The following is a 72,089-nucleotide window of genomic DNA, read 5'->3' as shown; positions in this document are numbered from 1 at the left end:
TCTCTACACAAAAGAGGAATGCAAAAGCAACCGCACTCCACCTTTTTTATTTTTGGACAGAGAGAAGTACTGAATGCTGCATGTACTGTGGCAGCATAAACTAGCACTCTCTACCCAAAGGAGGAGTATAATCGTTGCCCACTCCTCTGCGTCCAACCATGTCGACTTCATCTCATTTTTCATGTACCTGTCTCTGGCCTCTGATCGATGTTGTGACATGGTGGCAATTGCCACGCTCAAGATCCAATCATTTGAGACTGGATCGTATCCCTCTGCTAGCCTATACTCTCTATGAATGGCCTTAAGGATGTAGTTTTTCCTCTCCTGATCTTGAGCATCCCAATGATCCATCACAGAGTGGCCAAACTGCATTGTACAGAGCTGTCATATCCTCTGTTGCATGGCCTTTCCGATTGTATCCATGACAATATCCCCATCTTTTGTTGTATACACATTGCTAGGATCATGCTCATGTGATCCCCAAGGTGTACGTGGTGTGCCCACTGGTGAACTATCTACTGAAGAGAGAGGTGGATGCTCTCTTGGTGGTGTGGAAGCATCGGTAGCACCGCTACCACAACAACCACCGCTAGAAGAAGAGACACTTGAATGATGCCTAGCTCGTCTCAAAGAAGAATAGCACGTCGGTGTAATTGGTACACTTGACGGAGGTGTAGTTCCGATCAGAGTAGGGGGCACACTCATCAAAGTTGTAGGAGGAACACTCATCTTAGGTGTAGGACAAATTGTACTAAGTCTGGAGGGACGTGCACCCCAAAGAGCCTATGCCTAAGCAATCTGCTCAGGTGTAAACTGTGACAAGAAGCTACCCATTTGCTTGGGTGACATGTCGGCCAGAGTGACTGAAAAACTAAAGTCTAGAGAGTATGTATAATCATCATCGTCCATGGTTTCAAAACTTAAATTGATAAAACAACAGAAATATGTCAATTCACTATACAATAACTTAAGCAATACAAATAACATAAAAATGAAACTGTAACACAAATCACTATGTCTAATTGATGTTGTAAGTGTTCAATACAAATTACATCTTAACAAAAATCAGAGGCCATTATCTCATCATCGTTGAGAGCTGATGCTCCAAAAATATCTATGTCAATCTGTACTTCCGCATCTTCATCATCAAAATCCACTTTGTTATCGCTCTCCGCATTAAGCTCCGCATTTAAGAGGTCATCTTGATGTTCTGGTTATGGCATTTGCTGATCGTTGACCTCTATTTCAAAATCATCATCAGTCTGCCCTGCACCTTGTTTTCTCCGTGGAGCAACTTGAATGGCAACTTCTGAAGATGATCAGGATAAGGCAGGTTTCTAGTGGCACGCTTGCGCTTGAACTGCAAACGTTTTGTCATACATCATTGCTCTTTCTCTTTGTACTTCTCTAACAACTTTTGCATTGCCTCTGGGTTGAGTAGATAGAATCTCATAACCTTTTCTCGCATTCTGAGATCCATCTTTCTCATGATGCCTTGTCCTTGCGGCTCGTCCCTTGTAACCTTGGCGTTGGTCTCAGTAGTCCATAGTTGGGGTATCTCTGGATCAATTGAACCCAAAAACTCACTGATGAAAACTTTAGACTCTTGCACAAGCCATCCTTCAGCCATTCTACCCTCAGGACTACCCTCAGGACGAGCTCCTTGACGAACGAACCCTTTTAAAGTCTTCATGAATCTATCCAAAAAGAACATCCATCTGCTACTGACTGTTCTAGCAATTGCAACTTCATCGACCACATGCACAAGTAAATGAATTTGGATGGTAATAATGTTAGTTGGAAAATACTTCTCCACCATACAGAGTGCTTCAATTTCATTTAAGCGAGCTGCATCTATGTTGTCTTTTCTTATCTCTTTTGATAAGATCCAACACACTAGCTCACTAATTTTATAAATTGTACATCTAATGTCATCTATCAGACAATCTTTTATGGCAATTGGTAAGATAAACTGTAAAAATTTGTGCCAATCATGCAACTTAAGACCACTAAGTTTGTCATCTCTAGTAAAAGCCGTTTTCAAACATCGCATGCACCCAGTAGGAGTCTGGAAAGAAGATATGGTCTTCTTCACTTGTTGCTCCTCTACACGACTCAAAACCCATGGACCTTTTGGAATAGCAAACGCTCCATTGGGTTTAATTCAAGGCCACATCTCAGGCATTCGACCCACAACCTATAGGTCATCTCTTTGAGCCTTGCTCTCCTTTTTTCTAGTAATGGTCTTCCATATGATCTCTCCCATATTCTTAAAAATGTGCATTGGGTCGAGCAGATGATTGATAAGAAAATCACTCCAATACGAGAGTTCATGAAAAGTAGACAGTCTCTTCATGTCGGGTGGGTTAAAATCTCCACTTTGTAGCCACATGTTCTTCCAATCACTCGCCTTCAATGGATGCATGTCGTGTTTACATATGTTTGGCCCATGTAGCTCATGTCCTTCAGGCAAAAATTGACCCTGGTCTTCGTAGACTGTCTTGTTTAGGTAATCAAAGCGGCGAAAGCCAAGTCGAGGACCACATTTTAGACATTCAGATTGCTAGAGTAGCTCAAGCCTAAGAACAGTAAAGAAAGAAATTAGCAGGGCACAGTTAGCGATGACTTAGATTTGTATATAGGTGAAGGTTTCATGATACTAACGTGAACACTCACCAAAACCTGGCCAATAATGCATGGTCCACATGAGAATGCCTTGCACATGGGCATGTTGTTGTCCAATCGGTTGGGACATCTCAACCACATCAATCCCTATCCACAATATTTGAAGCTCTTTTATAAGTGATTCCAGATATATGTCCATGTTCTTTTCCTTGTACTTTCCTGGGATAATGAGTGACAATAACAGATGGCCCTTCTTGATAGCCAGCCATGGAGGAAGATTATAATTCACCAATCAAATAGGCCATGTGCTCCATGATGAACTGCATAATCCAAATGGGTTTACTACATCCGTTGCTGACTCAAAACGGAGTGAACGAGGCTCTTCTGCAAATGTAGGCCATTGTTCTTCTATGTGCTTCCATGCATGAGAGTTAGTAGGCACCCACATCACATCATCCGTGGATCTATTGTTGGTATGCCATGTCATCAAAGATGCTATAGACTTGCTCCTGAACATGCTCTTTATTCTTGGAATGATAGAAAAGTGTCTTATAACCTTTACAGGGACATATTTTCCTTGTGTGTCCTCTCTATACCTGTTTGATCCACACTTGGGGCACTGTTCTAAATCTGTGTACTCATTTCAAAAGAGTATACAATCCTTAGGACATGCATGGATTTTATGATAGTCCATGCCCAAGATGATAAGAAGCTTTTTGGAAGCAAGTTGGGTAGGGGGCATGTGATTGCCTTCCGGTAAAAATTTTTCATTGAGCAACCTGTCAATACATCAGCACATCAAAAGACACAATTATTGGTTTGAATTTTTGTGTCCATGCTAAGTATACAATATATTTACCTAAAAAGCTCTGTGACACTCGTGTCAAACTATCCATAAATAGACTGCAGATTAAGCAGTGCCAAAGATATACGAAGAACTGAAATGTTTGCACCATTGTAAAGCGACGTCCGTGCAAGAGTTCGCATCATCTCACCTTCTGGCTCAACGTCACTCTCATGTCGTCAGTGTGGACGTGATGAATGAGGTTGATCAACATTGTTTCTTTGAATGTTTTCTCCACCTTGGTTTTCAATAACCGGATCCATATCAAAAAACACATCCAACATTTGATCTATCTCAGCTTCTTGGAATGTGGCATCGAGTGTTAGTGGGGTAGACTCCACTGGTGGTGGTTCGTTTGATATTCGCTTCTCTGTGAATGAAGTTGGAACAATATCTATTTGTGGGGGTTGATCTACTGCCTCCTGACCATGATATCAAAAATGCAGATCTTGTAGTTGCTCTATAGGAAAGAGACCGTTGTTGTGTATGTTCTCTTCACATATCTTTAGTTTTTGAAAGATCTGGTGCTTGCATCGCACACAAGGACAGGCCATCCTATCGTCCATAATTGATCTGTTGATGATACAATAAATTAACAATAAGGAGCACAGTAATCTAAAGCTGTAAGGAGCATAGAATCTCTTTAGACCTTGTATCTGTAGACAATGTAAACTACCTCACATTCTCTAGTCATGCCCGATCCCCGCACACCTCGGTCTAGAGGTGCACAGATATTAGGACCACCGTGTTGTAATCTCGTCTTTATTGGTCAAAGCCTATATTTGTGGGTGCGACATACGTACACACACACATGTCTACATGAAAATGCATGTAAACGGTTTCAAGAGCCCACGTCTTCATTTCGGACACGCTTTTTCGTCTCCACAGTGTAAACTACCTTACATTCTCTAGTCATGCCTGATCCCCGCACACCTCGATTTAGAGGTGCATGGGAATCAGGAACACCGGGTTATAATCATGTCTTTATTGGTAAAATCCTATATTTGTGGGTACGATATACGTACATACACATACGTCTACATGACAATGCATATAAATGGTTTCAAGAGCCCACATCTTCATTTCGGACACGCTTCTTTGTCCCCACAGTGTAAACTACCTCACATTCTCTAATCATGTCCGATCTCCGCACACCTCGGTCTAGAGGTGCACGGAGATCAGGACCACCGGGTTGTAATCTCGTTTTTATTGATCAAAGCTTATATTTGTGGGTGCGACATACATACACATACATACACGTCTACATGACAATGCATAAAAACAATTTCAAGAGCCCACGTCTTCATTTCGGACATGCTTCTTTGTTTCCACGTGAGCAGACTTCAGAAAAGGCTTTTGTAAAACTTACCTAATCAACTATGGATGGTTTGGGCAAGTGCACAAGCCGAACTATGAAAAAATTGGACAGAGTTTCCTTTGTACATGGAGCAATATTTCAAAAAATACCATAACTCTTTAAGGCACTTCACATGAGGATTTCAAATCTTAATCAAATACTTATAACTCAAAGCTTGCACATTCACTTCGAAAAGTTTATATCAAAACATGACAGCATTTATGTATAAATAGCAAGATATAAATAGAAAACGGACTTCAGAAACGGCTTGTGTATTTGCCGTTTCTTCTTGCAGTTTTGCCTATGGCTTGCTATACGCGCTCTTTACTTTGCCTAAAGCTTACCTAACCAACTATGGATGGTTTGGGCAAGTGCACAAGTCGTTTTTGAAGTCTGTTTGCGTTTTTTCATAGAAAAACGCGAACAGACATCAAAATGGCTTGTTTATTTGCAGTTTCTTCTTGCAATTTTGCCTACGGCTTTCCATACACTCTCTTTACTTTGTCTAAAGCTTACCTAATCAACTATGGATGATTTGGGCAAGTGCATAAGCCGTTTTCAAAGTCCGTTTGTAATTTTTCACAAAAAAACGCAAATGGACTTAAAAAACGGCTTGTGTATTCGTTGTTTCTTCTTGCGGTTTTGCCTACGGCTTGCCATATGCGCTCTTGACTTTGCTTAAAGCGTGCGTAGTCAACTATGGATGGTTTGGGCAAGTGCACAAGCTGTTTTTGAACTCCATTTACATTTTTTCACAGAAAAATGGAAACAGACTTCAGAAACAGCTTGTGTATTCGTCGTTTCTTCTTGCGGTTTTGCCTACGGCTTGCCATATCCGCTCTTTAATTTGCTTAAACCTTAACTAATCAACTATGGATGGTTTGGGCAAGTGCCAAAGCCGTTTCCAAAGTTCGTTTGCGTTTTTCTGTAGAAAAACGTGAACAGACTTCAAAAACGGCTTGTGTATTCGCCGTTTCTTCTTGCGATTTTGCCTACGTCTTGCCATACGTGCTCTTAACTTTGCCTAAAGCATGCGTAGTCAACTATGGATGGTTTGGACAAGTGCACAAGCCATTTTTGAAGTTCATTTGCGTTTTTCAATGAAAAAACGTGAACGGACTTCAAAAACGGCTCGTGTATTCGCCGTTTCTTCTTGTGGTTTTGCCTACAGCTTGCCATACGTGCTCTTAAATTTGCCTTAAGCGTGCTTAATTCACTATGGATGGTTTGGACAAGTGCTGAAGCCGTTTTCCAAGTCCGTTTGCGTTTTTTCGCAGAAAAACGTTGTGAGCGGGATGGAAACACATAGAACGACTCTATAACGACCCGACACACACTCTTGGGAAGATACACACACACACTATGGGGCACCACTCGGCTTACACAACACACCTGGCCGAGACAGGGAACACACCTCTGGAGTGAGAGGAGAGAGACTATCCACTTGCCCACTCCACACAGACACACACACACACACACACACACACACACACACACACACCCAAAAAACTCAGCTCAAAAGAGGAGAATTTCTGATGTTTAGATACAATTGAGCTTGGGCCAACACCAATGGGGCAAATAGCTCACACAATATAGGTAAAATAAGCCAGATACAATCACCAATGGGGCAAATAGCTCACACAATATAGGGAAAATAATCCAGATACAATCACCAATGGGGCAAATAGCTCACACAATATAGGGAAAAACAGCAGAAAAAAAGTGAGGAATTTGGCAAAATGGACAGCGCCATCACGTCCGGAACGGCCCAAAACCCCAGTCTACAATGTCAAAGTGCTCAAATCCGACCTCGAATGAGCAATTTATGGCCAAAACAAGCTCCAAAATGAGCAAAAACACACCTGCGGTTGTTCCTCCTCTCTTCTCCACGTTTTTTTTTATCTTCTCTCTTTTTTTTCAGTTCCCACACTTAGATTTTTTAGTTGGGCACCCTTGGCCTTTTAGATAACCTCAAACGGACCCCGAACAGGCCAAAACCTGACCTCGCAGTGCATAGTTGTCACCCTGCTGCATCCATGCGCACACCTGGCACTCATTTCTTTTCAATAATGCGTCTCGCAACCACGTGAAGTGGCCCCAAAAAGTGGTCCTAATGATGACCTTTCTGCATAACTCTCACAAGAAAACATCACTTTGTGTCCGTATTCATCCACATGCAAATATTGACCCCGTTCGGCCTCCTGACGCCACTCGATGCCATCCGACGCACCTGCTTACCTCATGTCGTCAGCCCGCGGATAGCTTCCTCGAGAAGTTTTACGCGCTACCAACTCCTCCTTATTGTAGGAAAAACACACTAGTACTGATAATAGTGAAAATCGTTGCACTATGTACACCCTGTCCTACTTGTATACACGTGGGCCCCACATAACCACCTGGCTATGGAAATTGGGTAATCCTTTATTCGATGCACCATGCATGTGTATGTACATATGCGTAATCCCTTGCTCAAGAAAACTCCTAACAACGTGAACGAACTTTAGAAACGGCTTGTGTATTCGCCGTTTCTTCTTGCGGTTTTGCCTATGGCTTGCCATACGCGCTCTTTACTTTGCTTAAAGCTCACCTAATCAACCATGGATGGTTTGGGTAAGTACACAAGCCGTTTTCATAGTCCATTTGTGTTTTTTCTCAGAAAAATATTAACGGACTTCAGAAACGGCTTGTGTATTTGCTGTTTCTTCTTGCGGTTTTACCTACGGCTTGCCATACGCGTTCTTGACTTTTTCTAAAGTATGTTTAATCAACTATGGATGGTTTGGGCAAGTGTTGAAGCCGGTTTTGATGTCCGTTTATGTTTTTCCACATAAAAACGTGAATGGACTTCAGAAATGACTTGTGTTTTCATCGTTTCTTCTTGAGGTTTTACCTACGGCTTGACATACGCGCTCTTTAATTTGCTTAAAGGTTCCATAATCAACTATGGATGGTTTGCGCAACTGCACAAGTCGTTTTCAAAGTTTGTTTGCATTGTTCGCAGAAAAATACAAACGGACTTCAGAAACGGCTTGTGTCTTCGCCATTTCTTCTTGCGGTTTTTCTTACGGCTTGCCATACGCACTCTTTACTTAGCTTAAAGCTTACTTAATCAACTATGGATGGTTTGGACAAGTGCACAAGCCATTTTTAAAAATCCGTTTGTGTTTTTCGTAGAAAAACACTCACGGATTTTAAAAATCGCTTGTGTATTCGTCGTTTCTTCTTGCGATTTTGCCTACGGCTTGCCATACGCGCTCTTTACTTTGTTTAAAGCTTACCTAATAACCTATGGATGGTTTAGGCAAGTGCACAATCCATTTCCGAAGTCCGTTTTCCTTTTTACACAGAAAAACGAGAACGAACTTCAGAAACGGCTTGTGTATTCACCGTTTATTCTTGCGGTTTTACCTGCGGCTTTCCATACGCGCTCTTTACTTTGTCTAAAGCTTAACCAATCAACTATGGATGGTTTGGGAAAATGCACAAGCCATTTTTGAAGTCTCTTTGCGTTTTTTCATAGAAAAACGTGAACGGACTTCCAAAACGGCTTATGTATTCATTGTTTCTTCTTGCGGTTTTACCTACGGATTGCCATACGCACTCTTCACTTTGCCTAAAGCGTTCATAGTCAACTATGGATGGTTTGGGTAAGTGCACAAGCCGTTTTCGAAGTCCGTTTGCGTTTTTTCGCAAAAAAACATGAACATACTTCAGAAACGGCTTGTGTATTTGTCGTTTCTTCTTGCAGTTTTATGGCTTGCCGTACACACTCTTGACTTTGCCTAAAGTGCACTTAATCAACTATGGATGGTTTGGGCAAATGTTGAAGCCGTTTTCAAAGTTCTTTTCTGTTTTTTCGTAAAAAAGCGTGAACGAACTTTAGAAACGGCTTGTGTATTCGTCGTTTCTTCTTGCGGTTTTGTCTACAGTTGCCATATGTGCTCTTTACTTTGTCTAAAGATTACTTAATCAACTATGGATGGTTTGAGATAGTACATAAGCCATTTTCAAAGTCCATTTGTCTTGTTACGTAGAAAAAAAGTGCACGGACTTCTAAAACGGCTTGTGTATTCGCTGTTTCTTCTTGTGGTTTTGCTTACGGCTTGCCATACACGCTCTTTACTTTGCTTAAAACTTATCTAATCAACTATGGATGGTTTGGTCAAGTGCACAAGACATTTTCAAAGTCCGTTTGTGTTTTTCCGCAAAAAGACGCAAACGAACTTCAAAAACGGCTTGTGTATTCGTCGTTTCTTCTTGCGGTTTTTTCTACGGCTTGCTATACACACTCTTTACTTTGCCTAAAATTTACCTAATCAACTATAGATGGTTTAGGCAGGTGCACTAGCCGTTTTCGAAGTTTGTTTGCGTTTTTCCACAGAAAAACACGAACGAAGTTTAGAAACGGCTTGTGTATTTGCCGTTTCTTCTTGCGATTTTACCTACGACTTGCCATATGCGCTCTTGACTTTGCCTAAAGCGTGCATAGTCAACTATGGATCGTTTGGGTAACTGCACAAGCCGTTTTTGAAGTCCGTTTGCGTTTTTTCGTAAAAAAACATGAACATACTTCAGAAACGGCTTGTGTATTTGTCGTTTCTTCTTGCGGTTTTATCTATGGCTTGCCATACGCACTCTTGGCTTTGCCTAAAGCGCGCTTAATCAACTATGGATGGTTTGGGAAAATGTTGAAGCCGTTTTCAAAGTTCTTTTCTGTTTTTTCGTAGAAAAACGTGAACGGACTTTAGAAACGGCTTGTGTATTCGTCGTTTCTTCTTGCGGTTTTGTCTACAGTTTCCATATGTGCTCTTTACTTTGTCTAAAGATTACCTAATCAACTATGGATGGTTTGAGCAAGTACATAAGCCATTTTTAAAGTCCATTTGTGTTGTTCCGCAGAAAAAAAGTGAGCGGACTTCTAAAACGGCTTGTGTATTCGCCGTTTCTTCTTGCGGTTTTGCTTACGGCTTGCCATACGCACTCTTTACTTTGCTTAAAGCTTATTTAATCAACTATGGATGGTTTGGTCAAGTGCACAAGCCATTTTCAAAGTCCGTTTGTGTTTTTTCGCAGAAAGACGCAAACGAACTTCAGAAACGGCTTGTGTATTCGTCGTTTCTTCTGGCGTTTTTTTCTACGACTTACTATACACACTCTTTACTTTGCCTAAAATTTACCTAATCAACTATAGATGGTTTAGGCATGTGCACTAGCCGTTTTCGAAGTTTGTTTTCGTTTTTCCACAGAAAAACACGAACGAAGTTTAGAAATGGCTTGTGTATTTGCCGTTTCTTCTTGCTATTTTACCTACGACTTGCCATATTTGCTCTTGACTTTGCCTAAAGCGTGCATAGTCAACTATGGATGGTTTGGACAAGTGTTGAAGCCGTTTTCAAAATTCGTTTGTATTTTTCCGCATAAAAACATGAATGGACTTCAGAAACGTCTTGTGTACTTGCCGTTTCTTATTTTGGTTTTGCCTATGGCTTGCCATACGCTCTTTTTACTTTGCCTAAAGCTTAGCTAATCAACTATGGATGGTTTGGGCTAGTGCACAAGCCGTTTTCGAAGTTCGTTTGCGCTTTTCCGTAGAAAAACGCAAACGAACATAAAAAACGGCTTGTATATTCGTCGTTTCTTTTTGCGGTTTTGCTTACGGCTTGCCATACGCGCTCTTGACTTTGCCTAAAGCATGCATAGTCAACTATGGATGGTTTGGGTAAGTGCACAAGCCGTTTCCAACGTTCGTTTGCGTTTTTCAACGAAAAAACGTGAACGAACTACAGAAACGGCTTGTGTATTCGTGTTTCTTCTTGTGGTTTTGCCTACGGCTTGCATACACACTCTTGACTTTGCCTAAAGCGTGCTTAATTAACTATGGATGGTTTGGGTAAGTATTAAAGCTGTTTTTCAAATCCGTTTGCGTTTCTCCGTAGAAAAACGTGAATGGACTTCAGAAACGGCTTGTGTATTTGCCATTTCTTCTTGCGGTTTTACCTATGGCTTGTCATATACGCTCTTTACTTTGCCTAAAGCTCACCTAATCAACTATGGATGGTTTGGATAAGTATACAAGCCGTTTTCGAAGTCCGTTTGTATTTTTTCGTAGAAAAATGTTAACGAACTTTAGAAACGGTTTGTGTATTCGCCGTTTCTTCTTGAGGTTTTGCCTACGGTTTTCCATATAAGCTCTTTACTTTGCTTAAAGCTTATCTAATCAACTATGGATTGTTTGGACAAGTGCACAAGCCGTTTTCGAAGTTCGTTTGTATTTTTTCACAGAAAAACGCGAACGGACTTCAGAAACGGCTTGTGTATTCACCGTTTTTTCTTGCGGTTTTGTCTATGTCTTGCCATATGCGCTCTTGATTTTTCCTAAAGCGTGTAGTCAACTATCGATGGTTTGGGCAAGTGTACAAGCCGTTTCCGAAGTTTGTTTGCGTTTTTTCGTGGAAAACGTGAACGAACTTCAGAAACGGCTTGTGTATTCGTCGTTTCTTCTTGCGGTTTTGCCCATGGCTTTCCATACATGCTGTTGACTTTGCTTAAAGCTTACGTAATGAACTATGGATGGTTTGGTTAAGTGCACAAGCCATTTTCAAGATCCGTTTGTGTTTTTTCGTGGAAAAATATGAACGAACTTCAAAAACGGCTTGTGTATTTGCTATTTCTTGTTGCGGTTTTGCCTATGGCTTGCCATACACGCTCTTGACTTTTCTTAAAGTGTGCCTAATCAACTATGGATGGTTTGGACAAGTACACAAGCCGTTTTTGAAGCTCGTTTGCATTTTTTTGTGAAAAAACATGAACGAACTTCAAAAACGGCTTGTGTATTTGCCGTTTCTTCTTGCGGTTTTGTCTACGGCTTGCCATATGCACTCTTGACTTTGCCTAAAGCTTATGTTATCAACTATGGATGGTTTGGGAAAGTGCACAAGCCATTTCCAAAGTTGGTTTGCGTTTTTCCGTGAAAAAACGAAAACGACCTTTAGAAACGGGTTGTGTATTCGTCTTTTTTTCTTTCAGTTTTGCAGATGGCTTGCCATACATGCTCTTGACATTGCGTACGGCTTGCCATACACGCTCTTGACTTGTGTATTCACCGTTTCTTCTTGCGGTTTTGTCTTTCTACTCTATCTTTCTCCCTTTCTTTTTCCTATCCCTATCTCTATCTCTCCCTCTTCTCTAATCGCTCACTGTGTCTCTCTCTCTCTCTCTCTCTCTCTCTCTCTCTCTCTCTCTCTCTCTCTCTCTCTCTCTGTGTTTTTCATATCTCTATCTTTCTCTCTTTCTATACACTCTTTTCTTCTCCTCTTTTTCTCTCTCTCTCTAGATATTTTCTTCTCCCTCTCTCTCTCTCTCTCTCTCTTCTATCTCTTTTCCTGTACTCACTATCTCTCTCTATTTCTCTTTCTTCTATCTCTCTCTCTCTTTCTTTACTTTATCTCTTTCCCTCTTTAGCTTTTCTTACACTCTATCTCTCCCTCTTTTTCTACACTCTTTCTCTCTGCTGAATATTTCTCTTTTTACTCTCTTTTTATCTCCTTCTCATCTCTCTTTCCCAATCTCTATCTCTCCCTCTTCTCTAATTGGGCTCTGTCTGTGTGTGTGTGTGTGTGTGTGTGTGTGTGTGTGTGTGTGTGTGTGTGTGTGTGTGTGTGTGTGTGTGTGTGTGTTTGTGTTTCTCATATCTCTGTCTCTACACTTTTTTATTCTCCTTCCCTATGTGTGTGTGTGTGTGTGTGTGTGTGTGTTTCATATCTTTATCTCTCACTCTTTTTCTATACTCTTTTCTTCTCTCTCTCTCTCTCTCTCTCTCTTTCTTTCTGTTTCCTATCTCTTTTCCTCTATTCACTATCTCTCTCTCTTTCATTTTGTCTATGTGAGAGCAATGAAAGTTAGTGCACTCACATACACCGTATGTGAGCATGAAATGGTTACAAAATAGCTTCCAAACCTGCAAACACACACACACACACACACACACAAAAAGCACAAGTACCTCACCTAGTGCAAGCATGGAGGAGTGCGCTTCGTTTTTGCAAGCCTGCAATGGCTTTGGAGTGCAGATATGTCCGCAAAATAGAAGAAGAGAGAGAGAGAGAGTTTGGTTTTGAAAACGTGCAGGAAAAAGAGACCCCACGGTTTCTTTTTTTACAGCGGGTGTCGGTATGCCTATCTAAACCTGTGTTGGTATAGCCTACTGAACAGACGTCCATATACCCATCGATATCTGCGTTGGAAACTCAAAAGTAATTTTTTAAAAAAATTTGGACTCCCTCCTGTATTGCCAATGCACATACCGAGGCCCGCCATTGACGTCGGTAAGTTGGCGTCGATATTCAGGTGATCTCTTGTAGTGGCAATGTCATAGCCGGTGCCCTTTGAGATTTTGCACACCGTCATTCTCTTCCCTCTAGATGTGCCCGTTGTCACATGTACTAATTGCAGCTAGCGGTGTGGATTGCACCACACAAGACTTCACAAGGTCGCATTGAAGTTGGTCCCAATTACCTTTTGCAACTATGCCGATTTTGGCATAGTTACAAAAGGGTGGGCTTAACAAAACTGAGGAGGCTCTGTCATATTGGTGTGACCACTACTAGGCTCAATTATTTGACCAAATAACTGATAACTAAGCTTCGTGTGATCATTAACTAAGGCCTTAGTAAAGCATTCAACTTTTGGCAACAAATGTGGAACGTTAAATAAAGCTTGAGGATTAGTGCCATATGGCAAGTCCACGATGGAAAACATATTTTCTTGCCATGTGGCAAGTTTCCTTTGTGTATAAAAAGTTTTTTTTCCGAGATCTTGTTCTTCTTCATATGCTTGTATTGAGCTTGCTCCACGATTTTGAGAACATCACATAGGTATAGATATGCAATGCGACGTTTTTGTCATAAGATTTGTCCTTTAATCAAGAGCTCAAATAACCATACTTGATAGATCTCTTGTATGGGGCCATGTACAGCAGAACCTTCATAACGCTAGATACAATGGATAGTTGTTCTGTCTGCCATGCCCTAACGTGATTTGTGGGTGAAGATCCTCCACTTTTGGTGGGAGGGTACCCTTGGTATGGCCTTAGGGCTACCCCTTGTGCGCTTGGGAAGGACATCTTGAAGAAACACCGCTTGAAGCATTCACCCCTCCATCCCATGGGGTCAAACTCCCCCCACATGCATCTATTTCTTTGGAAAAAGGGCTTTCTAGTTTTAGCCCTGGTAATCACCATTCCCCCCCTCAAATGTATGCAGGGGTCATAAAAGGGAGCTTCAACCTTATGCTGAGGTCTCCATCTCCAGCGCAACTAGGTATGGGTCTTTTGCCACACCTTGTACAAAACCCTGTTTGGAATGATGAATATTTTGGTAATGCAACTCACCTTAACCTCATGCATGAGGGCTTCCATGGTGGCGACCCTGGTCCCGCTGAGAGGGGGCCTGAAAAGTCATTCAATAAGTACAATGAGGACCTTTCCCCATACTCTCAAGCACCCCAAGGGAGAGAAGAGGCTTTTGCTCCCATTCTTAATGTTGATCCCTCCCTATGTCCCCCAACTCAGATTAACTTCAATAAAGAGCATGTGCCCCTCCCTGAGGGTACTTTTGTCATTGAAGAAAAAGCATTCTATGCTTGGTATTCTTGATTACAAGAGCCAGTAGTCATTGGTTTAGTTCATGGGGTTAGACCTTCAACAGAAGCATTGAAGCTTTGGATTGCTCAGCACTGGGGTAACGGAACCATGAGACCGAGTCATGTGTAATATTTACCTACTAATTACTACTTATTCTTCTTTGACTTTGCCAATGAAGCCTTTCAGGTTATCAGCCAGGGACAATGGCTCATCAAGAACACCCCTCTCTCTATCTTTAAATGGTTTGAAGGCTTCAACCCAAGGGGTGATAAGCCAATAAAAATGCCTATTTGGATCGATTTTATAGACTTACCAGTAGAGTTCTACCCGTGGCTCAAGGAGTTGGGATCTCAGCTGGGCAGAGTGCTTGGCCAGAAAGCAAGGGGGGGGGGGGGGGGGGGGGGGGTTTAATCCAAAATGGGACCCCTAGCTGTTGATTGAAATTGATACTAACAAAGATCTGAGGTTTGAAATCCCTAAAGTTGACTCTACTGGTAAAATGTTACATACTCAAAAAGTTTTCTACAGGAACTTACCTAATGCTTGTTTCAATTGCATGAAACAAGGTCATTTAATCAAGCACTATTCTGAGCTTGCTCCAAAGGAACCTGAGAAAGAGGTGCATGAAGAAGCTGAAAGGACTTTTCAACAGGTTCATAGGAGGAACTCCTATAAGCAGTAAAGGAGCAGAAGTAACATTCCTAAACGCCAACCTCCTCAAGCTTGGTTAGAGGATGTATTTGATCCTCTCAATGTTACAACAACAACCACTGGTCTCATCCCTAATAGCCTTGGGCAGTCTCCATTCCCTGAGAAACAGACCCATACCACCAATCAGTCAAAACCCACCCTTGTAGAAAATAACGGCTACATTTCTCCCACTCCTGGTTCCAAGGAAGAGAGGGGTGATCAGAGTCAAGTCTTAGATAGTGAGGGTGAGAAAATTCCTAGTACTCAATTCGCAGGCATGCAAGTTGATCAACACACCTTATCCTTTGAAGAAGAGATTGAAGGAGCAAGAAAAAAAGAAAAACTCAATTTAGATGCCTCCCCTTGCACATTTGAAGATATTAACATGCTTACAACAGAGGAGGAAGTACTATCTATGATAACCAAAGGCAAGCCCAAGAGTAAAAAAGAGAAGGATTTAAATCCCTGCAGAGTTTCAATGGTTCTTTCCAAACCCTCTAAAAACAGTAAAAAATGACAGTCCCTAAACTAACATTACTGTCTTATAATTGTAGGGGGTTTTTAGATCATGTTAAAGCAGCTGGCATTAAGAACTGATGTGCTGCCATCTCTCTGAATGTTGACATTATTTGTCTTTAGGAACTAAAACTTTCAGGCTCCAAGTTGGAATTCAATCTAAAAAGGATGGGCTCTCATTACTTGTGGTTTACTACCTCTCACCAACAGGGGAAAGGTGGAGCTGCCATAAGCATCCATTCCAAACATTCTTCCATGATCAAACAACCTCCATCTTCCCAGAGGGGCAACTGGATAGGTGTAGAGCTTATTGAGCCTTTCAACTATACAGTTATCAGTTTGTATGCATCTAATTCTATTTCTGGTAGAGCAGCTACTTGGATGAACTGAGTTATTTGCCTAATCACATTATCCTGGCTAGAAACTTCAATAATGTGACAACTTTGCAAGATAGATTTAAACATCTGGGACAGACTATAACAGGCAATGAAAGGGTCCAGTGGGACAATATGGTAGATAATCTTGATCTGATGGGTATTTTTGAAGAATCTAGACACACTTGGAGTAATAAACAAGTAGGTGAGAACTTTAGATTTTCCAGATTAGACAGAGTTTACATGTCTTTGGACTTGATGCAGAAACATTGGCAAATTAGTTGTGTTATAGATAATTCTCTGCTGCTTTCTGATCACTTGCCTATCATTACTGTACTTGATCAATCTGAGTGTTCATTTAAAGCTGGATGGCCACATTTAGACCAGTCATCGCTCAAATTGAATTCTGTTAAAGCTAAAGTCAAAGAGATTATGCATTCTTCCTTTTCTTCTTGTACTTCACCATATAAGGCATGGGACTCAGCTGTCAAGAATATTTAGAGGTTGTTTACTGATTGTAAGAGGAAGGCCAAGGAAATCAGATCTAGTAGAAGGATGATGATCAGGGACAAGATCTCTGACCAAGAGAAATGTCTATCCCCAGATGAGCCCCCTACTTAGGAACTTGTAGACCTAAAGGATAATCTTAGACAGGAAGAGCTCCTAGTTGCTAACAATGCCCTAGCTTGGACTAGAGAATTTTGGGTTGGAAAGGTTGACAAGCCCAACAAAGACATGTTCAATCTTCTCAAAAAAAAGAAAGCTAGGGACTTTGTCCCTTTACTAAAGAAACTGATGGTAGTGTTGTATTGAACCATAAATAATTTTTCCACTCTTTCTACTCTAATGTTTTCACTTGCCTCCTCTAGGAATGAGGAAATTAGAAATGCAAGAGCCCAAATTGCCAAGATTAGAAAAAAGTTTCTATCACATGATCTGGAAATTGTGTTGGTGGACAGTCCCATCTCAGAGGGAGAGATTAGAGAGACTATTAGGGCTATGAAAGATGGAAAATCCCCAGGTATTGATGGTATTCCCAATGAATTCTTCAAAGCTTACCAAGATTTCATCATACCTTACATTATGAAGGTCTCGCTAGAAGCTGTTAGACTCAAAGCTCTTCCCTCTAAGGTTAACAATGGGGTTATCAAGTTAATTCACAAAAAGGGGGGCAAAGATGAGCTCTCCAATTGGAGACCCATCTCTTTTCTAACTTCTATTTACAAGATCTTTTCCCTATCCTTGGCTAGGAGGATCAACCCACATATGGACAAAATCATTCTACCATAAAAGAAGGGGTTTATCAAGAGCAAATATATTCTAGATGCAATTATAACTCTATGGAAAGCAATGGAGTATGCCATGGAGTCAGGGCAGGAATACATATTTTTTAAAATTGACTTTGACAAAGCTTATGACAGAATTAAATGGGATTTTATATTGCAGTCTTTAGTTGATATTGGTTTTGGTAAACAGTTCATTAGATATATGCATATTCTGTTTGGAAACTCATTTGCCAAAAATGCACTTAATGGTGAACCGACTGATGACATTAAGCTGGCTAGATCCATCAGACAGGGATGCCCACTCTCCCCTCTACTATATGCTATGTCTTCAGATGCATTGGGCTAGATGGTCAGAGATTTCCTAAGTCAAGGAGCTATTAAAGGCATCAGAATTCCTAATATGGAGAAGGAACTTTGCCTACAACAGTTTGCAGATGACACTAACAGCTTACTGAGAAATGATGACACCATTGAGACCTTCTAGCAATGCCTCACCACCTTTTTCTTGGCATCAGGTTCACAGATAAATCATGGTAAAACTAATTATAAAGCTGCATGTGGTTCTTCCCCTCCCTTGGTGGTTCAAGTTGGATGCCAACAGATTGAAGATGGCAAAGTGTTCAGGCTTCTAGTTATTCCCATGGGATTCAAAGTCAGCATGAATAAGAAATTTGATTGGGTTTTGAATAGTTCAGGAGGAAAGTGTTCTTATGGCATAATATGTAGTCATGTCTACCAGTAAGGGTGTTTGTTCTGAACCATTATATTTGTTACCATATATGAGGTAGTGATGTCTGTGAACACACTTAGGACCGCCAGGGCACTTTTTCCCTCGTTAGGAGGTTTTTTCCCCCGAGCATTGTATATACGCCCATTACTCTAGGGCTAACTTATCTTTCATTGTGCACTAAGCAATACACTCCTTGTGTTGTGCCTTGAGCTTCTTCATCTTCTCCAAGCTTTGTGTGTGCGTCCTTGCAACCCTAATTCCAACAATTGGTATCAGAGTAGGTCATGTCCTCCCGGGCATAGTCGCCAGCGTCTCCAGCACCCTCCTACTCACTTGCTCTGATTTGAGTGAGATTTGGCAAGCATCAGCAGGGCGATTAATACTTCGGCTGAGCTCAAAGAGCTCGGTCTTTTCAGAATTTTGATATTGGCTCATTTCAGCCTCTGTTTCCACTACAGGCAGTACTGCGCAAGCTATTTTGTCCTTTTGTGCAGATTTTCTGTTAGTGCTGTTTTTTGCAGAACACGTTCCTACATCTTCTTCGGGTTATGCTACATAGCACCTGTTGTTCCTACCTCGTTACTCCTCTTTTCGAGTAGTTTTCAAATCAGGTGTAGTCATTCGCAATGGCTAACAACAAACAACAACACAGATGTTTTCAAGATGTTTGCTGTTGCTGAGGACAGATTGGATGGGGATAACTACCCAATGTGGGCTTACATGATGACACATGTTCTTGTGTCAAAGGGTGTTTGGAATGTTGTGCAGGGCATTGATGTACGCCCGCCTTCTGTGGATATAGGCTCTATTGAGGATGTTGCAGGTTCTAGTAGAGGAATCCCAATCCTCGAGCGAGTACTTCCGAGCGAGCATAAGCAATGAAAAAGATTAGATCAAGATCTCAATAGTCACTCTATAGAGGATAGTGTAGCAAAGTAACCATGTTGCATCTCAAATAATCTCAAACAAAAGAGCCATACTCTTCCTTTAATGTGTTCACACACACACACACATTCATATCCTTGCTTCGGAACCATCTTGCTGAGCATATTCCAAAACTCTATTTGTGCAAACTTATTCACCATGGTAAATTCACATGTTGCAATTTTCATAATTTCGTGCACAAATAATTTCGTGCACAATTTTCATAATTTCGTGCACAAATAGATCAAAAGATGGTAACTCAAATTCCACATGTCCATCATAATGCATAGGTAGCTCTTGAACTTGAATGATATCCATTGCTTGCTTGAGTGCCATGTGTAGGCTTCTTTGTGAAGGCATTGCATGTAGTATACCAACTACTCTGGAGGGACCATCGGACTATTTCTAGTGTGTCCTTCATTCCAATGCCTTGTGTGCTTTCAATAGGAATGCGAACCTTCTAGAATTGACATTGGCCATGATTGAGAAGAAAGATTTGTTCACCACTAGCAAGTTCAATAGCCTTTATCGTCACCTTCTCTCCCATTAGAGCTAATGGATGCAAATTGAATGCATTATTATTTCATAACGTTGCATCACAAAAGATATAGAAATTGCATACATGCTATTGTCAAACATAAGAACAATCTTGTGGCCACATTGTCGTCCATAAATGGTTATATACCTAGCCATGGTTGAGTGCACGATGAGGAATTTCAAACTCCAAGAAAACCTTTCAAGAAATCATGAAAAAGAGCAAAACACCACAAGGTACATAGAACTTAAATCATAATAGAAATATTTAGCATCAAATTATGTATTACAATCTATCTATCATTGTCTCTAAACGTCTAGAGCATTCCTTATGTAGACTTTAATCATCCACCCTTATATTAACTCCTTGATTATCCAAGGTTATGCTCCCTCCTCTGAATCACAGCTTGTGGTCATCAATATTAAAGCCATGGTAGATGCTTGGACAAGTAAAAGTGTGTGTGTGTGTGTGTGTGTGTGTGTGTGTGTGTGTGTGTGTGTGTGTGTGTGTGTGTGTGTGTGTGTGTGTGCGCGTGCAATGTTGTGAAGGGGGGAGGAGGGTTTCTCAATACATAATACTATGGCAAGTGCTTCTAAGCAAATTATAGAAGAAGTAGATTTGGTAGATCGTATTGGTTGGTTGGAGCCAATATGAACAATGTGTATTTGCAATCTTTGGTGCTAGATTGTACCTTATTGAAATTGGAGATAATTGTTTTTGGGTGAGTGACTCCTTTTAGTCTAGCTCGCAAAAAAGATCTTTCAATGTATAATCATGACACTTGAGAAACGAAGAGGAAAAGGAAAATATCTCTTACATCACATACTTGAAAAGAATAGTTTTCATGGACTATGGACTCTTTTAGAGTTTTCATGGTGAGTTGCAAAAGAGGAGGCCCCAATCACGAGGACTTTGTGGACAGGGACGGGAGAGGTGATGTAGATCAGAAGGTACTGTCAAAATGAACTATGGACTATGGACTCTTTTAGAGAGTCCATAGTCCATAGTCTATGAATAGTTTTCATAGACTATGGACTATGGACTCTTTTAGAGTTTTCATGGTGAGTTGCAAAAGAGGAGGCCCCAATCACGAGGACTTTGTGGACAGGGGCGGGAGAGGTGATGTAGATCAGAAGGTACTGTCAAAATGAATGATAATAATCACTTGCATGCAACATCTTGGCAATCACCTCTTATGCAGTGCCTTCACAATCACCTCGGCCCCATCTTTCGACGATAACCAAGATGAAGAGTTTGGGTGTGTGTATGTGTGTGTATGTGTGTGTTTGTGTGTGTGTGTGTGGGAGAGAGAGAGAGAGAGAGAGAGAGAGAGAGAGAGAGAGAGAGAGAATGAGGTTTGTCTTCCAGAATTGTAGGATCACAGCCGAGGAATATTTTCTCAAACACCAGTCTTTCTGGTCGCGCATCAAAAATGAATTTGATGCGCCGATGCCCTTGTTCAACAATCCCTACCTCCACCTTCTTCTGGAGTTCCACAAAAGTGGGCCTGCCTCCGCCATTGAGCAGCAAGCTCTACATGGAAGGGGTGTGGATGCTCTCAACCAATCTAGCCAATTTTACTCTCTCTATCTCTCTCTCTCCTCTCAGACTCAGCGTCACCTCTATAAGTCACTCACAATGCTTGAAAAAACCTAGGTTTAGTGTAACCCCACCTACAAATCTTGAGATTTACCTCTAAATTTTATAGTTGAAGGTGAGAAAACCTCCAAAATTTGAAAAAATTTAGTGTAAATTGGTATAAAAACCTTCAGATTTAGTCAGTTTACCTCTATTGTTTCTAACATGTAGGTTTGACAAGTTTCTGGAAAAAAGGTTTTTTCGAGCAGCACTGGTCACTCACTCTCAGCGGCCGAGTTTAGTGAATTTTCAGTGTCGTGTCTCTTGTTCACTCGTAGGGCTTCTCTCTGCCACACACTTTCAGTCTCACAAGCAAGTTAGTCTCTCTCTCTCTCTCTCTCTCTCTCTCTCTCTCTCTCTCTCTCTCTCTCTCTCTCTCTCTCTCTCTCTCTCTCTTTTGGAAAAAACTTTAGAAATAAATTTCAAAAACATCAGATACAAGCCCGTCCAAAAGACTCAAAAGTCCCTCAACGCCCATCTTACTGATGGCTTCAACCACAGTGGCAATGCTCGTAGCATGTGTCTTCTAAGAGTTCTATCATAGAAGTCAAAATTCATGAGCCTTCTTCCTCTCTTGGCTTACACACTAATTAGACACCTCTTCACTTCCTAACAGCATGAACATTGGTACGCTAATTCTGGTTCTGCATATCCTCCTTGCGTCTAAACCTCTGTGGTGGCTCCCGAACTCTTCTTGTTGTGTGGGATCTTACACGGACAACGTGAGAGTGAATAGCGCATAAAACACAGTACTGTATTTTGGCGTTGTGAGCGGGATGAAAACACACACAGCGCCTCTATAACGACCTGACACACACTCTTGGGAAGATACACACACACACACACACTATGGGGCACCACTCGGCTTAGACAACACACCTGGCCGAGACAGGGAACACACCTCTGGAGTGAGAGGAGAGAGACTATCCACTTGCCCACTCCACACAGACACACACACACACACACACCCAAAAAACTCAGCTCAAAAGAGGAGAATTTCTTATGTTTAGATACAATTGAGCTTGGGTCAACACCAATGGGGCAAATAGCTCACACAATATGGGTAAAATAAGCCAGATACAATCACAAACTAAAGTAGAAACTTCGCTCATAGGAGAAACTTACACAGAAAAACAACAGGAAAAGAGTGAGGAATTTGGCAAAATGGACAGCCCCATCGCGTCCGAAACGGCCCAAAACCCCAGTCTACAATGTCAAAGTGCGCAAATCCGACCTCGGATGAGCAGCACACTAGTACTAGTATCGGTGAAAATCGATGCACTATGTACATGTTGCTCTACCTGTACACATGTGGGCCCCACGTAACTACCTGGCTTTGGAAACTGGGCAATCCTTTATTCGATGCACCATGCATGTATATGTACATATGCGCAATCCCTTTCTCCAAAAAACTCCTGACATAATTTGCCCATCCCCTAACCTGCTAGATCATTCATGATCAGCAGCAGCAAAGAGCGATATGAGACTCGCCGCATCACAGGTCTCCTCATCCTTCACCAACATTGCTTGCTCCATAGACAGTTCATCTTGCTCCACCATCATCAATCTAGCATGATATAATTTAAGACACAATCCATTTATCCTTGACTTATGTAGAACATCATCCAGGTTAGCCAACTGATATGTGCCATTTGGAAAACACTCCACTACCTTGAAAGGGCCTTCCCACTTAATTTGAAACTTCTTTTGGAAGGTGTTGTCCAGCTTACTGTTGTAGCGCAAAACCAAGTCATGCTTCTTGATACCCTTACTTTTGACCTTTTCATTTATCTTTGCTAAAGCCCTATCTTGCATCTGTCCATAATGTTCCAATGCACTCATCCTATCCAGCTGAACCTCTTGTAGCTGTAAGAGCCTCTCTTCGAATGCATTACTAGGCGGCCCAAGCAACTTCTCTAACATCTTGACCACAGGAAACTCTACTTCCACAGGCAATAGTGCTTCTTTTCCATTCACCAAATGAAATGGAGTAAACCCTGTACCTGTCTTCACCGAAGTACGGTAAGCCCATAATGCACTAGGCAATTCCAAATCCCAATTCTTTCCTTGGTGCTCTGTCACTTTCGAAAGAATCTGTACCAACTCACCATTGAATCTTTCATTTAAGCCATTACACTATGGGTAATAAGGAGTGGTATGCTGGTGCCTAATCTTCATCTTTGCACATAAAAAATCTAGCAGTTTAGCTCTAAAGCCAGGCCCCTTATCTGAAAGTAGCTCCAGTGGCACCCCAAACTTGCAACATATTTCATCATACACAAATTTTGCCACATCCTTTGCAGTGATCTGTTTTACTGCTATAGCCTCTGCCCATCTAGAAAGATAGTCCACTGCCGTCAAAATATAGCTTTTGCCCCTGCTTGTGATAGGTAACGGGCCTATTGCATCAATCCCCCACTTTTTAAACACATCAAACGCCATAATGGTTTTTCGTAGCTTTGGCTTCAACACTCTCTTCCAAAATGTTACACCAACACCTATTGCAAGACCTACACCAATGGTGAACATCCTTGTGCAAACTAGGCCATACATACCCCTCTTGCAAAATCTTATGCAAGGTGATCTTTAGAGCAAAATGTCCACCACATGCGCCTTCATGATTCTCTTCCAACACTCTGTAAAGCTCCTCCCGCCAAGGTACACGTCTCAACACGAGATCAGCCCCTTTCATGTATAAGAGATCACCAATCAATTTGTATCTATATGCTCTACGGACAAAGCCATACTTCTTAGACTTCTGAATCGCCTTTGGAATGATTCCTGTTAGCAAAAACTCCTCTTCTTGATCCAAACTTTCCCGGCCATGATAAAGAGGTAAAGTGGTCCTCAACACAAATAGCTCCCCAATCATGCCTTGAGCTGCTTCATGTGCCTCTCCATTTAGAGCACGTTCAATGTGTCTGATGATCCATGCTTTGAACTTTTTTAACAGGCCTTTAATTCTGAAGCACATTTCCTTCAATGAGGTGTTCTTGCTCTTCAACACACCCAGCACTTGCTTCACCACTCACAAGGCATCACCTTTTATGCTCAACCTTCGAACCCCATGCTTCAAACAAATGTGTAATCCGGCTTCCAGAGTAGCATATTCAACCTCATTATTACTATGAGCATCCAATTTGAACCCTCTCTTGCATACTAGCTTCCCCTCTGGATCATAAAGTGCTATACCCCCTGAAGCTGCATCATGGCTCTTTCTGTATGAACCATCAAAGAACAACACATGTGCATTGCTGATCTGTGGCACTTCTTCAACTACCTTTCTCACCACCTCTTCCTTAACAATAAGGGGATTCTCCTTGTAGGTCAACAAATCAGCTATGGTAGCCCTTGTACTATCTTCGACTAGAAAAGAGAACTCAAACTCTTGCAGCTCAATTACCCATTTCTTCACCACATTTGACATGTTAGTACCATTAACTAACTGTGGTGATGCATGGTTTTTAGGACCCCTTCTGAAGATTCAATAAAGGCACAGTCAGTTGTTGGGGAGATGAGGATACTCTAGTCCAAGGGATCTCGAAAGAGAAGAAAAAATCTACTTCACAAGCACCAAAGAGTAAAAAGTGCCATGGACAGAAGATACGTGGGAATGAGCTCTTATGCATGCCTACAACCTATATCTTACAGAATAGCCCATTCTAGGTGTGAATTTCTAGTGAAATTTACACGAGGATGTTCGTGTGGACTCACAGCACAGCATACTCCGTTTTCACTTTTTTACCGACAGTAAATATTTTTTACCACAGTAAATATTTTTCACCTACATGGTAAATACAAATCACTTTTTACCTACAGTAACTTTTTTTACCCATGGTAAATATTTTTTACTGCACCATAAGTATTTGGTAGGTAACAGTTCACTGTTACTAGAAGCAGTGATTGGGCATCAACAATGCAGTTACAGGAGGAGAAAAGGGGAAAATCTTATGGTAAAGGTGAGTCAACAGGGATAAAGACTTTTGAGTTGAAAAGAGACATGCTGATTTTTTCAAAGAACACATGTCAAAAGAAGCCATGGTTGAGGATTTTTTGAGAATTTGATATTCAGGAGGACCCAGCTGCCACCTCCCCTCCGCAGGTCCCCCCCGGACATGTGCAGAACCTCCAGTTTCAACAACCACCTTACCTGCTCTTAAATGCTGGTCAAGGCCTTATCCCCATGTGTCACAATCAAAAAAATCAGCATTTACCCTCCCCTCTCACATCACTCTAGAGAATATCTTGATGGTGACATATCAGGTGACCTCAATCTGTTGACCACCCTAAGCAAAAAGTAACCCCAATCAGCGGATTTAAGCATGTTTATCCTAATCCTAAACCCTCTCAGAAACCTATATAAGGAGGCCTTCTCTCACTCAAAACAAACACTTCACCCACTTCACCAAGCAACGAAGCTATGACGACATTGCTCACAACGAGGAGCTATGGATGGAGCTCTACTCTCTCTCCCTCTCTCTCTCTCTCCCTCTAGTATGCTACATTACTAGCCCTAAAACCTAAATAAGGAGTCTTCTCTCATGCTCCATGGCCACCATCCTCGCCATCATTCTCTAAGGTATTGATGTGTTGCTAGTAGGATCATACCTACTTGCTGGGTTGATTGTTTTTTGACAAGGGATTATGCCATCCTTGGCTTGCTTCTCTATATCCTTGTTATGTATGATCAGATGCCGTTGTATTGTTAAGCTGATGTCTTGTGTATATATATGCTACATAAGGTCCCTAAGCTTCGTTTCTATGTGTTTTGCCATATGTTTTGATGCCATCATAATGCCAGAAGTCTCACTTGCCTATGTGCACTATGTGTGAGGTCCCTAAACCTCTTAATTTAGGGTGGTGCCCCTTTTGTTTTGTTCTTTGCTTGTTTGCATGAGGCGTGGTTTGTGGAGTGTGCACGAGTACAGAGGCCACCCCATTGCACTGCTCTTTTTCCCGCTATCATTTTGGTGCCCCCACTGAGGAGGGCTACACAGACCTTCAGTCCACAAGCAATGAAGATGTGCAATCTACAACATGGACGAATGGCGTGAGGAGTTTGCAAATTGGAGAGCAGAAGAGGAGGAGGCTTTAGAGGCCTTAAAAGCTTTCATCGAGGTCTTGTTACTAGGTTGCAGTGTCATTGAAATTCAAGAAGTAAGTTCTTCTACATGCCTTGTTCGTGATCGTCGCCAACGAAGGAGAGTAAGAAGAAGAGCTTGATATACCTCTCCTCTCAACCTATGAGTGCTCCAGAAACCTCCAACGCACACGAGCTTGAAATATTCTACATCAACATACACGAAGGTACTGTGACACACATTAAGGGAAGAGAAAGCATCACCAGACCTCTCTTTCCTGAGGAGCCGACTAAGAGGAGGAAGATCACCTCTACACCTAAGTGGCCCAAGGCCGCAGCGCGTGCTCAAGCGTAAGGGAACATTTGGCTTAATCTCATTAATAAGGGATTACATGACCACTACAGGCAAGAAAAAGGCTAGTGAGCAACCAACTTCAACCTCCAACTTGCAACCACGACTCTCACCCCTAAATCCTCCTGAAGCAAAGAGGCGAAGGCTTGCCTACAAGATTGCCGCCCGTCTGTGAGTGCTCCCAGTACACTTTGTGAATCCAGACACCACCAATCCCAAGCCAACCTCCTGTCCGCGTGAAGATCACTTTGGATATTGTCCAAAGTGCTTTGGAGACCGGGTGAAAAGCCTCCCTGCCCTACCTTTGCTACTAATTTTCAAGAAGTTATCTCAATCTAAGGAAACTATCTTAGTTGATGATGTGCTGCACATTAATGGTGTCACTTTCATTCGTCATGCTGATTATGGTAATAGCATCCAATTGTTGCTTGCTAAAAGGCTCAACATTGTACAAAGTGTGCCATCACGCCTTACGCCTTCACAGATGCATCAGGAAGAGTCGAAGTGATCCGAGGTGCTGACCTTCTGTGGCTGATCAGGCTCATTGGTCCCAAGGTGGTGCAACTAAGCTAGGCTCTTGTGTGTAAGTATGGATGCCAATAATGAGAATGATGATCCCCGCATGTTTCCTTTCCATTTTGTGCGTCATATCCGTGTGAATATTTGTATTGATAGAAAAATCTTTTATCAGCAAAGAATAGCCCTGTTGTTTGGAGCCGAGAGACTTGGGGAAATCTTGCGCTCTCCTCATCCTGTCATTCTACCCTTACTAGACTATTACCATTCCTTTGATGTGTCGATCTTCATCCTATTTTGAGCTAAGTTGTGCTAAAGCTCCAAATTGTAATTACCATACTCTATTTTAAAATAAATTGGAGCTGTTTGTGTAATTGTTTACTCTCTCACTTATGGCCTTCCCTAATTTTTATGGTAAGCCTGGGGAGGTTGCTCCAGACTTTTTGGATAATTTGGAAATGGCCTTTTTGGTATTGGGAAGGGATGACGAAGCTACTAAGTTAAGGGCCTTTCCTTTGGTCTTGAGGGAAGGTGAAAAATTATGGTATCAAACTTTGGCACCTGAAGAAAGAAGAGACTGGAAGTCCTTAAAGATGGCCTTCATCGAATAATTTCGCCGCCATGAGCCTCTAGAGGAGATATGGAGACAGCTCTTAGAGCTACGCCAAACATCACCCAATGACTATAGAAGCTATGAAGGAAAATTTTCCAACCTGTGGGAGAAATGGTGTGCATCACTAGGTGAAGGAGAAAGGGCGCCAGAATGCCTAAAGAAGGACTGTTTCCTGGCAGGGCTTTACCCCATCCTTCGAGAAAAGGTAAAAGGTAAATTCCCAGATACCTTTGATAAAGCTATGACTTATGCAAGGGAGAAGGATAGGAAGTTAAAATTCCAAGCTCAACTACAAGGGGGAATGGAGCCTCCACCGCTAGCTCAACCTACGGCAAGGGTAGTAGCAGGGACAGGAGCAACAGACCAAGAGTCCTCTCAACAAGAATTACTGCAACAAATCACCAATCAACTAGAGAGCCTATCCATCAATCTGGTTCAAGGTGTAAGGGCTCCCCAGCCAGGAAATGAATGAAATAGACAAGAAGGACAAAGGCAAGCACGTGAGTACATTTGCTACAACTGTGGAGAGGTAGGTCACGGCATGTATTATTGCCCCCATCCACGACGCTATCAAGGAAATGGTAATCAAAGACGGCCTCCTCGCCAGCAAGTCACTCCTCCTCGAGCTAGGCCACTAAATGGACAAAATGCACACGTGGCTCCACCAATCCAAATATTGAGGACCCCTCCTCCACCACCACAAGCACCAGCAGAGATCCCTCCACTACCATCGGGAGGGGAGGAGAGGGTTGTCTCTATCATAAGTCTTGACAATGGTAAGGATAAAGGGAAAGAAAAAATGGAGGAAGCTGTTGCCATGCCAATAAAGAGAGCTAGGAGACAAAGAACTGATGAAATGGAAGCCTCAGAGCCGGATAAAGGGAATGAGGGTTCCTCCCAAGTGATAGGAGACAAGAAAAGGAAGAGTAGGTCAAGGAGGCACATAGGAGTAGAAGACTTTCCACTTGGGGTAGGATCCATACCTTACGACCTGGTAGCAGATGTGAGTAAGCAAGGACCAAAGATTTCATGGCAGCAACTCCTCCACCTTTCCCCAAAGATGCGTAGAACCTGGTCTAAGATGGTCAGCACCAGGAGGGCTAAGCCAAAGTCAGTTGGTTCTATTAGTGCAAGAGGCATGAACGATATCGTGCCAGTCATTGATGCAGAGATTAAGAGTCAGCGAGTCTCCAATGTGTACGTAGATGGTGGAGCCGAGATTTGTGTTATGACAGAGAAATTAATGCACAGGTTGGGTTTGGAAGTAAACGAGCAAACTTCCTTACAAGCTAAGATGGCAAATAATGTAAGGGTGGCTTGTGTCGGAAAGGTTAATGGAGTGAAGGTTTCAACTTTTGGTGTGGCAATCTCAATTGATGCTTATGTGATCCCAACTAAGGGGGAGGGCTATCCGCTAATCCTTGGAAGACCTTGGCTTATGGCTATGAAAGCTAGGCAAGATTGGGAGACATGTTCCCTTGAGTTGCGACCAAATCATAAGGTAGGTGGCAAGCAACAAAAAATTGTGTATGACATGAAGCAGGGTAGACAACAAGACCTAGAGATGGAGACTTCTATGGATGAATGGAGCACAAGCAGCTGCTCTTCATCTGAGGATGAGTCATCTGAGGAGGATGCTAGCTCTTTGGAAGTCATGGGTATAATACTGCGAAACCCAGAAGGAGAAGGTGGTCAAGACTCTCTAAACAAGGAAGAAGCCACATGCTTAGAGGAGATGCTAGCTAAGGACCTACTAGAAGAAGAGAGAGAGAACCCTATTTGCAGGTACTAAAGAAGCATGCTGGCCTCTTTATAACTGATTACGAGCACATTAAAGGAGTGACGGTAACCCAACACCATATCCAATTAAAGGAAGGTGCCAAACCAGTGGTGCAAAGGCTAAGGAGATTAGGGCTAGTGCAACAAGATGCACTCTTAAAAGAAGTAAAAAGATTACTCAAGGCAGGATTTATCTACCCAGTGGAAGATTCTGAGTGGGTGTCTCCAGTTGTGGTAGCACCAAAGAAAATGGGAAGTGGAGGGTATGTGTGGATTACAAGCCTCTAAACGCAGCCACAAAAAGGGACCATTTTCCTTTGCCTTTTCAAGATGAAATACTAAATGAAGTGGCTGGTCATGAAAGGTACACAGTGTGTGATGGGTACTCAGGCTACTTCCAAATCAGAATTGCAGATGAAGACCAAAGAAAGACTACCTTCATAACACCTTGGGGGTGTTTTGCTTATAGAGTTATGCCTTTTGGTTTAACTAATGCCCCAGCTACTTTCCAAAGGTTTATGAACTTGGTGTTTCAACCTTACTTTGGTAAGTCCATACGAATCTTCATTGATGATTTTTGCATTTACAGCTCTAGGGAAGTACATCTGTCCAAGGTTGATGAAGGTTTCACCCGTCTGGCCCAATTGGGTGGGCAATTGAATAAAGACAAGTGCCACATAGGTGAGAGCAAGGTCACTCTACTAGGCCATGTTGTGTCTCAAGATGGTATTGAGGCTGACCCTGAAAAGGTAAAGACATTGTTAGCTTTACCCACTCCTTCAAACGTGAAGCAACTAGTCTCCTTCATTCAAAAGGTTCGCTACATGGGACGATTCATACATCTCCTTTCTCAGGCAATCTATCCATTGCAGCAGCTCACTAAACACACTACATTGACATGGAGTGAGGAGGGTGAAAGGTGCTTTCAAGAAGTTAAAACCATTTTGAGCTCATTGCCTGTCGTCCTACAACCCACATGGGGTGAATTATTCTATGTAAATCCTAGTGTAGGTCCAGAAGCTCTAGGAGCTGTCTTGATGCAAAAAGACCCAAAGACATCTCTCATGAGACCAGTCTACTTCTCTAGTAGAGTGATGACAGCTGCTGAAAAGGGTTTCAGCGCAACTGAGCAATTGGTGCCAGCTCTTAAGTTTGCAGTGGAGAAGTTTCGGGCTTACTTACTTCCGAGACAATTTGTGGTGATCACAACTGAGGAGGTTTTTCCATATGCCCTACAACACATGGAATTGTCTCAAAGAATAGCAAAGTGGATGGTGCAGCTTCAAGAGTTTGACTACACACTCCAAGTAGAGGATTCCACCCGTGCTTGTTTGGCAGATGTCCTCACACAAAGGTGTTATGAGAAGGCCAAGAAAGAGGCACCTAGTAAGGTACCGCCTATCCCGGAGCCTGAAGTTCTACTGGGAGCACACAGTCTGTATTTTGATGGGGCTTACAAGAGGACCAAAGACAAGGCATCAGCAGGCATAGTAATATTAGGTCCAGAGAAGGAGAATATCTTTGCAAAAGGGTTTCATCTAAAAGAGGTTCATTCTAACAATGAGGCTGAGTACCATGCCCTTGTTTTAGGGTTGCAATGTTGTCTTTCTAAGGGCATCACAAAGCTAAATGTTTTTGGTGACTCCATGTTGATTGTTAAGCAAATGGTTTGTGTATGGGCCTCTAAAAATGACAAATTGTCTGTTAAGATGAGGGAAGCAAAGGTCTTGTTGAAGGGTTTTAAAGAAGTTCGAGTGCACTTTGTACCTAGAGATCAAAATCGAGAAACAGATGCCTTAGCAGGTGAAGAACTACAAACTCTCATAGTAGGTGCTATCCTTGTGAAAATTCCTTTATACCAGGGAAAGGAGGAGCTACATTATTTACTTTACTTTCTTGAGCATTGTGAAGCACCCTCTGGTATGAGTAAAAGTGAACATAGGTGGTTGGCAAAAAAGGCTACCAGCTATATCTTAGTGAATGAGGACTTGTATTGTAGAGGGAAAGATGCTGTCTTAAGGAGAGTTCCTTCATCCCAAGAGATAAAGGACATTTTGTTTAGTTGTCATGAAGGTGTGTGTGGTGGCCACTTTGCACAAGAGATTACTAGCAGAAAGATTTTACAAGCAGGGTTCACGTGGCCAAGCCTCCATCGAGATGTACAACATTGGTGCCGCACATGTGAGGTTTGCCAAAAAGCTGGACCAAGGCGTCTTACCCATGAAAATCGGCATCCAATCAAAACCTATGGGCCATTTGAAAAATGGGGGATAGATGCAATAGGGCCACTACCTTGCACTCAATCAGGGAAGGAATACATCATTATGGGGGTGGAGTACATGACCAGATGGGCAGAAGCTCGTCCCACAAAGCGCATCACAGCCAAGGACGTGAGTGATTTCATTTTTGAATGCCTTTGTTGCCGTTTTGGCACACCTTTGGAGATTCTCTCAGATAGGGGACCGGGATTTCGAGCTGATTTAGTCGGGCAATTGATGAGAAGGTTAAAAATCAAGCGCAGGCACTCTACACCATACTACCCTCAGTGCAATGGTCTTGTGGAAAAGGTAAATGGTCTTATATGTAAAATCATCACTAACCAAGTGCATTTACATCCTAAGGCATGGGAAAAACACCTAGATGCAGCACTTTGGGCCTACAGAACATCCTTTAAAACATCCTTGGGGTATACACCTTTTCACTTGGTTTACGGGCAAGAGGCACTATTGCCTATAGAAGTGGAGCTAGCGAGCCTCCGAGTTCTAAAAGCACATCAAGAGGATAGTCAAGAGAAGCAGGTGGAAGGAAGAATCATCGATTTGGAGAGGTTAGGGCTAGATCGAGAGTCAGCAGTGAAGTACTATGCAGCCCAGGCAGAGAAGAAACGAAAGAAGTTCAATCGCAACCTTGTCAAGAAAGGTATCAAGGAAGGTTCTTTAGTGCTCAGATACGACAATCGCTTTGATCGCAGGAAGGATGGTAAGTTCTTGCTTAAGTGGGAAGGCCCTTTTGTAGTGATACAGAGGTTCTCAAATGGTAGTTACCAACTAGGTGACCTAGATGGTAAGGTACATCAGACCCCGGTAAATGGTTGGCGATTGAAGGCCTACCAATGTCGTCTTTCACAGCCATATGCTGGTGAAATCAATGCTAAGGATGGTTCAGAGGAGAGCTCATCATATTCGAGCTCCAACTAAGGTAACAATCATGTACATAGTCGTTTCAAAAAAAAAAAAAAAAAAAAAAAAGAGAAGAAAAAAAGAAAAAAAGAGAATGCTACCTGTGACAGCGGATATTGACAATGGATGGGGTATGGCTTTCAAGGGTCTAGGAGACCAGTTGTTAGTCATGGATGGATACAATTATTCATCAGAAAGGACTAAACAGGGTGCATCAGCCAAGAAAGCAGTAACATGGCAAATTCAATTGGTACCAGGTGGGTAAGTATTCAAGAGAACCCTATTGTACCACAACCTACAGCTAGAGGCATCAAATACCTCTAGCTTAAGGGGGAGGGCTATATGATGCATGGTTTTTAGGACCCCTTTTGAAGATGCAATAAAGGCACAGTCAGTTGTTGGGGAGATGAGGATACTCTAGTCCAAGGGATCTCGAAAGAGAAGAAAAAATCTACTTCACAAGCACCAAAGAGTAAAAAGTGCCATGGACAGAAGATACGTGGGAACGAGCTCTTATGCATGCCTACAACCTATATCTTACAGAATAGCCCATTCTAGGTGTGAATTTCTAATGAACTTTACACGAGGATGTTCGTGTGGACTCACAGCACAGCATACTCCGTTTTCACTTTTTTACCGACAGTAAATATTTTTTACCTACAGTAAATATTTTTCGCCTACATGGTAAATACAAATCACTTTTTACCTACAGTAACTTTTTTACCCATGGTAAATTTTTTTTACTGCACCATAAGTATTTGGTAGGTAACAGTTCACTGTTACTAGAAGCAGTGATTGGGCATCAACAATGCAGTTACAAGAGGAGAAAAGGGGAAAATCTTATGGTAAAGGTGAGTCAACAGGGATAAAGACTTTTGAGTTGAAAAGAGACATGCTGATTTTTTCCAAGGACACATGTCAAAAGAAGCCATGGTTGAGGATTTTTTGAGAATTTGATATTCAGGAGGACCCAGCTGCCACCTCCCCCCCGCAGGTCCCCCCCTTACATGTGCAGAACCTCCAGTTTCAACAACCACCTTACCTGCTCTTAAATGCTGGTCAAGGCCTTATCCCCATGTGTCACAATCAGAAAAATCAGCATTTACCCTCCCCTCTCACATCACTCTAGAGAATATCTTGATGGTGACATATCAGGTGACCTCAATCTGTTGACCACCCTAAGCAAAAAGTAACCCCAATCAGCGGATTTAAGCATGTTTATCCCTAATCCTAAACCCTCTCAGAAACCTATATAAGGAGGCCTTCTCTCACTCAAAACAAACACTTCACCCACTTCACCAAGCAACGAAGCTATGACGACATTGCTCACAACGAGGAGCTATGGATGGAGCTCTACTCTCTCTCCCTCTCTCTCTCTCTCTCTCTCCCTCTAGTATGCTACATTACTAGCCCTAAAACCTAAATAAGGAGTCTTCTCTCATGCTCCATGGCCACCATCCTCGCCATCATTCTCTAAGGTATTGATGTGTTGCTAGTAGGATCATACCTACTTGCTGGGTTGATTGTTTTTTGACAAGGGATTATGCCATCCTTGGCTTGCTTCTCTATATCCTTGTTATGTATGATCAGATGCCGTTGTATTGTTAAGCTGATGTCTTGTGTATATATATGCTACATAAGGTCCCTAAGCTTCGTTTCTATGTGTTTTGCCATATGTTTTGATGCCATCATAATGCCAGAAGTCTCACTTGCCTATGTGCACTATGTGTGAGGTCCCTAAACCTCTTAATTTAGGGTGGTGCCCCCTTTGTTTTGTTCTTTGCTTGTTTGCATGAGGCGTGGTTTGTGGAGTGTGCACGAGTACAGAGGCCACCTGATTGCACTGCTCTTTTTCCCGCTATCATGTGGCAAAAAAGCATAACTCGTCAAGAAAACAAAAGGCCGTGGTAGCAAGTAATGACGAGATCGTCGACAAGCAAATATTACACTGACCATCACTAGCTCTACTTCCGAGAACTTTCTCTCCGCTACTAACTTCACTCGGCTTGCACAATACACTGGCCTCATATAATGGCTGCCCTTCCCCTTTCGTAATAGCATGGCTCCAATGGCATCATCCCCTACTGATGGATTTACATAAAAAACTTTGTCCCAATCAGGAGCCTGCATGGCTGACAAACCCCCTAACACCCTAACACCTCTTTCACCTCTTGAAACACTTCTTCACACTTGTCATCCCATTGCAATGGATCATGCTTTGCCACTTGTTGTAATGGATAAATAATCTGAGAAAATAATGGAATAAACCTTGCCATGTACTTCACTTTGTGTATAAAGGTTTCCAATTGCTTCGTACTCGTAGGTGATGGAAGAAGAATAATAGACTTAACCTTGTCTGGATCAGCCTCAATGCCATTTTCTGACACCATGTGGCCCAATAACTTCACCCTTGGCTATGCTAGATGACATTTCTTTGGATTTAGTTGTCCTCCACATTCATCATATCGAGCCAATACCATCTGCAGCTTCTCATGGTGTTCAGCCCTATTGCTATAAACACAGAAGTCATCCATAAAAGCTTTAACACAACTACCAATGAATGGTTCCAACACCCAATTTGCTCTCTCTTGATAGAAGGAAGGTCCATTTGACAACCCAAATGGCAATACTGTGTAGCAATAGCAGCCCCATGGCGTAATAAAAGTTGTCTTTGTGCGGTCTTTAAGAGCAATCTTCAATTGAAAATAGCCTGAAAAACCATCACACACACTGTACCTCTCATAACCTGCCACTGAATCCAAGATTTGATCAATGAATGCAAAAGGATATGGGTTCTTCTTAGTGGCTGCGTTTAAGGGTTTAAAATCTACACAAATTCTCCACTTCCCATCCTTCTTTGGACTGACTACAACTGGACTCACCCATTCTGTGGTCTCCACAGGGACTATGAACCCTGCCTTCAATAACTTGTCCACCTCTTCTCGCAAGGCTTCCATTTGCTCTTGACCCATCCTTCTTAGACTTTGCCGCACTGGCTTAACACCTTCTTTCAGCTCTATATGCATCTCTTCACCCTTGAACCCTCTGATCTCTTCAAATGAAGTAATGAACAAATCAGGAAAACTAGCCAGCATGTGCAAATATATATCCTTCTCCATAGTTGAGAGGTCTCCACTGATCATTTGTGTCATCAATTCCTGCTTCTTTGACAACTCAACCTTGGTTTGCATCAGCCCTTCAATCACTTCATAAGGGCCTTCACTTTCATCTTCAACCTCATTCGCAAATGCAACTAAACCAAACTCCTGGATTTCTTTGTCCATCAAAAGAAATGCAACATCAGCATCCTCATCACTGCTGGTAGTGCTATCACTGTCCTCATCTGTCACCGTGGAAGAGTCTTCATCACTAGACTCATCCTCATCTTCATAAAGCTCCTCTAATCGTTTCCTTGTGTCCATATTATAAAGCTTCTTGGTACCTGTCTTTCCATAGAGGCTAATCGTACCATGTCGCCAATCTTGAACAGCTCCCACTGCACGTAACCATGGTCTGCCCAGTATAATAGGATATGCTCCCAACCCTGCTGGCATCACATGAAAATCAACCACTGCCTTTGCATCATATGCCTCCACTTCTAAGCTCTTTACAACACCCAAGCATTTTACTTTTTGATGGTTTGCCAATCTGATCCGAAAACCTGACACCCCAGCCACTGTGAGACCCATCTTCTCAACGCATGAGTGTGTTATGACGCATATTTGGGCTCCGCCATCCACATAACCTTGTCCCAAATTTTTTCTTTTATGCCACACATCTACTATTGGACAAATGTCTGGTAGCTCATCCATTGCCAACACCTTTACTGAACCTCTCTCTGGCTCTTTCTCCATTGGGTTAACCATCCTCTTCCACTATCGCTTTAGCTTAGGCACCATCTCTATAAGCTGCCCAAAAGTAACATCTGCCTTCCTGCTCGTCAGATCCTCCTTCAAGTCATAGCTTAATTGCCCATCCCCTAGTGGAAAATCTGAAACATGAAACTTTCGACGAGCTCTCGTTTTCCTCTTGGCCTTGACATCCTCGCCTTCATGGCTCTTTCCATTCTTCTTACTAGGACCTGGGGCACTTCTTCCTTCCTTATCCTCTGTCGTCCTCTTCCCAATAGGCATCACTAATGTATCCTCTAGCTTTGATGCCTTCTCCAAGGTGACTACACTTAGCACTTTTTTCTTTCCCTTTTCCTCCTGGGTCAATCCACTGGTTCCTTCGTCTCCCTTAATTTCGATGCCATAATCATGCGACCTAGTTAGCACCTGTTTTGGCAATGGATACATGTCTCCCCCCATCCTTCTTGGCTTATCACATTGCGGGCTGATGTGACCCAACTCTCCACAATTATAACATGTGGGCGTCTGCCTCCAAAACCTACCATTGCTTTGTCCAACACCATTCCTAGGCCTTTCTTCACCTCCTGGCTGATTTGCAAACCTCCCTTGACCTCGATTATTTCCCACTTGACCTAGCATGTTTAGGCTAAGATTCTTCATCAAATCTACCACTTGCCTCATGTCTTGCCTTAGCCCATCATCTTGCACTGCTGTAGTGACCACTGCTGGCATAACCTGAGTAGTAACAGGAACCACCAGTTCGTGATGAACCCCTGACATGCGACCTTGTAAAGATTCTATAGGCTGAAATTCAGACCTCATTGGCAAAGACTCCACCCCTAACTGGCTCATTTTCCTCAACTTCCACTCTTTGTTCCTTGCTACCTCTAGTGCATCTTCATATGTCCTAGGCTTCTTTAGCTCCACTCTCCAACGTATATTCTCCCAAAGACCAGCTAAGAACCTGTCCTTCTTCATCATGTCAGGCGGGGGTACCTGTGGTGCTAAGGCCTTGCACATTCGCTCCCATGCCAATGAAAACTTACGTATGTACGCATCTACTGGCTCACCTTCCTTCTGCACCAAACCTTGTACTTCTTGCCACACTTTGTCAGGATCTTCTATCTTCACAAACTCCACTTCCAATCCATGCCTTAGATTGTCCCAACTCAATCTTACAGGTGGATCCGCTGCACGCAACTCCTCTTCAAATGCCTTGGACCAAACTCGTGCATCACTCTTCAAACAAATTTGGAGAAGGCGTAACATTTGCGTAGGGTCATGAATCTGGTTGCTAATGCAGGCAACCTCCATCTTTTCCAAAAAGTCCTCCACATCTTCATCACTTCTTCCATGAAACTCCGGATAAGAGAAAGCCATGGCTAGAGAACCCCTTCAAACACACGTGCAAGAACCCAAAACTTTTCACTACCCAATCCCCAGAAACTTCAATGGAGCTCAGCTTTAGATAAGGACAAACACATGCACATCAAATGAGTTTTCATAGTTGATTATCGGAATGACAACAGGCAAAGGACATTCCAGTATCTCCCTTAATCTTCTTGGCCCAAACATAAAGACTATGCGCTGCTGAAAAAAAATCTTCCTGGACACATGAACATTAATCTGGATTCTCTGAGTTAAATGAAAAGGAGTGAATTGAGGGCCATTTTGATCATCCATTAAAGCCAACCATGAAGCTCCCAAGAAGGCACACCTAACTTAACCTCTGATTTTGTCAAAATTTCAGCAGCATAACAGCATAAATGGCTCAAAAGACCAAAAAACCAGCCATCATAACTTGGAAAAATTTTGGCAGAGTTTCCCCAAAAATAGAGCAGTAGGAACCCAAAATATAGACTGTATATGTATGCATAAACTGTCAACAATAGAACCCGAGCATCAAGTAGGACTCACTAGTACATAGCCTATGGCGAGGTCACAAAAAGGGTGCTCCAGCTACCTGTATCACCGAAAGGATCTCTACATTTGAGAATCCCCCAGCTCAATAAAAACCTCACGCTATCGACCCTCACACAAAGGCTAATGCAAATCGCGTATAGTCAAGTCTCAGAAATGACTATCTTCCAGACCAAGTCTCAGAAATGACTGGGACTGCCAAATACAACCAAGTATGGCTCCACAAATGCGTACCATGGCAGTTTCCACAAGTAACGTACAATCCAACAGACAATGCGCTCAAACAGGCGCCAAATGATGCATACCCACAACAACTGCAAGTGACATCACTCCTAGTATATCATTGTACTCCAGCTACCTGTACCTGTGTGAATCACCTGTACCTGTACCTCTCCCTGTCCTTGTAACCTGTAACCTATAACCTGTAATCTGCAACCTACAACCTGTAATCCCGAAGCTCGAAGCTCGAAGCTCGAAGTAGAAGGTACTCGAAGAAGATCCTCCGTGGGGGCGCCAAAAGAATGGTAGCGGGATGAAAACACACACAGCGCCTCTATAACGACCCGACACACACTCTTGGGAAGATACACACACACACTATGGGGCACCACTCGGCTTAGACAACACACCTTGCCGAGACAGGGAACACACCTCTGGAGTGAGAGGAGAGAGACTATCCACTTGCCCACTCCACACACACACACACACACACACCCAAAAAACTCAGCTCAAAAGAGGATAATTTCTGATGTTTAGATACAATTGAGCTTGGGACAACACCAATGGGGCAAATAGCTCACACAATATGGGTAAAATAAGCCAGATACAATCACAAACTAGAGCAGAAACTTCGCTCATAGGAAAAACTTACACAGAAAAACATCAGGAAAAGAGTGAGGAATTTGGAAAAATGGACAGCCCCATCGTGTCTGGAACGGCCCAAAACCCCAGTCTACAATGTCAAAGTGCTCAAATCCGACCTCGGATGAGCAATTTACGGCCAAAACAGACTCCAAAAACCCCAAAAACACACCTGCGGCTGTTCCTCCTCTCTTCTCCACGTTTTTTCTGGTCTTCTCTCATTTTTTTCAGTTCCCACACTTAGCTTTATTAGTTGGGCACCCTTGGCCTTTTAGATGACCTCAAACGGACCCCGAACAGGCCAAAAACTGACCTCGCAGTGCATAGTTGTCACCTTTTTGCATCCATACGCACACTTGTCACTCTGCTTTTTCCAATAATGCGTCCCGCCACCATGTGAAGTGGCCCCAAAAAGTGGTCCTAATGATGACCTTTCTGCATAATTCTCACGAGAAAACACCCACGTTGTGTTCGTACTTCTCCGCATGCAAATATTGACCCATTCGACCGCCTGACGTCACTAGATGCCATCTGACGCATCTGCTTACCTCATGTCGTTGACCCGCGGATAGCTTCCTCGAGAAGTTTTACGCGCTACTAACTCCTCATTATTGTAGAAAAAACACACTGGTACTAGTATCGGTGAAAATCGATGCACTATGTACATGTTGTCCTACCTGTACACATGTGGGCCCCACGTAACCACGTGGCTTTGGAAACTAGGAAATCCTTTATTCGATGCACCATGCATGTATATGTACATATGCGCAATCCCTTGCTCCAAAAAACTCCTGACAGGGTAAAGCTTGGGAAGTGTGTACCCATTATAAACGAAAGCATCATGCACATCTCATAGAGCAGCTTGTTCAACAATGTTACTTACAAGAAACCGCTGGATAGCCTTGTCCTTGGGCACACATCGCCCACAGTTGTAGCACTTGATGGGGTTTGTGTGGCCTATTCCATGCTTGTTACGTCCATCGTTGTGGCGCTTGCCTGTCATGACTGCTTATGCCGCAATTGCTTCTGCTTCCTCTTCGTCGTGGATCTCTCTCTCTCTCTCTATCTATCTTTTAGTGATATCTTTGGTTTATTCTGATTAAACACCAATTTCAAGTGTTGTGCAGCATAAGGGAACCCTATGTTGACATGATAAGACATTAAACTTGCATTGTGAGAGAGCATACATTGCTATGAGAGAGAGAGAGAGAGAGAGAGAGAGAGAGAGAGAGAGAGTTAAAGACACCTGGAAGTTTACATACAAGAGAGGACGAGCCAGTGCTTACACAAGAAGATTTAGAAATTTTCTCATGTAGGAAAACGGAGTCTTTTCTAGTGTTTTTCATACAATGAATAACATCATGAGCTTCCGCTCGAGAGGCACCGCATACCTAGCTAGGTATGCAGTGCCTGCCTCAGAGAAGATCATGATGTTGAGGTAAGTCACAATGTGGGAATTATTATGAAAATTCATCCAAAAATTCTTGTGAATTATAGCTAGGTGGAATCTAGCGAGCTAGGCCTGCAGGTCGTGGGCCACCATGACCGCATGCCCCTTATCGCAACTGCCGCCATGGACCTTGCCCTAGTTGCCTCCATGACTGTTGTTATAGCCGCCCTTGCCACCTTGATCGCCATGCTGATCATAACCACCGCTGCCCTTGCCGCCATAGTTGCCCTTGTCCCCACCCGCTGCCAGATCAGGTGTCGCAGAGCGTAGAAAGGGGTTGATCTTCCTGCAATGGCGACAAAGCAGGCGGCCCCTTCTCTTCCCAGCCAATATTGCACTGCAAAACATCCTCCTGAGAGGAACTTACCGTGCTTTATCTCACAAGGGATTCATATACGGGTCTGCCATCGCTTGGTTATACTTGGCATGCTAAGTGTCTGGTGAGGTCAACTCCAAGGGCCATTGCAGGCCGAAAGCTGGCTCTCTCTCTTCTCTGACATCCTCTTCATCGCTACTACTGCATTCGCGAGGCTCACCACCCCATCACCAAAAGCATGGCAAGAAGCATCAGTGCCAGACCCTTGTTGCTAGTGAATACCTTGCTAGAGGTGGCGCAAATGCAAGTGATGGATTCTCTCTCTCTCTCTCAAAGACCGCGCGCCGACGTGCGCTCTTTGATAGAGTTGAATTTTTTTTGGGGGAGAGAGAGAGAAAGTCTCTCTCAGCATACGTGGGGCAAGCGGGCACTCACGAGCAGCCATGGCAAATCATAAGAGGTCACCACCCCATCAACAAAAGCATGGCAAGAAGCAGCACTGCCAGACCCTTGTTTCTAGTGAATACCTTGCTAGAGGTGGCGCAAATGCAAGTGATGGATTCTCTCTCTCTCTCTATCAAAGAACGTGCGCCGGCGCGCGCTCTTTGAGAGAGTTGAATTTTTATTTTGGGGAGAGAGAGAGAGAGAAAGTCTCTCTCAGCATACGCGGGGCAAGCGGCACTCACGAGCAGCCATGGCGAATCATAAGAGGTTGACGACCAGGTGGAAATTATCACTGAAGAGCGTGAAGGGGAAGCCTGAGAATATTGGGAATGTTTGGGCCTGCTTTAATAGAGTGGGCTGGCGCCCAGAGCTGGCATAGTAGGTAGAGCCAAGAAGTGTTGTCAAAGCCACACCCCACTCGATTAAGAAGTTGCCCGCATGGAGAGATTTGATACGCTCTCGCTTACGCTTCTCTCACTGCTTGCGGTGGGCGCAACGGTGGTGAGCATGCGGGCAGGGGACGCAGAGCCTTGCAGGACATATGTGTCGCGGATTTGAACTCAATGGTGAAGGTGAACGGGTTTGTGTGCAAGTCCGTCGAGCTGCAGACAGTGGATGACTTCTCCTCCACAGTCATCAGCAAGCCAGGAAACATCAGTAGCAAGATGGGCGCGCTGGTGACGCTGGCCAATGTGGCCAAATTCCTAGGGCTCAACACCTTCAGAGTGTCCATGGCCAGGATTGACTACGCGGTGAGCGGCCTCAACCCTCCACACATCCATCCGCGCACCTCCGAACTGCTCTTCCTGGAGGAGGGCTCTCTCTACGTCGGATTTGTCACCACCGAGAACAAGCTCTTTGCCAAGACTATCGTGCAGGGCGACCTCTTCCTCTTCCCCAAGGGCCTCATCCACTTTGACGTGAATGTGGGTGATGAGGCTGCCGTGGGCATCACCGCACTCACCAACCAGAATCCTGGCACATCACAGGTGGCGCTGCGCTGTCTGGGTCCCACTATTACTCGCTATCCGTAGAGCCCAACCATCTATGAAATGTCCTCTGTTCATGACCTCACCCTCAGGTCCTTGCTCACGAAGAAAACTCAATTTCCAAGTGCTCTCCCTTGCAAGCAGTGCTTCTTTTAATACCCTCAACCCCACAGGCAGACTACTGCATCCATCCTTTCCCTCCTCTCTCAGCAACAAACATGGGAGTCAGTGCGTGATTTGCAATTCATACGTGCACCCCTGTACTCTGGTTTGAGTGTGCGACGAGTGCAATTATGGCTCCTTCAAAGGGCGTTGCATCATCTGTGAGGTGCCGAAATTTTTGATGCTTACTACTGCAAAGAGTGCACCCAACAGGACAAGGATAGAGATGGTTGCCCCAAAATTGTGAACCTTAGCAGTGCCAAAACTGATCTGTTCTATGAACATAAGAAGTATGGTTTCAAAAAAAGATAGGTCAATGCACTCTCGCAACCTTTTGCTTTGTCGTGCCTTATGAGGTTGGGGGGTGCTGCATACGTACAACTGAAATGTGTCATGCTTATTGTAGGTTATGATGGCATGTTCTTGCAGATGTAAGAGTGCAAAGAATGACACTTTTTAATTGTGAGGTTTGCACCCATTCAGATAAACGAACTGTATTGATGTTAAATTATCTCCTATTGCTGTTGGATGCTACATAGTTATTTCTGAAGGAGTACGAGCGGAAGTGCGACGCGAGAGAGAGTGCGAGAAGAAGAGCACGACGATATGGTGAACTCGCTCTACTGTAATGTGTAGAGCATAGTGAGTTCTTATTAGGTTTTTACAAAAGAATATGTGTACATACCTGGCGGCCTGCCCACTTACCTGGGCGACCACATTGGGCTTTATACCCCAACAACCTCCCACTTAAAGTCCAATGTGGTACTTTAAGTGTGAGAGAATCTACTCTACAAGCTAATATACAAGAGATGTAGAGAAGTGATGTACTACCCTACACCTAACTGCTTGCGAAAATGCGCAAAGCTCTCTGAGGGAAGTCCTTTTGTAAGTAGATCAGCAAGATTTCCTGTGGTGTGAACTTTGACAAGCTGAAGTTGCTTATCCTCGAGCATTTCCCTGATGAAATGATACTTCACATCCACATGCTTTGTCTTTGAGTGATAAACTGGATTGCGAGCCAATTGTATAGCACTTTGACTATCACAATATAACACAGGAATCTCTTCTTTGATTCCCAAATTTGTTACTAGTCGATTAAGCCAAATTGATTCTTTGCATGCCTCTGATGCTGCAATATATTCAGTCTCTGTACTAGACTGAGTAACACAATCTTGTAATCTAGAACGCCATGATAGTGCTCCACCAGCCAATGTAAAGACATACCCTGACGTAGACCTTCGGTTGTCTAAGTCACTTGCATAATTTGAGTCTTTAAAACCCTTTACACTTAGCTCCTGACTCCCATAGCGTATACGCATACTCTTTGTAGCTTTCAGGTATCTCAATATTCCTTTCACTACCTCCCAATGTTTCTTGCCTGGGTTTGACATGTATCGACTTACTACTCCCACTGCAAATGCAATGTCTGGGCGAGTAGCAATCATTGCATACATCAAACTACCCTCTGCAGACGCATATGGAATCTTATCAATTTCAGCCTGTTCTTCCTCATACACAGGACAATCTTGTTTGCTAAGTTTCACATATGGTGGCAATGGAACACTCAATGCCTTTCCCTTCTCCATATTGAAACGTTGCAAAACCTTGTCAATATACTCTGTTTGAGATAACCAAATCAACTTCTTTGATCTGTCTCTCTCAATGCGCATACCAAGTATATGACTTGCCTCACCCATGTCTTTCATGTCAAACGATTTTGCCATCTTTGACTTCAAAGGTGAAATTTCTTCCAAGTGCTTGCCAGCAATCAACATGTCATCCACATACAAAATAAGGATCAGCCAACTACCATCCGTAGCCTTCTTTGTATATAGACAGTGATCGAACTCACTACGTTTGTAGCCTTGAGAAAGCATAAATTTGTGGAATTTATGGTATCATGCCCTCGGTGATTGTTTTAAGCCATAAAGACTCTTTAACAACTTGCATACCCAATCTTCCTTGCCTTTCTCAACAAACCCTTCTGGCTGCTGCATGTAAATTTCCACATCTAAATCACCATGCAAGAACATTGTCTTGACATCCATTTGGTGCAACACCAAATCTAATATGGCAACCAATGCAAAAAAGCATCTCAATGTAGTCATCTTGACCACCGGAGAGAAGACTTCATCAAAGTCAATGCCTTGTTCTTTCTTAAAGCCCTTGGAAACAAGCCTTGCTTTGTACTTTGGCTAACTATCATGAGCGGTGATCTTATACCTATAAACCCATTTACAAGGTAGAGCCTTTTTGCCCCGTGGCAATTTAACTAGCTTCCATGTCTGGTTTTTATGTAGAGCTGTCATCTCTGACTGCATGGCCAATTGCCAATTCCCGGAGTCCTTCATTTGCACTGCTTCCTTGTAACATGAAGGCTCATTGCAATCAGTCAACATGACATAGTTCATAGATGGAACAAACCTATCAGGAGGTCGTGTGACACGTCCAGATCTACGCACAATAGGTGGCTCAGGCTTAGCCACAACCTGTGGTTCCACTCTATCCTGTCTTTGCTCCTCTTGAGCCCTGACATTTTGTCTTGCACGTGCAGGTCCATCTTCTTGGAAGACAACTCTTCTAATCTCCTCAACCCTCTCTGGTTTAAAATGATATTTGGATTCATTAAAGTGAACATCATTGCTGCGGACAACCTTTCTGGATTCGGGATCCCAAAGTTTGTACCCCATCTCACCAGAATTACCATAGCCTAGAAAGATGCACTTTCTACTCTTTGGCTCAAGTTTGTTCCTAAATTCCTTTGGAACGTGAGTATATGCCTCACAGCCAAAGACTTTGAGATGCTTGTATGAGGGCATTTTGCCTGACCATACCATCTCTGGCACTGAATCCTTCTGCAAAACCTTGATAGGAGATCTATTTACAAGATGAACAGCTGTTGATACAGCTTCAGCCCAAAACCCATTTGGAGCTGTGCATTAGACAACATACTTCTGACCTTCTCTTGTATGGTCCTATTCATCCTCTCAGCAACACCATTTTGAGGAGGATTGTAAGGAGCAGTAAGTTCACGTTTTATACCTTTTCACTCACAAAAGTCCTGAAAGGCCTTTGAAACATACCATTGTCAGTGCGTAAGCATTTAAGCTTCTTGCCACTCTAATTCTCCACAAGTGTCACAAACGTTTTGAAAACACTAAACGCTTCATCCTTGTGCTTGAGAAAATAAACCCATACTTTCCTCGAGTAATCATCTATAAATGTCATAAAGTAAGAAGCTCCCCCTAGAGATAGGTTAGGCATAGGTCCACACAAATCACTATGAATAAGTGCCAACTGTGTATCTCTTCTACTGCTTCTATGCTTATGTGGCTGCTGTGTTTGCTTACCATACAGACAATGTTCACAGAATTCAAAATCATTAAATTAAAAGCCAGGCAAATAACTAGAACGAGACAAGATTTCCATTCCCTTCTTGGACATATGTCCTAACCGGCTATGCCACAAAGAAACGTTCGGCTGCTCAGTTACATTGATTACATTTTTTGAGACATTTGATACATAAATCATGTAAAGTCCTCTAGACTTTACTCCATGTGCTACTGTCATAGAACCCTTGGATATCTTCCACATGTTCTGTCCAAAAGTGGTGACGTAGCCAGCATCATCAAGTAAACCTGTGCTGATCAAGCTCTTTGTAATTGCGGAAACATGTCTCACATTCTTCAGCGTAAAAGAAGAGCCATTCTGAAACTTCAATTGGACATCTCCAACACCTAAGATCTCACATGTCTGCCCATTGCCTAGCCGAACATGATCTTTAGTGGTCACATAAGAGGTAAACCACTCCTTGTTTGGAGACACATGAAGTGATGCCCCTGAGTCTATAATCCAGTCACTCAGTGCATTTCCATCAGATGCTGTAAGAAGAGCTGAGTCCATTGTATTCTTCAAGAAGTAGATGTCTCCTGACACTAGACTGTCATCCTCTGCAGCAGTGTTTGTCACATTTATTTCTTGAATCTTCACTTAGGACTTGTTCTTCTCACCATGGTCTTCAGCTTTCTCTTTGCCTTTTTCTGCTTTCCATTCTCTGCAGTCTCTTTTCATGTGACCCTTCTTGCCACAATGGTAGCATTCTATGTCACTCTTGCCTTTAGCACTGCGGGACTTGCTACGAGACTGATTCCTCTTTCCACCTTTGTACTTTTCTTTGGTCCTTCCCCTGACAACTAAGGCTATTCCTTTGCGTTTGTCCATTGTCTTTCTATTGGTTTCTTCAGTAAGCAGACTTCCTTCTACACCTGCTATGTTCAAACCATCTGGAGGTGCAGAATTACTCAAAGCTGTGCGAAAAGTGTCCCAACTTTCCGGCAATGTGATCAACAGGAACATAGCTCTAACAGGTTCATCAAACTTGACACCTTGAGCTGACAACTGACTATAGATTGTGTTGAATTCATTCAGATGATTGGACATAGGTGTCCCTTCTTTCATCTTCAAGTCAACAAGCTTCTTAAGCCAGTATACCTGTGAAGCTGCACTCTGCTTCTCATAAAGATCACTCAGCTTTAACCATGCTTGATAAGCCGACATCTCGTCTGCTACATTGAAGTAAACGCTTTCTGCCAAAGTCAGCATAATGGTAGAAAGTGCCAATTCATCCATTTCGCTCCATTCATATTCGTCCATATCTTCTGGTTTTATCCCCTTGAGCTTTATAGGTTTTATCTGCTTCTTTTGTACCAACACGTGCCAAATCTGCTTCTTCCACAATGGGAAATCAGTTCCATCAAGCTTCTTGATATTGTAAAGAGCAGTGTCCTGTGATCCAGCCATAGCTACGCTTCACAGTGGTTTACTTTCCTGGGAAAAATTCGGCAGAGTTTCCCCTGTAAACTGACCTCTGAACCAATATCAACCTGTCAAATGAACCAAGAAAGCTTCAGATTCTGCATAAATTTCGGCAGAGTCTCCTTTGTAAAATGGCTCTGGTGTACTAAAAAACAGACCAAAAAACAGCTCAAAAAACACTGTCTCTCTGACACTGTAAGCTGCGGGTAAACCTGTCCTGCACCTGTATTGTCTCTCACTGTCCTGTCACTGTCCTGTAAGCATAGACTGTGACAATGCCTCAACGGCAGTAAAGCAAAGATGCAATCCCAACTGACTAACTCACAGTCAATACATCCTAGCTGCCTATCTAAGGGTGCTCAAGGGATCGCTCCAAGACCTGTATCACCGAAAGGATCTCAACATTCGAGAATCCCTCAGCTCAATAAAACCTCACTCGACCCTCAACAAAGGCTGCAGTAGATCTGACAGTACATAGACTTCCCACAAAATCATACATCCACAAATTTCCAACTGTATGTTGTAACCGCTGCGGAGGTTGTTTGCTGCGTGACTCACAGCCAGCAAACCCTCAACAGACATACATCATCTCTAACAATACATCCCATGTGGAAGTACCTGCAATGTCAGGATGAAATCTGGAATATCAAGCAGCAAACACAAGCTACCTGATGAACTAGTGGATGTCGCCTATAGTCTGTGTGTAGATGCGCCCGTGTCGTATGTGAAACGCCTCCAAGAACTGTGAGCCGTCCTTCGATGTGTAGATAGCCACAAATCAACACTCTGGGAGTGTCGATATCCTCTGCACCTGCAGTCGTAGGCCGAAAACCCCAAATTTGCAGAGTCGGATCTGCACCCGCTGAGACCACGTAGTCGATAATGGCGTGTGCAAACCTTTGTCGAAGCCGAACGGTGGCTGAGATGACCTCAGAATGAAATTCTGACAACACCAAGCCCTTCGGACTTGCCCACGAGATTTGGGGCCGTGTCTTCGCCTGTCGAATTTCACTCCAATCTGTGTTGGTGACTCTAGCCTCCTGCAGTGCTGCCCCGAGCCTCGATCTGAGCTCTGATACCAGTTGAAGGAGTACGAGCGGAAGCGCGACGCGAGAGAGAGTGCGAGAAGAAGAGCACGACGATATGGTGAACTCGCTCTACTGTAATGTGTAGATCATAGTGAGTTCTTATTAGGTTTTTAGAAAAGAATATGTGTACATACCTGGCGGCCCGCCCACTTACCTGGGCGACCACATTGGGCTTTATACCCCAACAATTTCAGAAAAGGTTTTTCTTGAGAGAGAGAGAGAGAGAGAGAGAGAGAGAGAGAGAGAGAGAGAGAGAGAGAGAGAGAGAGAGAGAGAGAGAGAGAGAGAGAGAGAGAGATCATCAAGTGAGTGAGGGCAACGCACGGTTGCAAGAGCAGAAGTAGAAGTAGCATAAAGAAAGGAGAGGAAACCAAAAGAGATGCTGTCCAAATTGGATGCCTTGCAGATAGTGGAAGGGACGACAACAACCTTGGCTTGACGATTCTGGACAGTGAGCTTGACGATAACGCTTAGGCCCTTCTAGTCCTTGGTAGTCTCCTTGGTGACGTCCTCTCCTGCCTTCTTGGGCGATAGACCCAGAGGCCTGATCTTGGGCGCCAATGAAGAGGAAAATCCAACTTCCCCTCCTGTTAAATGAACAAAAACAACCTCCTCATATTCTTGCTGCCCTTTCTTTATCAGCATTGCATCTTCATCATGGGTGCAAAACATGCATCACTCAGCTTTGTGTCTACCGTCTAGTGGAGTTTACGGGTGGATCCCTCAATGGTGACTTTGAATTGGAGCAGGACTAGAAGTAAGGGAGAAATTAGTGCCACTATCCTGGTGATCAAATCCCTCAAGGAGCCCGAGCACGATAGGAAGAAGATGAATGCATTGCTGGAGCTGCTGGTCCTCACGGGACTAAAATAGTAGCTAAACGTGTTATAATTACTGCTCAAGAACGAGTACTGCTGTGGTGGGCGCCTATGCTTTGGTGTGAACACAGCCTCTGAAGACAACTGGAGCTACTCATGATTAGTGCTAAGAGCCTTGTTAATCCGCTCTGAGTTTCGTGCAACAATTATCTCCCTTCCTAATCTCGAAGAGGGCGAGCTCTGACAATCAGACACCTGTCCATTTAATGCATAATTAATACCACAATGATGAAGGCGACTGATAGAAACAGCAAAGATTCCATCATTTTTATTTATGACATTGTTATACTGCAGGTGCTCCTCATGATTGGTGGCCAGTGGCTACTCTCATAATTGCAATGTCATAATTCCTCTTATTAATCTGACCATGCAAGCCGCTACAACACTCGATTTCCTTTTTATTCTTCTTCTATTTGCCCCTCAGTCCTAGCATTGGCGACAGGGTTTTGCTCCATGCTAGTGTGCCACATGAGCTCTTAGCTTGTTTCCGACCTATAGATTCCTCTTCCTTCTCCTTATACATTTAAGAACATCAATCACAATGGCAACATTTTTCTCGATGATGTGATGAGATTGCCCGTGTGATGCATCCCTCTTCGATGGCAAAGGAGGTCGCTGGCACAGTAAAAGAAATTCTCGACACTGCGTTTTTGTGGGTTGCTTTGTGGATGGGAAGGATCCCAAGGATTTGCAAACAGAGATTGACGATGGGGATGTTGAGATTCCAGAGAGTTAGATTAATTAATCTTAGGTAGGTGCCTCTATGGAATGTAGCGCTACTAAAGTAAGTTTCACTTTGTGGTACTACTACTGGGTTTTTCTTGCAAATCATTTTTGGACAAACGTGAGCTTGTTATACTTCTAATGAGTGTATGCTCAACGTGGAGAGAGAGAGAGAGAGAGAGAGAGAGAGAAAGAGAGAGATCTAAGCATATTCTCTCACTTATTAGCGCTTTTCCTAGTGGCTATACATGGTAGCTCTTGGTTTTGGCAAGTCTCTATCATCTGCAAAAAATGGGATTTCAATACGATGTAACCCTTTCCCTCATCTGACTAGCAAGATTTCCTTACCACCTTGACTTGAGAAGACACAAGCTCAAAAGGGATTGAAATTTGCCGCAAACAAATTATGGCCTTCTAGACATCTGCTAGATTTTTCCAAACAATGATTCAAAATGGAAAGGAGTCGCATCTTTCATCTTTGTGAACTAAGTTGTTCAATTGATCTTTATTTAAGTTTCCAAAAAAACATATTTTTTCTAGCAATGGTGACATGAATAAGGATGACTAAATTTGTATAGTTATGATTGGGGAGTAATGGTGCTGACACTTATTGATTGGGTTTAGAGAAATCTCTCTCTCTCTCTCTCTCTCTCTCTCTCTCTCTCTCTCTCTCTCTCTCTCTCTCTCTCTCTCTCTCTCTCTCTCTCTCTCTCTCTCTCTCTTTGTGTGTGATATCTCTTTTTAGAAAAGAAGTATATATATACGTGAGAAACTCACTTGGTAACTTTGCTCGGTTTTGAACTTGCTCGGATAAGTTCGCTCGATGTTTGGTAGAACTCGTTCTTGTAGGCCTACTATTGGTGCTAGAGTTGTTTTGTCTAGAGCTGAGCAGTCTTGTTGGGATGTTAAAGATGCGCAGGCTCATGTGTTGATTGCATTGTCTGTGAAGCGCACTATTACTCCTCACATCCGCTCAGCAAAATCAACAAAATAGGCTTGGGATACTTTGGCTGGTCTTTATGCAAGCCGCAATGAGGCTAAAATTGCATTGCTGCGTAAAGATTTGGAGTCAAAGATTATGCAAGAGGAAGATGATATGGACACTTTCCTTGCTGGTATCAAGGATATCAATGAGCAACTCATTTTTGCAGGTGAAGTCGTTTCCGATAGCTCACTTGTGTAGACTGTTTTGGATGCGTTGTCGGACACTTACCAGACTTTTGCTAGTACTTGGAGACTTATGACCCAAGGAAATCCACAAGCTATCGGGTGAAAGCGTGGTTTCGTGGTACAAAATAAGGACCTATTTTACTTCTACCAATGAAAAAGTGGGGATTGGTAAATTTTTTGTATTTTAGGTCAAAACTTTTCGGACCTTGTGTTTTTAGGTTCTACTTTTGAAGATCTATCCACCGATATATAGTATGATAGGTACTTTTTCATGTGACATGTAGAAATTATAGCTCGAAGATTTGTCAAAGGTGCTGTCAAGGACAGTCCTTTTTGTACCACCAAAGCATGCTTTTAGCCTACCAAATTTGATACAATATGCACATTATTGTTACAGGAGTCACTTTCTAGAAAAAATAGGGCTAAACAGTGTGCAGTTGAACAGGCTTTTGTTGCTTCGCAGAAAAAGAGTGGTAATAACAATGCAACCACTTCTCGGGTTTCTTATGTAAGCAGCAAGGCACCTGTTTCTAATGCTTCAACTGGCAGCAATTCATCTGGGAATTTTGGTGACAAAGGCAAAAAGAAGATGTGTTGCCATTATTGCAAGGCTAGTGATCATTTGATTAAGCAATGTGCAAAATTGAAGGCAAAAGAGGCCAATAAGAAAGAGGCTAGCTCCACTACTACTGCAGCTATTGTAGAGTCTGCTGACCATGGAGATTGTAATGTTGATGTAGATGCAGAACGGGCATTTAGTGTAGAGTGTACTTATGACCCTTCAGTCCATGATGCATGTATGTCAGATGCTGCAGATTTGCATGTTTGGTACTTTGATAGTGGTGCTGTCATAATAATAAATATCTAATTCTCCTAAATGATTTTCTCATATTAAACTGATCATTTAATGTGGGGAAGGCCAGGGGAGAAAAAGCTAGAATATTTGTTAAGCTAGCAGGCCGGCCACAGTAGGGATCCAAAGGGGGGGCCATCTGCAAAAGAGCCATGTGCAACAATGGGCTAAAAAGACCCTAAGGTTCAGCCCATTAAGACTTCCAAAATGCTAAGGTTCCAAAATTCAAAGGTTGTGTCCAAAGGTCAACCCTAGGGAAAATTGGATGCTTTGTGTGTGCCCTAAAAGTCTTTGCACATCCCTACATGGGAGGGGGCGAGCCCTAAAGGTAGGGGATGAGAGAGAAAGCCACACACACAAACACTGGCTCCCTTTACACAAAGGGAATGAGGGACACATGTCAGCTCCCTAGGCCAGATGCCCACAAGGTGTGCCCAATTTCTATTGGATGACCCTTGAAGTGGACCAATGAGAATTAAGCTAGAGTAAATCTAGTTTAATTAATTAAAAAACATTTAATAAAAGAAACCAATGAGAATTAAGTCTCCTAGAAGACTATTGGGCAGTCTCCCAAGGGGTCCAATGAGAATTCAAGAGCCCCATGGCTTGCCTGATTTCTATTGGCCACGAGGCAAAGGGGTCCAATGAGAGTTTAGTTTAATTATTTAATTACCTAAAGCTCTCACAAAAGGGGAAAGGGGGACACATGTTAGAAGGCTATCACTTATGCTGCTTAATTGTAATTGGCTTGACTTGGGGAGGGCCAATGAGGCTTCAGCAAGAGCAATTAGCAAGAGGGATCGCCCAAGAGAGAGAGGGGGCTGATTTTTGCAAGGCATTATCACACACACACTCACACAAGCTCATGTGTGAAGAAAGAGAAGACTATCTCTTCCCAAGCTTTAATGGAGAACTCATCACCTACTCCAAGCTTGTGAGATAGAAGCCTACATCAACACTCTCTTGGCATGTGGATGCAAATCCAACCAAGATCCAAGCTTCAATGCATGCTCATCTCCTCTACCAAGCTAATTACTAAGCTAATATATGCTACATATGAGTGATTAAGTGAGGAGATGTACATCTTTCTCGTAAGATACTCCTTCTTCCTCTCAATCTACTCTCATACCCTGCTAGCTCTCACCATCTTCGAAGGTGTGTGAGGTCTTGGGTCTGAGAACGGGGATAATTCAAGTTGTGTTTGTTAACTGTTTTGCTTAGTGCATGAAGTTTCCATCTCCATTGCACTAGCTAGTCTTGAAGGAACACAAAGAATTGTATTGTACAATGTCTCTCTTGATGGGAGAAACCATAATACAAAGCCTTTTGGAGGGGGGACCGGCTCCATGAAAATCCGGTCCTCAACTGTTGTCAATAGCTTAATTTCTCTCTCTTTTGAAAGTATTGTCGATGCTATCTAACTAGGTGTTATGCTTTTTGTTGCTCTCTCCACCCAGGCACTCTTGTAATTCTCATTAGAAATCTATTCTAATGAAATGCCCACTATGTTCATGCTAATTTCCGCTACACATAAGTTATTAGGCCATTAAATGTTACAGGTGCTACAAAGCACATCACTTCGCATCGTGAATTGTTTACTTCTCTTGAGGCTGTCCCTCATGGTAACACAGTCACTTGCGCCAACAATGCCTCTTATCTAGTCAAGTGAATTGGAAAAATTGTGCTAACTATTGCGAATGGCAGTTCTTTCACACTTGTTGATGCACTTTTTGTACTAGGGATAAAAAAGAACCTTTTGTCTATATCTGCACTTGCAAGACTTGGTCTTGTTGTGAAATTTGTGGATGACAAATGTACAGTTCATGATCTCAGTTTTGGCGATGAAATTGTTGCATCTGGCATTTTGTGTCGTGGGCTATATAAGCTCATTTTGTATGACAAGTGTGAGCAGAATTTTGCAGATGCGGTTGTGGATTGAAAGGCTGTTTCGGATGCAAAACTTTGGCATGCACGTTTTGGGCATCTGAATTTTGCCAGTTTGCTACATTTACAGAAATTTGATATGGTTGCTTCTTTGCCACCACTTGAAGCACCATTGAAGCATGTTTGTGAAGGCTGTATTTTGGGTAAAATGCAGTGTTCAAAGTTTCCAAAGGATGGTTCAGTAAGGGCTACATGCAAGTTGCAACTTGTGCATAGTGATGTTTGTGGGCCTATGCAAACCCCATCCTTGGGCAATTACCTATACTTCGTGACTTTCATTGATGATTACTCCAGGCATGCATGGGTGTATCCATTGAGAGCTAAGTCCGAAGTGTTTTTGTGCTTCAAAAAATTTCTGGCTATGGCTGAAAATGTACTATGGGCACCCTCCGTTCAGATCGAGGGGGGAGTATACGTCTCATGAGTTTAATGCATTTTTGGCTGGTCGTGGGATAAAACACCAGTGTACAATTCCATATACACCTCAGCAAAATGGTGTTGCTGAAAGGGAAAACAGGTCTCTTACGGAAATGGCACAATGTATGGTCAAAAGTCAAGCTTTACCACATTCGTTTTGGCTTGAGGCTGTCATGTGTGCCACTTATGTACTTAACAGGTGTCCTACAAAGGCCTTGCAGTCTATCACTCCTTATGAAGCATGGCATGAAAGAAATCCATCTATTGATCACATGCGTGTTTTTGGTTGTCTAGCTTATACTTTGGTGCCACAAACACAACGCAGAAAATTGGATGATAAGGCTGTGAAATGTATTTTTGTTGGCTACAGTGCTGAAAGAAAGGGTTATAGGTTATACCATCCACAGACAAAGCGTATCTTGGTTTCATGTGATATAGTGTTTGTAGAATATTCTGTTCAGCCTTTGTTATCATGTAGCAGAGATAGTAATGTGAGCTCACAAGACATTTATGACAGTTTGTTGCCTCCTTTTACGGGTGGAAATGTGAATGTAAATTCCAATGAGGCACATGTACAGCCTTTCGGGGTTTCTGAAAATGTTACGGATCAGCCTATTACTGATTCAGATGTACATGATGTACTTGATGTGGAGAGGGCTAAAAATGAGGAGGCTAGAAGCCCGGGGGATTCACTAAGTTTTACCGTATGGTATCACGTGAGTGTACAATAGGGGGGTTATAAAGCGGAGAAAAGGTGCATTTTACAAAAGGATGGTCCCGTATATAGGGGTTAAAAAGGGGAATTTGGTGCACGCAAGTGACATGTCCTTATTATAAGTGGTGAATCCCCCGGGGCTAGAAGTATGCCAAAATGGCTGGTGACTCTTTGTGTGACAGTAAATTGGATGCACCTTTGTCTAGTCGTACTGGTTCAGGTTCAACCCATGCATCTTATGTGTCAGATTGTTATTCTTTGGCTGTTTCGAGCTTATGTGATGAAGAGGAACCTCTCTCTTTTGATGAAGCACGGAATTCAAAAAATTGGATGGCTGCCATGCAATCAGAATGTGATGCACTTATAGAAAATGACACATGGACTTTATGTGATTTGCCTCCTAGCAAAAAGGCCATTGGTACAAAGTGGGTAAACAAGTTGAAACGCAAACCAGATGGTGAGATTGATCGCTATAAGGCTCGACTTGTTGCAAAAGGTTATGCACAACAAAAAGGCATTGACTATGAAGAAACTTTTGCTCCCACTTGTCGTATGACTACTCTGCGTTTTCTATGTGCAATGGCATCCCATTTTGGATGGAATGTACATCAATCAGATATTGTTACTGCTTTCTTCAATGGTGATATACTTGAGGAAGTGTATGTAACGCAGCCTTGCGGTTTTGTCAAGAAAGGACATGAAAAAAAAGTGTGAAAATGTACCAAAGCTTTGTATGGGTTGAAGCAATCTCCTCGTGCTTGGTATGATAAAGATGACACTCATTTGGTCAAGCAAGGCTTTTGTAACAGTCCAACGAAAAGCACTTTCTATGTCAAGCGTGAGGGTGATGTATTTCTGATTGTTGTTCTTTATGTTGATGATTTGCTGATTACTGGTCTGAATGAGACACACATTGCTGAATTTAAGGCTGATTTGAATGCTACTTTCAAGATGAAAGACTTGGTGCTTTTGCATCATTACTTGGGCATACAGTTTAAGCAGTGCGATGGAGGGATTGCTTTATGTCAAGCATGGTACATAGAAACATTACTATGTAAGTTTGGACTTGAGGACTGCAAACCTATTGCTACTCCAATGGAAACAGGTTTGAAGTTAAGTCTTCATGATGCCGGAGATCTTGCTGATGTGACTCTCTATCAAACTGTTGTCGGATGCCTTATTTATGTATGCAATACAAGGCCAGACATTCAATTTGAAATCTCACAGGTCATCAGATTTATGCATAGCCCAGGGTCTAAGCATTGGCAGGCTGTTAAGAGGATCTTTCGCTACTGGAGTGGCACTTTACATCTTGGGTTGTTTTATCCCAAGGAGGGATCATTGCCCCGCCAGATTTTCATGCTCTTTTGGACTCAGATTGGGCTGGTTGTTATGACACGCGAGTGTCCACAAGTGGTTTTTGTTTCATGCTTGGCAGTTCATGTATATCATGGTTGAGAAAGAAGCAACCTACTGTGGCCACTTCTAGTTGTGAAGCTGAGTACAGGGCAGTTTTCACAACTACGGTTGAGTGTGTATGGCTCAGACGCCTTATGGTTGATTTGGGTGTTGGACAGGACACTGCCAACATCATCTACACTGATAGTCAGAGCGCATTGGCAGTTGTGAGAAACCCAACTTTTCATGCCTACACAAAGCACATGGAGGTGCATTACCACTATGTCAGGGAGAGACTCTCAGTAGGAGAGATCAGCTTGGCTTATGTGCCAACACAGGACAACCTTGTAGATCTTTTCACAAAGGCTCTACCTTGTGGAAGTTTGAAGCTTTTCGCAAAGCTTTGGGCTTGCTCCCCTTTGTGGATTGATCATGTCCTTAGGGCATGACACTCCCCTATACTCCATGTGCCAGCTCTCAATCACCGCATCACTCCCTGGGGGGATTTGTTACCATATATGAGGTAGTGATGTGCGTGACACACTTAGGACCGCCGGGGCACTTTTTCCTCGTTAGGAGGTTTTTTCCCACGAGCATTGTATATATGCCCATTACTCTAGGGCTAACTTATCTTTCATTGTGCACTAAGCAATACACTCCCTGTGTTGTGCCTTGAGCTTCTCATCTTCTCCAAGCTGTGTGTGTGCGTCCTTGCAACCCTAATTCCAACAATTTACCATATATGAGGTAGTGATGTGTGTGAACACAATTAGGACCGCCAGGGCACTTTTTCCCTCGTTAGGAGGTTTTTTCCCCCAAGCATTGTATATACGCCCATTACTCTAGGGCTAACTTATCTTTCATTGTGCAGTAAGCAATACACTCCATGTGTTGTGCCTTGAGCTTCTTCATCTTCTCCAAGTTGTGTGTGTGCGTCCTTGCAACCCTAATTCCAACAATATTCTTTCATCGTTGGTTTACTTTCTGGCTTGTTGGAGGCCTACCAAATATCAGATGAACAAGATTTTCTCTACAGCTAGAAGATTTTTATGGGGAAGGAATGAGGACATATCTAGAGTTCCCAAAGTGGCCTGGACCACTTGTTGTCAACCCACTAAGAACCTGGTGGTTTGGGCATCTTAAATCTGGAGTTCCTTGCCAAGAAACCAGTTGCAAAATGGATTGCTAGATCTATTGATTGTGATGACTATTGGGCTAAACTAATTCAAAGGTCTCTCACCTCTTTTTGTGTGCAGCACTCCAAATCCTGGTCAAGATTATCCCTAAGGGAAATTACTCTATGCTAGCTAGATCTGAACTTTAAAGGAACTAGTCTTGTTTGCAAGTATTGGGAATCCTGGCAGGACATAAAGAAGGTCAAGTCCCTACTCCTTGAACTTGTCTATGACCTTAATTTTGTAATGCAGGATTCATTTGGTTTGGCTACCATTCCAACAAACTGGGCATCCAGCTCTCTAGGAGAGCTCTTATCTGCTTTAGGAAGGGGATCAAAACCTAGGGAGATTTATACAGGAATCACAAATGGATGGACATACAAAATATCCAAGAGTCCTTTCAACTGCCAATGGCTATTTCCTTGTGGTTTGGCCCTATTCTAGTCAAGTTTCATCAACAGGTCTCAATTACTCCCAGACCTTGTCACCGGGCCAAAAGTCTTACTAACACTCTGTTGGTGTACTATAAGACCTTTGTGCAGGATAAGGAGCTGTTTGATGTCCTCCAGCTGAATCTTGACTCCATATGGAAATTATCTTGGAGCAAAAGTTAGTGGAGCTACAGGTTCAGATGTGTACGGGCTTTTCCTATGACCATGAAGCAAAGTGTGATCTTGTGGTTGATTATACATAATGGGGTGTGGATTGGAGCCAAATGTAGAACCACAGAACTGCTATGCCTTGAGTCCACCACCCAACCGCCCTTTTATAGGCATCCTAGCCGTTTGAACCCCTCCCACTGGCAGTCGGCCCTTGGCCCTTGGCCACAAGTCCCTGACTCCCATGGTGTGGCCCTTCGCCTGACATTACTCCCCCCTTGGAGAAGTGGGAAATTTCTTCTTAAGAACACTAATGTTTTCCCAAGTGGCACCTTCCTCAGGTCAAGCTTGGCTACGTACATGATGACGAGTACGTAGTTCATGAAAATCCAAAATGCATTCAGGTTCATGCGGTTGGGTGGGAGGTTCAATGAAATCAACCAATATCTATTGGTCGATAACATTGTCGTACCCATGTATGCGTTTACGTAAACGACTTACATGAAATATCGGATGGATACGAGAGTGCGTAGCTAACAAAAGTTTGTAGGCCCTATCACCAACTTGCTTGAGTATCTTGAATGGCCCACAATACCGTGGAGATAAATTGGGTGTTGCCGCAGTCTTCAGACTTTCTGAATACTCTGGCACACGCAAAAATACCTCTTTCTCTTTCGTGAAGGTAACTTGCCGACGTTTCTCATCAGCATACTTCTTATACCGATCCTGTGCTTGCCAAACATTTTGACGAGCAAGTCTCAGCATTTCCATGTGATCTTGGAGAAAGTCCTTGATCTGTTGGAGCTTCTTAGTTGCCAACCCCACCGTAACTAGTGATCTGGGTTGAAAACCATACATAAGCATGAACGCATTTGTAACATGCTTAGCACTATTATAAGAAAACTCAAGAATAGGAAGATAATCTTCCCAATATGATTTCTTCTTGCTAACGTATGCTTGTAGCATATCCCCTAGCACCTGGTTGACTCGTTCAGTCTAACCATCTGTTTCAGCATGATCGGCCGTACTTAAATTGAGTTGTATACCCAATCGTTTGAAAACAACCCTCCAAAAGTGACTGTTAAACTTGGGATCATGATCACTCACAATGTTACTTGGCAATCCATACAATCTGTAAAGATTGTCCACAAATAACTTAGGTAACTTTGGAGTCTTAATGGTTGACTTGGCTGGAATAAACTTACAAATTTTAGTCAACCGGTCTATGACCACCCATACCGAGTCATGTCCTCAAATAGTGATTGGTAAACCCACAATAAAATCCATAGAGATACTCTCCCATTTACCATTGGGAATCTCTAAAGGATGTAAGAATCCTCCTGCTTTCATGCGCTCTGCTTTATTAACTTGACATTTTTGGCAATGCAAGACATAGTCTTGAACATACCCATGTAAACCTAGACAGCAAAACTGTCGTCATATGAGTGCATAAGTTTTCTTAATACCCGGGTGCCCTGCACTTGGACTATCATGACAGTCATAAAGAATTTGGCGCCGAATGTCTATGTCCGTTGGTACACTCACTCTCCCCTTGTGGAGTAGGTACCCATCGTCTATGGAAAAATTCTTCCATCTCTGCAGTTCATCACTCGAAAGAGGAGAACTAGGTGTGGAGGAAACAAACCCACTACCAGCATTGGAGTGAGAAGGATCCCTCTTTCTAACATAGCTCCACACCTTGGAGTATGCAATGTCATGCTCACACTTGCCTTTGAGAGATGCCAAAAACTCACTCCGTAATTCCGTGAAAAGAAGAGAGTTGATCTCCGGCATTCGACTGAGAGCATCTGCCACCACATTGTATCGCCCTTTGCGATATCATAGCTTGGCATCATACTCCTAAAGAATCTCAGCCCACCTAGCCTTTCGGCCCTTCAAATCAATTTGTTGTGTGAACCACTTAATGCTTTCATGGTCAAACACAATCTCAAAATGTGCACCATACAAATAATGTCACCAAGTATTTAAAGTAGACACTATTGCATAGAGCTCTCGTTCATAAGAAGAATAGTTCTGCTCTGCTAAATCAAGCTTCTTCCTTTCAAGTGCAATTGGTCTTCCCTCTTGCAGAAGGACTGCACCAATAAAACGATTACTAGCATCCATTTCTAAAACTAATGGCTTTAAGGGATCCACAATAGGCAACACAGGAGCTGTGTCTAATGTGTTCTTAAGCTTGTCAAAACTTTGTTGTTATTCTAGCCCCCACTAAAAGGTTTTTCCCTTGGCTTTCAGTTGATATGTCATGGGAACAGCAATATGAGCATAATTTTTAACGAATCGGCGATAAAAACGTGCAGACCCCAAGAAAATCTAGAGCTCCTCCAAATTTTTGAGAGAGGGCCACCTCCTAATGGCATCCACCTCGGACTGATCCATGTGTAACCCTGTAGAAGCTGAAATAACATGCCCCAAATAGCGAATCTCCTCCTTGAGAAAATCGCACTTGGATTCCTTGCCATATAACTGATTGTGGCGTAGCAAATGAAACACTTGTTTCAAATGTTGCAAGTGATCTTCCTCAGAGGCACTGTACACAAGAATATAATCAAGGAAAATGATAACAAACTTTTCTAAATATGGTCTCAAGACACTATCCATGAGTGTCATGAAAGTAGCAGGAGCATTGGGTAACCCGAAGGGCATCACCAAAAACTCATAATGTCCAAACTTTGTTCAGAAAGCAGTTTTGGGTATATCAGCAAGCCTAATGCGTACTTGATGATACCCAAATCTTAAATCAATTTTGAAACAATACGAGCGTGGGTGAGTTTATCAAACAGCTCATCCACTCGTGGCAATGGGTACTTGTTCTTAATAGTAACCGCATTTAATCCGTGGTAGTCCACGCACATGCGCATACTACCATCCTTTTTCTTCACCAATAGAATGGGAGAGGCCATGGCAAAGAACTTGGTTGAATAAACCCTCTACTAAGATAGTCAGCAAGCTGACGTTCCACCTCAGCAGCCTCAAAATGACTCATTCTGTAAGATGGTTTACTTACTTACTGCCTGCAACCACGTTGATGCCATGTTGCACAGACTATGTCGACGGTAGCCCTGGTGGTAAATCATATGAGAAGACATCCTTGTATTCCCTTAATAGTTCCTTTAATTCATTAGCAACATTTGCTTGTTTGGAATTAGTGACCATAGATGGAAGATAAGAGAGAGTAGCATGTGGCGTCGAGGAAGTATTATTCAAAACATTATCAACATTGCAAACATTATCCACATTAGAAAGAAAATGACACACTGAGTAACACAAAAAGAGTTCTTCTATTGCATCGTCAAAAGAGAGCTTCATAAGCTTGGCTGTATAAATGAGTGGTGAGGAAGGCACATCCTTCTCTCCCAATAGCAACACGTGCATACCATTGGATTCGAACATCAGACTATTGTGCTCATAGCTACATCTAAGTGATGATCCTAAACTATGCAGCCACTCACGACTAAGGACCACATCCGCCCTCTCCATATTCATGACTTGGAAATCCACAAAGGTATGGTATCCTTGAATTTCCAGCAGTACATCTTTAACCTGAGTTTCCCATATCTTGGCATCATGGCCGTTGATCATTGCTACCTTGTAGCAATGGGAACTCGGAGTGTGGGCAGCTTGAGTCATTTCACTAATTTATAATTAATTAAATTGTGAAAAGCACCATTGTCTACCATGATCCGCACTTTGTGCCCTTGGATAGAGCCGTGCATATGCACCAACTCATGTGGCCCAAAAGTTTGCTGCCACACGGAGGCCGTGATACAGCACTCATGCACCGCTTCCTTGTGTGTTACTTCCACATTTGCAAATTGGGAGGAGGATTCAAGAGGTAAAAGCGGCACCATGTGCACTGCTTTCTCCTTCCCCTTCTCTTGAGCAGTAGATTTCCCCTTGGGACAATCCTTTTTGCTATGTCCACTCCCCAAGCATTGAAAACACAATTTTTCTTTTTTGGCTTTCTCAAACTCTTCCATTGAGAGAGGACCCCTAGACCCTTGGGCTTTTTGGAAGTCTCTGATGTAGCAGATGTAAACTTTCTTTTATGATGCACATGCTGTGGGCATACTGAAATAGGTGTAGTATCATGCACATGCGTATTATGCAATGCCCTTTCATCGAGATCATCATGTATTTGAGCTTGCACTATTTCTTCCTCAAGTGTTTGGGGATCTTGGGTTTTGACGTGCTTCTTAAGCTCTGGAGTCAACCCATGGATGAACCCATGTACCTGCTGAAAGGTGTCTAGCCCCTCCAACTTGAGGATCACATCTCGATAATGTGAAATGTATTCCAATAGTGTTCTATGCAGGCGCATAGAGCACTTGTCCCAGGCGGACCATTTCTATCCTTCTCATTAGTAGGTAGAAACTCCTTCTTAAATATAGTCTCAAAGGCCGCCCAAGTTTGTGGCATGATTCCCTTCTCCTTGAGAGACATACACCATTTGTAGGCCTTGCCCTCCAATTTCAGACTTGTCTGTAGCGCCTTAGCTGCATGCGGGGTACGTTGATAGGACTTGGTGCACCAACACCCATACACAAATGACTAACCTCTATAAAGCTCTGCACTCGCTCAAGGTTGACCACTATAGATGATGAACCCTACCAAATGATGATGGGACTTGGGAACACACACCCAGACACACAATCACTTCCAATCTCTCTCTCTGCACACTCACGATCCGGAGCCGCAGCTACCATGAATTAACCGGTACAAGACAAGACAAAAGAGACGATTGAACTCAAATCAATGAAAAGACCCTAAACAAACTAGATATCATAAAATTTCATGTACAATGATGGGAGTGATTGATTTGGTGCAAACTGACACCCTTCCTTGGCTAATGGAAGCCCGCACTGGCGGCGTCATTGATGGAAATGCCTTCCTTGTTAAATAATATGGCCGTTGTGCTATGGGCAGCCGGACACTGACTATACTATGTTGTAAATATACTTTGGGTAATAGTTCAATTGAAGAAGTGTGAGAGAAGCACGTTGAATGGTTGTTGCAGGGTAACGATTGTGTGTGTGTGTCTCCATGTGTGTTGGTTTGTGTGCGTAGTCTTCTTTCCTACCTTCTCCATCACCTGCGCACTCTACAAAGTGGTATCAGAGCTCAGTTTAAGGAGTTACAGTCAATACACAAATTTCCGTAGCTCTGAAAAACAACCAAAAAGAGATATTTTTTGGTCATAACTCCCTCTACCCGAACTCGGAATACAGTGATCCAAGAGTCTATCTTTATGTTTTTGGGTATTTCGGATGCATTGGCATACTCGGTAGCAGATTTCAGATATTTTGATTTTACACAGGTGTAAGAGATTTCGATTGGCATACAGGTATAAGAGATTTTGATTTTACACTTGGTAGCAGATTTACAGGTTACAGGTGAAGAATTCAGCATTTACACAGGTTTTGGAGAGCGACATAGAGCTTTTGCATCATGATATTGTGTTATCAAAGATTATGTTTGGTTATTGTGGGTCTGTTATGGATACTCAACTATGTAAGAAAGGTTGTGGAAAGAAGTGAGGCGGTTATATTGTCAGATTGAGTACTTTGTGGTTATTTATGGATATGCGGTTAATGTATTTTGGAAAACTGCAGTGTTTGTGAGGGTCAAGTGAAGTGTTTTGAAGCCTTGCCTTGGGAGCTTTGGTACCTTGGCAAGGTGGATTAGGTACTGGAGCGAACCCCCGACTGGCCCCGCTAAAGACCTCATATGTTGTTTACGACTATGGGATGAAGGTGGATGTATGGATATGTGGTATAGGAAAGCGTATGGATTGCATTTGCATACAGGTCCATGTGGACATTGTTTTAGATATTTATGCATAGTATTGAGTCAGTTTGTGGCAAAGTGAGTCAGTGGTTTTTCCCTTGGCAGTGAGAGGTTTTCTGTCAATGTTTATGAGTACGTTGGTTGAGATTGTCACTTGAGATATTGTCCAAATACAAACAGAACTCTGCCGAAATTTTGTCGAAATCCTTTGGAAGCAATTGAGAGAGTGAAGATTGCAGAAAGTTCAACTCAAGTCACACAGATTGTTGGAGAGAAGCTAACCAAAGAGAACTACAGCATATGGTCTTACAGGATGGAGAACTTTATCATGGGCAAATGTTTATGGGACTACATTACAAGTGAACAAGAGTGTCCCAAGATTGATTTGGAACCAAACAGAGAGGATGTTGAAGCACATAAAACATGGCAAGCAGGAGTAGAAACTTACAAGAACTGGATCGAGAATTCAAGGAAAGTGATGCATTGGATTTCGCTATGCATTAGTGACTTCTTTATACCACATGTGAAGAAGGCTCAATCTCCAAAGGAAGCATGGGAGATAGTAGCAAAGATGAACAGCTCCAATATAGAACCACGAAAAGCTACCTTGAAGCAAAGGTTACATTGTGTATGGCGAGGAAATAGATCCATATCAGATTATGTGACAAAGATAAAGCAAATACAGAAAGATCTTGCGAGCATTAATGTTGAAGTTCCAGATGATGACTTAGTTTCAGTGACATTGAATGGTTTGAGACCGGAATACAAGTCACTGGATACATCTATATCTGTTCGAGGACACATTCCTGATTTTGAAGAGTTAGTAAACCTTTGTTTGCAAGAAGAGGTGAAGTTAGGCAAGTCAGGTACTTCTACATCAAAAAAAAATTCCAGAGATCAGGTTTTTTACTCTAGAGGTAGTGGAAATAATAGAGGTGAAAGAGGAAACTATGGTTGTGGAAACAATGCTGGAAGAGGTCAATGGAAAAACCAACAAATTCAAAGTTACAATGATTACATCCATAGAGGCATGGGGAGAGCCCAACCTCGTGGACATGGAGGTGGACGATTTGTACATCCTCAAAGAGATGGATACTGTATCAAATGTGGCATTTATGGTCACTTTAAAAGAGAATGTTACACAAGGCTAAATCAAAATTGTGATTGTGGTGGAAGAGGCCTAGGTTATGGCAGACATGGAGGAAACTTTGCTGGATACAATCCTCATTATCAAAATATATTTGACAATAGATCGAGTGGACATTTATTTCCTATGGAGCATGTTGTTGGAAGCATGGTGGAGCCACATCATAAAGATGATTGGTATTTAAATAGTGGTGCCACAAATCATATGACATATCATGGTGAATGGTTTGACAAAAAAGAGAAGTTAGAAGAGGATGAGTTTGTCACTAAAGGTGATGATACTATGCATAGGATTACACATGTTGGTTCAGTTCCATTGCTAGAAAAAGACGGGACATACAACATATTGGGAGATGTTCTATATGTGCCTTCAATCACAAAGAATTTAGCATCAGTTGGACAGATGACAGATCAAGGGTTGCAAGTCCGTTTTAATCGTTATGGATGCTTCATAGAGGAGTTTCACAAAGGCAAACCAAGCAAGATATTGGCACGTGGAAGAAAGAAAGGTCGCTTGTTCTCATTGGAAGCTGGAGATCCATGTTTACACAGCGGTATGTATGCAAACAAATCAGCCACTCAAGATGATTGGGCAGAGTTATGGCATAAGAGGATTGGTTATGTCAATTTTAGAAGACTAAAGCATATGCAATCAAATCAAATTGTATGTGGATTACCAAAGTTTGGCAGATTTTTATCATGTTTGTGAAGCTTGTCAATTTGGAAAGCAATCTCGTTTACCATTTCCAAAGAGGGGGAGAATTATCCAAAGTCCTTTGTAAATTGTTCATTCAGATATTTGGGGACCTTGTGATCATGCTACACCAAATGCGAGGTATTCTTGGAGTTCAAAGTTATGGTTGAGAAAGAGAATGGTTGCTAAATTAAATGCCTACGTACAGATGGAGGAGGAGAGTACATGTCACATAGTTTTGATGATTACTTACGTGAACAAGGCATAAGAAGACAGATTACTTGCAGATACACACCACAACAAAATGGAGTTGCTGAGAGAAAGAATAGAGTCATAGCAGAGATTGCAAGAGCCATGATGAATGAGATGAATATGCCATTAACATATTGGACTAAAGTAGTTCATACAGCAGTACACATTAAGAATCGAACACCAACAGCTACCATTCATGAAATTTCACCTTATGAGAGACTTTATGGGATCAAGCCAACAGTTTCCTACATGAAAGTTTTTGGATGTGTTTGCTATGTTCATGTGCCAAATGAAGCAAGAAAGAAGATGGAGCCAAAGGCAGTGAAGTGTATATTCTTGGGCTATCCAATTGAAAAGAAAGGTTACAAGTGCTATGATCCTACGACAAGACAAGTTTATGTTAGTAGAGATGTCAGATTTTGTGAGCATGAACCATGGTATAAACCAAAGCCAATGATGATGGAAGATGAGTATGAAGAGCAAGAGAATGTGCGTCATGTTGTTGATAAGCCAGGACCATCAACAAGAAATATTTCAAGACCACATATGGCGGAGGAGAGTACAGGAAGTGTCAACCCATGGAGCGGTCGTTTGCGAGATAAGAAGCAAGACGAGAAAGGAAAAAAGAAAGTGGTTGAGGAGAATTCTAGAGATAAAAGCTTTGATGAAGAGCATGGTTTACCACATTTGAGGACACCTGGCAGTAAGCATGCTAAGAAATATGTACCCCCATATGCAAGAGTTGAAGAGAAGAGTGCACCGCAGTTGAGAAGATCAAAGAGGGTGCGTTATCCAGTTTTGATAGATTGACATACAACGGTTACATGCTTACACATTATGTATACATGGTTTCACGTGTGCAACATAAAGAGCCTACATGTTTTCAAGAGGCAATTGGAAAATCAGAATGGGAGTCAGCTATGGATGATGAGATGGATGCTCTTGTGAAGAATGACACTTGGGATTTGGTTTGCTTGCCAAGTGAAAAGAAAGCAATTGGTTCAAAATGGGTATACAAAGTCAAGTGCAAGGCAGATGGTAGTGTGGAAAGATACAAAGCGAGGCTTGTTGCTAAAGGTTATGCACAAACAAAAGGTCTTGATTATGATGAGACATTTAGTCCAGTTGCAAAGATGACAATGGTCAGATTGGTGATAGCAACGGCAAGTATGTTCGGTTGGAAGTTACGGCAATTGGATGTCGATAATGCATTCTTGAATGGTGACTTGGAAGAAGAAGCTTATATGATACAGCCAGAGTTTCCATATTATGTGTGTAAGTTGAAGAAAGCATTGTATGGTTTGAAGCAAGCATCTAGAGCTTGGTGTGGAAAGATAACCAGATTCTTGAAGAAGATTGGATTTAAACAGTCTACTGCTGATCACTCATTGTTTTTGAAGCATGTTGATGGAGAGATCGTCGTTATTGTTATCTATGTTGATGACTTGATTCTCACTAGAAGTCATGATGAGCAAATTTTGCATGTCAAGAAGAGTTTGTTGAGAGAATTCAACATGAAGGACCTTGGTGAGTTGAGATACTTTTTGGGAATTGAAATTGTCGACACTTTATCAGGAATTTGGATGATACAAAGACAATACGCATTGGATATGCTTGAAAAGTATGGAATGACAACGTGCAAACCGGTTGATACACCTCTTAATCAAAATGTGAAGTTGATTGATGATGGACATTACATTGAGGATGTCACTATGTATCGCAAGATGGTTGGAAGTCTTATTTACTTGACAATAACAAGGCCAGATTTGAGTTATGCAGTGGGTGTTGTGAGTCAATTCATGCGAAAGCCATGTAAAAGTCATCTTGATGCAGTGAGACGGATTATGAAATATGTGAAAACCACTGTCAGTTATGGAATGTTTTATGAAAAGAATGGAAAGCTTTGTCTTTATGGTTACACAGATGCAGATTGGGCAGGAGATTTTATGGATAGAAGATCTACAAGTGGTTATGCATTTTTCATTGGCAATGGTATGATAAGTTGGAGTAGCAAGAAGCAATTAACTGTAGCATTATCCACTACAGAAGCTGAATATCGTGGAGCAGCTCTGGCAGCATGTGAAGAGTCATGGTTGAGAGTACTTATGGTAGACTTTGGTTTTGACAATCTTGACAGTGTCATTATCTATTGTGACAATATTAGCAACATCATGTTGGCAAAGAATCCAGTTTACCATGCTCGCACCAAACACATTGAAGTGCATTATCACTTCATTAGAGAAAAGGTTTTGGCAGGTGAGATTGATTTGGTGTATGTGAAGACAAATGATCAAGTTGCGAATATATTTACAAAAGCTCTTGGAAAGCAGAAGTTTTTCTACTTTCGTCAAGCATTGGGAATCCATCATACGCAAGCTCATTCTGAGCTTGAGGGGGAGTGTTAAAGAATATGGTCGTTGTGCTATGGACGGTCGGACACTGACAATACTATGTTGTAAATATACTTTGGGTAGTAGTTCAATTGAAGAAGTGTGAGAGCAGCACGTTACTCTTGTCCAAAAACCCCTTGGCCTTTGCAAGCTCCAACGGCAGCCCTTCAATATGGCGCACACTTGGTCACCTCTTATTGCGCACGGCCTGCAGCCCTCATTGGCTCCTTATTTCTGCACTCCCCTCTATCCAATGGCCTCGGCCTCTCTCTATATACAATATGCTGGCAGCCTGTAGCTTTTTTCTTTTGGCAGCGCCCCTTGGTGGCCTTCCTCAACCTTTGCTGGCTCTCCTCGGTCACCTATGACTAGTTCCCCTCCTGAGGAGCCTTCTCCCACTACAACCCTCCTGCTCTATGGGCGGCCCACTTCAAACCTTCCAAGCCCTAATTCTGTAAAATGGCAAAACCCCGTGGCTTCCAACGCCCCTTGCTTTGTGTACCCTCTCGATGCCTCCCAAGGCTCATGAAAAATCTGGCTCGAACCCACCCAAGCGCTGGCAGCCCTCCCAATGCCAACCCCTTACTTGCTCACTCCATTCCCTTATGCTCATTGGTCTGTACTACTCTTGGCAGCCCTTCAATATGGCGCACCTGCTGACAGCCCAAGCGGCTTCTCTACCTGCACCTTCAAGGCCCTGCTCTTCTTCCCACTAGCAGCCCCTACAAGCACACCGTTTTCCCCCTGATGGCCTACAGCCCACCCTTTGTATCCTCCACCTATATATGTAGTCCCTGGTGGCTACCGCTTGGCAGACTTCCTCCTCCCACTACTGCATGCACTTAAATGGCGAGCCCCTTGTCGTCCCTTCCACTGCTAGCAGCCCTTGCCTGCTCCCCCTTGCTCTGTCCACCTCGTCCTCCTCTCTCCACTTGTGCCCTTACGAGCTGCTGCCTTTAATCAATCGACTAGAACGCCCTCCTTTCTTTTTGTTAATGGTGAGATTCGGTTTTTTCTGGCTCCAGCAATTGGCTTCAAGAGCCCTCTCCCTCTGTCTCGCCCTCTTCTTGCTCGACACCATGTCCTCCACCCACTTTCCCCTCTCTGGCGGGCTGCTCCACGACTTGCCCATGCCTCCAATCATTCCGGACGACCTTCAGGATCCAATAATATTAATTATTGCTTTGAATATTTTGAGTGCAAGGGTGGTTTCCCATAGAAATGGCTATCATATTATTGACGCCTTAGTTTCTTCTCCTAGCCTTGGAGCTTTGATCCCATTGGTATTTATATGACAGCCCTCAATCGGACGCCTTCTACTAGCCATTTAGCCATGCCTGCTTTCCCTTTGCGACCTTTAATATTAATAGAACCATTCCTAGTGGGGTCAACTTCCAAGGCGTCTGCTTAGACACACATTCCATGTCGCTTCAGCACTTGCATATGCATTGTTGAACTGGTCTATCATGGGGTTTTCAAGCTCCAAGACGCATCGACTGAGGACAAATTGGAATGCATCATCATTGCCCAAAGCCCTCGTTGAGCATTAATGCTCAATCACACATGTGCTTATTCCAAATCTACAAGGTTACTCAAACACTGAGCAAATCACTAAGAAAACAACAACAATGTATGTACACATTATATACAAAACCTTCCGTCCGCTGCTCGAGCTTAAGCGGGTTGCCCAACCCCTTTCATTTTAGCTTGGCTACCACCTGGATCAAACGCCTAGCACTGATCACAATTATCCATCGCCATCAATTCCCTATGGAATTGTGCCCTTGCGAGCACCCAATGATGCATGTACAATGCACCTATCACTTCTCCATTGCTCCAAGTGTCCCCATGCATCCAAACATCTCCAAACAGAGTGCCATTATGCTCATCAATCTGTACATACCTGACCCTCTCTGCCAACCCTGTAAGGTGGAGATCTCCTCCATGGACTCTTGTAGCTGGTTGATGCCCCAACATACTACTGCATTCATAAGGATACCCTTAGCCCACTCATTGTCCGAAAGCCCTGCCGTATCCATGGCTTGCTCCTTCCCTTTATACACAACCAAACATGCTTGCTCTTTGACCAAGGGCTCTACTACCAACACCAGCTTTTGTTGCACTCCATATCTGTGGTACCTCTGATCACCGCATCTTTACTCCCATCCAAGAAGACCAAGCCACAAGGCTCAATTAAAAGCTCTTGCAGGTCCATCTCCTCTACCGATCCTTCTTCCACAACCATAACATCTCTCTCTTTCCTTGCTAAGCTGCGTACCTGCTGTACCACCATGGCACAATCCATAGCCACCTTCACGAGCATAGCCATCAACATGGTGCCGCATAGCACCCTTACTTGCACATCCTTATTGCTAGGCTTCATCTGCTCTTCATCTGCTTCCAGGCTGTTGGAAACTACCACTCCGCTACACTCTGCCACCTCTTCTTGCCTTGGCTTCAAAAAAATTGGCTCTTTTACCTCTTTAAGCTGCACTTGGCAATTGGCATCGACCGCCTCTTTGGTACACAAGTTCTCAGGCTCTTCCTTGTTGAAAAGCTCACTTGCCTTTGGCACAGGCATCTCACAAACAAAAAGCTCCTTGGGAACACTTTTGCTTACATGAACAATGAAACCCATGCCCTTATGCATGTATTGATCATCTACTCGGTCAACACCTGGTATAGAAGGAGGATACTTTATACCTGTAGTAGTACAGAGCATCCTCTCTTTTCATAGAGTCGTCTTCAAAACCTCTCTGATTGACTTCCGCTCCTCTTCTTCCACCTTGGCCTTGAGAATGGGCAATAGCAAGCTTGTAAACACCTGGATGCATTGTCCATTTGTGTAAGGCGTATAAAACTCCTCTCTTGACTTGGCTTCAACATGCAGTAGTGAATCCTTCCAACCTCTCCAAGCATCATCGAATCTTAACCAAAAATCTGCAACATACTCGCCCTTTTCCATAAATAAACTGGTTATCTGCTTCCATGCTTCCTGATGTGGAATCACCCGCTTGAAGCGCTTCAGAAAAAACCTCTTGAACCTTTCCCAATCACCTTTTTTATCTTGTGGCAAGCTTTCAAACCAATCCCGAAGAACCAAATTGATACCGGCAAGCTTCTGTGCCGTAGTTGGCACTTCCTGACATGAGGATGTCAGCTCCCATTCGTATGATGCAAGCCAATCCTCAGCATCTTCGCTACCTGTAAACAAAGGCGGTTGACATAGCATACCCATCTTGGTCTTTCACAATTTGAGTCTATAAATCTACACTATTAGAACCTCGGATGCGCCACCAGCAAAGCCCTCATCTTGTTGCTCTTGAAGACTTTTTTGGGAGCTTTACAGCACC

At 42.8% G+C, this 72,089-nt stretch overlaps 3 pseudogenes; 2 read left to right on the top strand and 1 right to left on the bottom strand.

Moving 5' to 3' along the window:
- The first annotated feature begins 17,732 nt into the window (after window positions 1-17,732).
- Window positions 17,733-57,712, top strand: LOC147459524 (uncharacterized; annotated as a pseudogene).
- Window positions 41,959-48,572, top strand: LOC147459526 (rhicadhesin receptor-like; annotated as a pseudogene).
- Window positions 49,273-49,885, bottom strand: LOC147459525 (uncharacterized; annotated as a pseudogene).
- Window positions 57,713-72,089: the final 14,377 nt, after the last annotated feature.

Source organism: Adiantum capillus-veneris, chromosome 4 (genome assembly GCF_014529385.1).
Source record: "Adiantum capillus-veneris isolate H3 chromosome 4, ASM1452938v2, whole genome shotgun sequence".
Lineage (NCBI taxonomy): Eukaryota > Viridiplantae > Streptophyta > Polypodiopsida > Polypodiales > Pteridaceae > Adiantum > Adiantum capillus-veneris.
Note: the sequence above shows the minus strand (reverse complement) of the source record. Positions and strands in the feature narration are given on the sequence as shown.